At 38.6% G+C, this 52,670-nt stretch overlaps 8 protein-coding genes and 2 non-coding genes across 11 annotated transcripts; 5 read left to right on the top strand and 5 right to left on the bottom strand.

Annotated features, from left to right (window-relative positions):
• Positions 1 to 3,041: 3,041 nt before the first annotated feature.
• LOC122654780 (succinate dehydrogenase [ubiquinone] iron-sulfur subunit 2, mitochondrial-like) lies at positions 3,042 to 9,408 on the top strand. Its single transcript, XM_043849026.1, has 2 exons — positions 3,042 to 3,759; positions 8,996 to 9,408. The coding sequence occupies exons 1-2, from the start codon at positions 3,098 to 3,100 to the stop codon at positions 9,174 to 9,176; spliced, it is 843 nt and encodes a 280-aa protein (XP_043704961.1). The 5' UTR covers positions 3,042 to 3,097; the 3' UTR covers positions 9,177 to 9,408.
• A 974-nt stretch (positions 9,409 to 10,382) lies between these two features.
• On the bottom strand, positions 10,383 to 10,454 carry TRNAD-GUC. The gene has a single exon. It is a non-coding gene; the product is annotated as a tRNA-Asp (tRNA).
• A 1,644-nt stretch (positions 10,455 to 12,098) lies between these two features.
• Positions 12,099 to 14,954, bottom strand: LOC122653567. Its single transcript, XM_043847437.1, has 9 exons — positions 14,844 to 14,954; positions 14,703 to 14,806; positions 14,531 to 14,589; positions 14,127 to 14,444; positions 13,693 to 13,750; positions 13,103 to 13,227; positions 12,766 to 12,828; positions 12,548 to 12,672; positions 12,099 to 12,302 (listed from the first exon to the last, which is right to left on the bottom strand). The coding sequence occupies exons 2-9, from the start codon at positions 14,788 to 14,790 to the stop codon at positions 12,161 to 12,163; spliced, it is 978 nt and encodes a 325-aa protein (XP_043703372.1). The 5' UTR covers positions 14,791 to 14,806; positions 14,844 to 14,954; the 3' UTR covers positions 12,099 to 12,160.
• Positions 14,955 to 15,204: 250 nt separating this feature from the next.
• Positions 15,205 to 15,843, bottom strand: LOC122656964. Its single transcript, XM_043851669.1, has one exon. The coding sequence runs from the start codon at positions 15,828 to 15,830 to the stop codon at positions 15,234 to 15,236; it is 597 nt and encodes a 198-aa protein (XP_043707604.1). The 5' UTR covers positions 15,831 to 15,843; the 3' UTR covers positions 15,205 to 15,233.
• Positions 15,844 to 18,771: 2,928 nt separating this feature from the next.
• Positions 18,772 to 31,820, top strand: LOC122654514 (cystinosin homolog). 2 transcript variants are annotated; one of them, XM_043848639.1, is made up of 9 exons: positions 18,772 to 18,946; positions 19,071 to 19,203; positions 19,855 to 19,944; positions 20,035 to 20,159; positions 20,886 to 20,928; positions 23,713 to 23,830; positions 23,959 to 24,008; positions 24,599 to 24,748; positions 31,791 to 31,820. In XM_043848639.1, exons 1-8 carry the CDS (start codon positions 18,828 to 18,830, stop codon positions 24,743 to 24,745), a joined length of 825 nt encoding a protein of 274 aa, XP_043704574.1. In that variant the 5' UTR covers positions 18,772 to 18,827; the 3' UTR covers positions 24,746 to 24,748; positions 31,791 to 31,820. The 2 variants fall into 2 exon arrangements, with proteins under 2 accessions (XP_043704574.1, XP_043704573.1); XM_043848638.1 differs by lacking the exon at positions 31,791 to 31,820 and having other exon boundaries at positions 24,599 to 24,997.
• LOC122654516 (cystinosin homolog) lies at positions 27,626 to 31,823 on the top strand. Its single transcript, XM_043848641.1, has 8 exons — positions 27,626 to 27,797; positions 27,922 to 28,054; positions 28,526 to 28,615; positions 28,715 to 28,839; positions 29,566 to 29,608; positions 30,871 to 30,988; positions 31,119 to 31,168; positions 31,636 to 31,823. The coding sequence occupies exons 1-8, from the start codon at positions 27,679 to 27,681 to the stop codon at positions 31,783 to 31,785; spliced, it is 828 nt and encodes a 275-aa protein (XP_043704576.1). The 5' UTR covers positions 27,626 to 27,678; the 3' UTR covers positions 31,786 to 31,823.
• Positions 31,824 to 33,268: 1,445 nt separating this feature from the next.
• On the bottom strand, positions 33,269 to 33,384 carry LOC122657161. Its single transcript, XR_006332235.1, has one exon. It is a non-coding gene; the product is annotated as a U5 spliceosomal RNA (small nuclear RNA).
• A 3,418-nt stretch (positions 33,385 to 36,802) lies between these two features.
• Positions 36,803 to 44,823, bottom strand: LOC122654513 (histone-lysine N-methyltransferase ASHR2). Its single transcript, XM_043848637.1, has 2 exons — positions 44,819 to 44,823; positions 36,803 to 38,087 (listed from the first exon to the last, which is right to left on the bottom strand). Exon 2 carries the CDS (start codon positions 38,030 to 38,032, stop codon positions 36,869 to 36,871), a length of 1,164 nt encoding a protein of 387 aa, XP_043704572.1. The 5' UTR covers positions 38,033 to 38,087; positions 44,819 to 44,823; the 3' UTR covers positions 36,803 to 36,868.
• LOC122654515 lies at positions 39,613 to 44,801 on the top strand. The gene is made up of 6 exons (XM_043848640.1): positions 39,613 to 39,882; positions 40,568 to 40,633; positions 43,333 to 43,485; positions 43,984 to 44,069; positions 44,154 to 44,262; positions 44,476 to 44,801. The coding sequence occupies exons 1-6, from the start codon at positions 39,724 to 39,726 to the stop codon at positions 44,641 to 44,643; spliced, it is 741 nt and encodes a 246-aa protein (XP_043704575.1). The 5' UTR covers positions 39,613 to 39,723; the 3' UTR covers positions 44,644 to 44,801.
• Positions 44,824 to 48,317: 3,494 nt separating the features above from the next.
• Positions 48,318 to 49,624, top strand: LOC122654512 (GDSL esterase/lipase At3g48460-like). Its single transcript, XM_043848636.1, has 2 exons — positions 48,318 to 48,988; positions 49,114 to 49,624. The coding sequence occupies exons 1-2, from the start codon at positions 48,332 to 48,334 to the stop codon at positions 49,621 to 49,623; spliced, it is 1,167 nt and encodes a 388-aa protein (XP_043704571.1). The 5' UTR covers positions 48,318 to 48,331; the 3' UTR covers position 49,624.
• Positions 49,625 to 52,670: the final 3,046 nt, after the last annotated feature.

Here is a 52,670-nt window from a genome sequence, read left to right as displayed (position 1 = left end):
TGCCAGGTAATCTTCTTCAGGCCTCTTTGACACACCTAAACCCCAGGAATTTTCGGTCTAAGGTTAATGATTTTGTGCTAAACTCTACTTGGAACCATTCTCTGTTGTCTCATTACTTATCTGACTCTGTGCAATCTAATATCCGGTTGATTAATATCTCTACCTCCATTGACAGCTGGTGGTGTGTCAAAGCCAGTAATGGTATACTAACGACTAAACTAGTTGCTAAGGAGTTTAATTCTAACTCTATCATTTCCAATCCTCTAATCAAATCTTGGTGGAATTTCTTTTGGACTCTCAAAATCCACCCAAAGTTTAAAGTTTTTTTCTAGCGTTTACTACATGCAGGACTCCCTATCAAGAGCACCCTCTCCAAATGGCTCCAGATCGACTCATCCTGCTCTTTCTGTGGAAATTGTGTCGAATCCACTTGGCATCTATTTCTATCTTGCGATTGGGTTAAACACATTTGGGCGGCTGGACCTCTAGGCCTGAGAACCAAACATCTGAAGTTCCCAAGCATCCTGGATCTATGCATTGCTTTCCTTCATAATTACTCTCTTGGAAGGAAGTCTAGAATTTGGTTTTTTAGTGTGTTTATTATAACCTGTTACTTTGTTTGGGTCTCTAGGAATCAGATGACCATGAAATCCACCAAATTAGACCCTCACAGGACTTTGACTAATATTCACAAGTGGATTTCTGATTTAAAGATATCCCCCCCCCCCTCCATCTCCCCCTTGGGCAGTAACTGAAAATCCCTCCCAAACTTTGTTAGCTAACAATTATAATTGCTTCCCTGTGCTTAATTTTCCTGTTTTAATATGTGCAGGATACTATAATTCTGGACTGACTTTGGCAGGTTGGCCTTTATTTTATTATTTGACGGTGGTCGTGTGCAGTTTTTTTAGGCTGAAAATATCACTTCTTCCAACATTTTGGAACCAGATCTGGTTAGTATAAAAAAGGAAATCGTGTACGCCAAGAATATGGGGTGGACGATTACAGAAGTATGGTGCGATCAACAGGTTACTGATGTCCTTCCGTTCCCAACTACACTGCCTTGGCCCTGGGACCTCATTAAAGACCTTATCTATATTGCTGATAATGCTTCTAATATCACTTTTCATTGTAAAAGCCTTAGGTGTGTTCAGCTTGCTGTCCATTTAGCTCAACGTGGACAATGTAAGATATCTGTATCTAGTTCTAATGTTTAATATATTATTAGTTTGTTTTCATCAAAAAAATACCTTAAGGGGGAGAGCTTCTTCGTCCTATGAAGTTGAGAGAGAGAGAGAGAGAGAGAGAGAGAGAGAGAGAGGCAGGCTTGGAAGCGAACTTGGAAGTCAGCAATTAACCTTTCTTCATCTTTCGGTCCTTTCGTCAACGACTATAGATAGGAACGATGCCACCTATTATTGGGCACTCCCTATTGCTGTATTTATGAGTAAGAGACATCAATGAGATCAATGATGGCCAACATTGTCTAGAAGGACATGCGGAACAAGACGTCTATTACTTGAGCAAGAAATTGATTTGTAATTTTGTATCCACATTTCTTCCTCCACCCAGTGCCCCACTCTTGATTCCTTTCCTGCACTCTTCCTCCCCACTTCCTCCTTCTTGGCCCTACTTCTCATCCCACTCCTCAATCTAGGGGGTGCAACTGGGCTGGGGTGGGTTGAGTTTTTTATAACTCCAGACCAACCCTAGATCTCCTAATTCAGCCCAGCCTTGATCTATCCTAGTTGGGCCAGGTTGGCCCAATTGACTCCTAACAACCCCTATGTATGATGTAAAGATGCATAATTATATATGTATCATCCATAAGGGAAAAGTGCATCTGAACATAAAATGTTTTCTCTGTGTCCTCACGTAAGTGTTTTTTTATTATTTTTTCTCTCTTGAACATAATAAAAAATACCATTGTGAGGAGGCATAGTTAACATCGTTGGTTCAAAGAACCTAAATATTTATATATATAAGACCGGGTCGGGCTCAAATAGAGGTCTTAGCCTAGGCCCTTTCAGGCATGGTGGGCTTGGGCTTGCCGGGCTACACTTGCACCCTTAGTGCGGTGTCGGATATGCCAACCCCCCCCCCCCCCAACACTTCCATTAGCCTTTGCTTTGGTGCAAGGTGAAGGGTCACACAGCCTAATAGTTATCCTTCTTACCCCTTTTATTCGAACCACTGAACGGCTGAGCGCCTGAGCCCCTCTCTTTCATATCTTACACTGCTTGCTCAAGAACCCTCTCCCTTCCTCATATTTTAATAAAATTCAGTGAATGAGATACATTATGGTGGGAAGAGTCTTTACCTAGCAGCGGGGTCCTGTGCCAACATGGGGCCAATCACAACGCTTGTGGAATCATCATCATTGATACGGTTTTTAGTATCTCACATGCCAAACCAATAACATGAAACAGAATAGTATATTTGAAGAGAAGAGCATGGTTTGAGGTATCAGTATCAAATTGCCCGATGTAATTGATATTAGAACATACGTACAAGGGGTAAAATAGTCAAAAAAAATTTATTTAAAACACAAAAAAACTAAAAATAAACTTATCCCATACAGCTGATCCGTACGGATATCATATTACTATCTTATCGTATCGATTTTGAAGGTGATGGACAACCGATCCGATAGCATGCACTAAAACCATGGAGGAGAGAGAAGGGAGCCGTTTATATTTGACATTTCCCATTTTCTCTCTTTAGACGGTCAGGATCCAATTTGAGTGCTGCGCGAGCTGACCACGGTCCCTAGTAAACCAAGGGTCTATATCTCGCCACGTAGCCACACATAACAAGCCTTGGATATATTATATATACGGACAGCAAATGGAGCCAACGAATCCCCAAATTTGGCCTCTCATTCCATCTTCTCTACCTAAACTACCCCTCACATCTAGAGAGAAAAATAAATAAAAAGGGAGAGTGGGACATGAAAAATGATAAAAATATAAGGTTGATTTTGTCATCCTGCCCTGCTGCTTTTTTCTTTCTTCTCTTTCGCCTCCCAAACCTCCGAATGTTTCATTATTTTCTCCTCCTCTTTTTTTTGGTGTAATTTGCAGCAGCAGCAGCAGCCATGGCGACTGGTCTGTTCCGCAGAGGACTTTCAAGGGTATCAGCTCCAGCCTCAAAGTTACTACGGGCTCGAGCTCACGCCTCCGAAGCTGAAGCCCAGCAGGTCAAAGCCAAGGCACAAGACACCTCCTTGCTCAAGACCTTCTCCATCTACCGATGGAACCCTGACAACCCTTCCAAGCCTCAACTCCAAGACTTCCAGATTGATCTCAAGGACTGCGGTCCCATGGTCCTCGACGCTCTCATCAAGATCAAGAACGAAATCGATCCGTCACTGACTTTCCGCCGGTCTTGCCGTGAAGGTATATGTGGGTCCTGCGCCATGAACATAGACGGATGCAATGGCCTCGCCTGCCTCACCAAGATCCCCACTGGGTCTGCTGCCAGCACCGTTACCCCGCTGCCTCACATGTTCGTCATTAAGGATCTAGTCGTCGATATGACTAACTTCTACAATCAGTATAAGAGCATCGAGCCCTGGTTGAAGAGGAAAAACCCACCGCCCGTGGCGGGGAAAGAGATTCCGCAGAGCAAGAAGGATCGGGCGAAGCTTGATGGGATGTACGAGTGTATATTGTGCGCCTGTTGCAGTACGTCCTGCCCGAGTTATTGGTGGAATCCTGAGTCCTATCTTGGTCCCGCCGCTCTTCTCCACGCGCACAGGTAACTAACTTATCTACTGTTTCTCCATTTAGGGTTTTTCTGCCTGCTGCGATTTTTTTTTGGTGTGTGTGTGTGTGGGGGGGGGGGGTGTTATGCGAATTAATCTTAATTTGTGAATGATTTTTTAAAAAATTTTTGTAATGTAAGAGTAGGGTACCATTGCATCTAAACTATTTATTCTTAGGTTTTTGTTCAGGAACCAATGTAGATTCATTTTTTTGTTTTCAAATAACTTTAAGCTTATAGGTTACATTTCTTTCTAATCATTTCTAGTATTGATCGATACCGAATTTGTTTGTTCCCTGTTTTACTGTTTCTTTGGTGGTCCCTGAATTAGTTAGCATTCATGGTTTTAGGTTTCTCATATTTTTTTATGTGTTGGGAAATGTAAGAGTCTGAGGAGATTTGTCTTCTTTCCATCGCTATTATTATTGCCATATCTTATCAGTACTGTTAGTATTGTCATTTGCATTATGCTTTTTTGACGTGTTGAGTGGTATGTTTGGAGCAACATATGGTTTTATTTGGTTTCATCTCAGCTTTCTTTTTTTTATATAATTTATTGCATTTTTATGCATTGACTTGTGTTCTGAACTTGGTATTCAAACAAGTAGTTTGCAATGGTTAGAAGATATCCAACGAACTTCATAAGTTTTGCTTTGCAAAGCATCCTAGGCAGAAAGCTTTATTGAGGTAATAATATAAAGCTAAGCTAGATCGTTCTGGGCCTCGGTTTCAGAAGGAGGTGTCTAGGGAATTATTTACTTTTATAGAAATGTTTCTATGATAACCAGGAATATATGTACGTGTAGAGCTTCTGGCAGTTGGCTTTGTACTGGATAAGTTTGTTGGATGATGGCCATGAGAATGCCACCATTTAACAGACACATCCGATACCATGCCCACAAGCATATTGTCTTCCCTTTCAAGTTAATGGCTTGACATAGTGTATCAACTCCTTCTGCCCCTAAACCAAATTCTGCATATACACAAGGAAATGGTCAAGTGTCTCCTTTCCTTGTATACTTCCTTCCTCTTGCCATGCCACATCAGTTCGTCTCTGACTTTCTTTAGGTGTAAGTGTGTAACTGTTTTCTTTCCCCCTTACTATAATATTTTTTCATTGTTCTTGCTTATATCTTTCCATTGCTTAGCATTTTTATCCACCTACCAAAAAATTATTGACCTTCAAGATTTTCTCTCTTTTGTTGATTGGTGTGGAGGCTCGAATTGCAGAGATGCAAAATTGAGTTGAGTATACGAGTCCGACTGGTGTGGGGGAGGAGGAGGGGATAGAATGTTCACTCTTGCTAAGTGGCAATGGTGCATCCGAGTAAACAAGTATAGTTGTTTACTCGGATACACCATTTTCTTTCATGAATGCAAACAAGGACTGTATTTGACTCTCAAAAGAATCAGTTTCTGTGCCATTTTTCCTTTGTTCATCAAATAGTCAAAAGGAAAGGAAGAGGAATTTTTCTTTCCTCAACGAATGTCCCAAGGGTTTTATTTGAGGCTATGAGGATATGGTGAAAAAGTTAAAGCTTTCTAGTAACTCAGCTTTGGTTGGTTGGGTATGGATATTGAGGCAGCGTACCACATTAGGCATTGATGTAATTATTGTTGATAATGTGGGAAAAATAAATCTGTGGACCAACCCTTTGGAGATGGTATGGAAGTGACATTTGGAATTTGGTGTTCTATAGGTTGAGTTATTGATATTGTTCATAGTGTGGGTGATATGGATATTATAGAGTGACGTTGATTAAACATGTAAACCTTTCCACTCTTATTTCGCCGCCATTACTGCCCCAAACTAGCTTATGTCTGGAGTTGTTTATATTGGGATGGCGCTCCCTCAGTCTGGCCTTTGTGGTACCCAGACTTGTCCAGGTGCCTATATGCTGCAGATTTACCGCCACAGTCGTTTTAATATCATAATTCATCTTGGGGTAGGGTTCCTATATTTACCTCATTGAGACGGGTATTATTAATAGTGTTTTATGATGTGATTAACATATTCTTGTAAAAACTCAAAGGAAAATTTTATATGACAGTTATATAACCAGCAATGATGTATGGAGCTGAATATTGGGCTGTGAAAAACAACATATAAACAAACTTAGTGTGGCTGAAAAGAGGATGGGTTGCAGAATCCATGTTCCTTCACAAATATTCTCACAGGAGGATGAAGAAAATAGGCCTGCCGTTTAGCTTGGTATGGTCTGAACCAGTTTTCTGGTTCACTTCAATTCCAGATTGTGGGTCTTATGTTGATTTTAATTTCTTTCTTTGTTTTGTTTCTAGAAGGTTGGACAGATGTTATTAAATAGTCCAAAAGTCAATTATGGCTGGATGTGTTCACCTTCCAAGTCCAATTGTGTCTAAGAACTTAATTGTGATTAGATTTGTTCACATTCCCAGCCCAAGTTGTAGGCTTAATCAAAATATGGGATCCTAGACTTGTTAGGGCTGAGGCTAGGATTTCCAAGGAAACCAGAACTGCAGGGCTGAAAATGAACCAAGAATAGGAGTTTCCCTGCAACTCAAAGCTGGTCAACCTGATGGGGCCAGACTTAGAAACTCAGATTTGAAGGCTGAATTAAGGATTCAATAGACTCTGTTGTGGCTTGTCTTCAGTTACCGTGAACAGTACACACAGGCCAGGAAATATAAGTAAATAGAAGGTAAGTTCCAAATTAGAATTAGAAACCAAAAGTAGATAAGACAGCAAGGATACTAGTGAGTACTGCAGGGATTAGAACTCAAAACCTGTTTGAAGACAAGTCTGATTACAGGTCTGCAACCAGGTTCTAACACAGATCTAGAGAGAAGAATTTTATGAAGCTTGATAGCCAGAACTGAAGAATATATTCAAAATGGAATGGAGATTTCGTCTTACCAACCATTGGAAGTTATTAGCCCAAGTATTGGCCTTTAGATAACTAAAAAAGAAGAAGGAAGAAGACGGCGATATATTAGGCCTCCCACCTAATGGTGGAGAAGGAATCCCACCAACTCCTTCCTTGGCACCCCACCAAAGGTTGTCACTGCATCTAACAACAGACTATTCTGAATCTCACAGAAAAATGAAGATCAAAGCCAACTTCAGTCTTCTATTTCAAATTGTTATGTTGGCGTATGGCCATTACACTTATTTATAGTCTCTCAAAAAATATCCAAACCTTTGACTTATAGTCTAAACACATTAAGCCAACAACTTGGACTTGGAATGTGAACACATTCAGCCTCAATTGAGTTTTGGACTGTATAATGTCATTTGTCGAGCCTTCTAAAATAAAAAAGAAATTAAATACATCAACATAAAACCCACGATCTGGTTTTGAGGAGAACCGAAATACTGATTCAGACCATATCACCATGCTGAACCACAGGCCTATTCTGGCTTGTTCTTCATCCTACTGAGAGCATACTTCTGAAGGAACCTGGATTTTGCATTAGCTCTCCCCAACTTGAAATCATTCGTAGCAAATGAATGCATGAAGGACATGTTGCGGTCATACAGGTCACTGTTGATGCGTTTGAAGTCATCCGCACGTATCCAAGTACACTTTGCTCTCGGAGAGTTCTTCCACTTGAAAAGAAAGGAGTGGAACCCTCCTCCTTTGCAAGTGACAATGTATTTATCAACCACGGTGTCCTTGATCTCGTCATCAATGTGCATAGCAAACTGGGGCATCCACAAAGCATGCTCAGTGTCAGCATTATCTGAATCATGGCCCAAGTAGAGAGTAAGGTTGGTTCTGTTGACTAGTTAGTTATGGCCATGTCATGTGGAAGCTCAAGCACATAAGTATTGGGCCCAGCTTTCTTCAACACTTTGTACGGACCCATCTTCCATGAATGCAACTTCATGTTGGCTCTCAAAGAGAATCTTTCCGGAGCAGGATGTTGGTATGGATGAGTGGTAAAACTAGACAAGATAAAATAAGGATTGAACTAATTAGAGCTAATTTAGGAGTAGCTTTGATACATGATAAGTTGTGAGAAAGTTGTTTGAGGTGGCATGGACATGTGCATTGGAGGCCTTTGGATGCTCTAGTACGGAGGGGTGATTTGATTTAGATTGAAGGAGCCAAAATAGCTAGGGTAGGCCTAAAATGACTCAAAGAGGTTAAGGAGGGGGTGAGGAATAAGATGACTAACAAAGGGGAATATTGTGAGTATGTTAGAAAAGAGAGACGACCTTAGAAAACCACTACTTAATCGTCAACTCTGGAAGAATAGGTTACTCTCATCAACCTAGGTGGCTAAAAGACATTTAAAATTTGAACCTCCAAAGCAAGTCATTGTATAGAGACATAATATTAGCTTTGCTATACAAAACCTTCATATTCACAAGTGACTAAATTAAGTCTCAAATTTCCAATGGGTGTGTTTTTGATAGATTCATCTCCAATCCATGCGCTACTTATCCAAAGCTAACTATATTCTACAGTTGAATTTTGAAGGAAGTTATGGACTTGGGTTTTGGTCTGCTTTTGGGCTTGGTCTATGTTTGCATCCAGATTTGGGCTCTCTCCCCTGCAGCTGTTTTGGTATATTAGATTTGGACTTTGATTACGGACTTGGGGCTCGATTACAGGCTTATCTTATTGTCCTTCACTTGAAAACTTTAGGGTTTTGTCATGTTGATATCAAATTTGTCGGAATCTGCTTGTTACTCCTTGGACTGAGGGAGCCCCCAATTACTGATGTTTTCCCAGTGGTGCTACATTGGTTTCATTGGTACTAGGAGTATGGAAAACACATTTGTAACCATGTGATCTTAGGAGGCAATTTTTTTCTCTTCCAGTCAAGGCATTTGTAACTTCTAAAATTATTTACTGTAGGAATATTAAGAAAATTAGATGAGTAGTCTACGGAATAAAGTAATCATTGTCTATGTGCATGTATTCATTTTGAACTCTAGAAATGAGTAAATTTGCATGTAATACTATTGTTGTTCTCTACTTGTGATTCTAATCTATATAATTTTGCCTTGTTTGAGCCATTCTTGTTTCATTGTATTCTCTTAATGGGTCATCTGTTTGTGGAAAATTTTTATTTTTCAGAATCAGTATGTTGGTCATATCATACCTTTACAGAAATGACTTTGGCAAGAACTGACAATCATTTGTTCAATGATCCTCGCTGTACTATGTATTTTGTGAAGCACTTGCATTTGGTAGGGATGACTATTGGAAATGATTTTATGTTGTATTTGTGCCTGTAGGTGGATACAAGATAGCCGGGATGAATACACAAAAGAGCGTTTGGATGCGATATGTGATGAGTTCAAGCTGTATCGCTGCCACACAATTATGAACTGCTCGCGTGCCTGCCCCAAGGGATTGAATCCTGGCAAGGAGATTATTAGTATAAAGCAGCTCCAGCTCTCCACTGGGGGGATTTAGGTTTTCCAAGACAAATTTGTGGAAAGTAATGTCTGAGCAGGGGTGATTGATTTTTCAGCGTTCATGAGGCTGGAAATACTACATGGAGTTAATAAACACTTTCTTTTTGCCCAATTTATCATAATATTGTAATTTTGATATGGGCTGGATTCTTCACCTCTTTGTTTGCAAAAATAAGTGTTCATAGACTCGGGTCATTTTAATATGATTATGTACTAATGTAAAGTTTTTTGCGTACAGTTTTTATACTTTGGATGCCTTCCCTAGATTGGTGGGCCGAAACGCTTAAATATAATCTCTTTTGTGATTGGAGATTCTAGCAACTCTAACGTGGAATAATTGAGATTTGAGAATAACAACTGGGGGTCAAGGATTTGCAACTGAAGCTCGATTTCTTAAGTTTATGTCTGTGAATTGAGCCTCAACATTTTAAAGGCAATGGAATGTCAGTTCCTGAAACTGAAAAGTTCTATTGGAGGCCGAAGCAGTAATGTTGTTTGGATTTGAAGTTGAAAGGTTCAATTGAACTCGCAGGGGGAGAGAGGGGGGGGGGGTTGTTGTGTTAGTGTTTGTGGTAGATGTTATTACTCAGTGGAAAACGTTTTAGTTAGATTTGAGAGAATGAGAGAAGTAATGGAGATGCCGTGTTCTTCCACAGTTCTCCAGAGTGCATCAGATGGGTGTGTTTTAAACGGATCTGGCTCTCCTCCAGCCATGGTGGGAGCTGGAGGGTCTATCGCTCGAAAATCACCCCAAAAAACAGGGGGTTGATCATTTCACAGATCTGACTGTCCTCCAGCCGTGGCAGGAGCTGGAGGGTCCAGTGCTCGGAAACCACCCCAAAAATAGGGGATTTGGTCATTTCACAAGTGGGGCTCAAGTGGGATCCACCTGTGAAATAACCAGCCCACCCCTGTTTTTGCTGTCGTTCAATAGGGCTGGACCCTCCAGCTCTCACTGCAGTTAGAGGAAATCCATTTCCTCATTTCATAGGAGGGACCCACCTGTGAATTGACCAGCCCACCCTTGTTTTTGCTGTTGTTTTGCGGGCTAGACCCTCCAGCTCCAACTATGGCTGGAGGAATTCCATTTTCCGCTTTAAACCACACTGACCTTCAACAAAAAATGAAAAAGAAAACCACACATTTCCTGGGTTGAATCGGAGAAGAAACCTGTATAGAATTTTCCAAAATAAAAATTCTAAGTCGCCGTTGCCGGGGATCGAACCCGGGTCACCCGCGTGACAGGCGGGAATACTTACCACTATACTACAACGACATTGTTGATGGGTCATTCCTTGTTAGTAGTTACTTACTTACTAATTTATTGATTAATTATCTGTTAAGCTTTTTGAATTAGAAACTCAGTTTATATTTTATTCTTTCAAATGATTAAGTAGGGTCATGAATATGAATTTGATGGATTTATAACTATCCCAATTTTAATTTGAAGATAAAATTGTTACTAAACTACATATATAAACACAGTATCGTATTGGAATGAACTAGGCCGTGATCGATATCATGACCGATACAAAATGGTTGATATGGTATGGACATTTTTTTGGTTGGTAAAAATAATGTTTTGATCCAATATCTGTATCGGAATCGGCAACCGATACTGGTGCCAGTACTGTGAACTAAATCCTTGTTTACGATCCCTTGCATAGATGTTGTGGTTGTAGATGTCTTCAATTGCCATTTGCCCATGATTATTCTTTCAAGAAATAAGTGGTGTAAATTCTTAAGAGGCACTTTTCCTTCACCCACGTCCCACGATCAAGGGAGACTGAGGTTTCAAATGGTTTGCTAAGGGTATCGAGGAACATTGGGAGGATATTATCAACTTTGTACAATAAGGTGCTAAAATATTTATGACCCTAGAACAATGGAAAAAATCTTTTTCCGTTGTGCATGCTAGAGTGCAATTTTCTTCTCACATGATTTTATTTAAAATAATTTTTCTCTACAACCATTAATGTGGCATGTAGATTCCTCCACACACTGGCATTGTGGGAAACCTCTCCCAATTCTTATTTTTAACATTCTTCATGTAGATTATAAAGAATGCTTGTTAGCTTTCATTGAAAAATTTATAAGTAAACAAATATCAAAGAAAAAGCATATAATTTCTGCTCCGTTCAAATTGTTTCTTCTTGCTGATCACCATCAAATTCCCCCTCATACACATGGCATAGAAACTTTCCTGAAATTTCCTGTTCTTGAACTTGGGTTTAGAACGAGCTTAAGCAGATTTTGACCAAGTTTAAATTTTGTAATAAACCATATTCCAAATTCTGTTAAACCACCCAACCAAACTCAGCCTCTATTGGAACCAAAACTTTTCTGACACTGTTTCCCCTCCCTTTAAAACAGTGCATAATCTTTGTGACATTCCATCAGAACTTTAGGGCAGGGTTGAGTTTGCATCAAGGGTCAGAGCTGGCTACTGAGATTAACAGGTTCAATCATCTCTTAAATGACCAATACAAATATTTGGATACAAGAACAAGTGAAGAGAGCACAAATCCATGTAAATGACCTATGTTTGTGTCTGCAGCTATCATCAGGTTTTGCCATTGTTGCTTGGGCACATATTATATGTACCATAAGTGCAGTTGATCCCAGACTCTTGGAGGGAAGAGTAAGGGTACTACCATGACTCTGTTTATATATATAGGGAAAATGATGGCCACTGCTGGTGTCATGAGACCTCTCACAGTCTCTAGGCTCCTTCATATAGGAACCATGCGGCACCCCCTCCTGTGCTCCCATTTACTTGGCATGAGCAATTCCATTCCACGCGGGTAGAGAAATCTTTGTTGTAATCAAGGTTGGTGAAAAAGAAATTGTAACCTTACTTTTTTTCCCTTTTAGATAATGGACTGTATGCTTCTGCAGACATGGTAAAATCAATTTTGTAGTATATAAACTGTTGTAAGCCAAATTACAGACAAAAGATTTGTAGTAATCAGCTAACTGCCATCAGTCCATCTCTTCTGATGAACTCGTGAATTTCCACAAAATGCCACCAATAAGATTGTTCAATGAATGAGATACCATTGGCACGATGATGCTTGAAGATATGATGGTTGCATAGCCATATGCAAATCCAACGAATGTTGCCCTGAAAAAGAAAAAAATCGTAATAAGATCAGAGTCGAGCAGAAGCTCTTCTCTCACATTTGCCACAACGGAATCTCTTTTAATTATTATAAGGCTAAACAAAGTTCATATTGAAGGTTGAATCGTAGGATGCTCTGTCAATTACTGTAAATTGAAACTTTCCAAAAAAAAAAATTAGGCCCCAGATCACCGATAACATAATAAAGAAGTTATAAACACCTACAATTTATAAAGAAGTTACATTACCATGTGGCAAACGAATTTCTTCGGCCACCACCCAAATGCAAAACTCCAAAAAAGGCAGCAACTACAAGGGCACTCTTCCAGTCGAGTCCAAATAGGGGAAGCAGTGCACCACGGAAGAGGAGTTCCTGGCCAAGAACATATCAGGCAACACCATATCACATTAAGGATCTTATGCATGAAAGCCACCTCAATTAACATATGATATGGCTGAGATTTACCTCACTAATCCCAGGAAAAAATGCCACAACTATGTAATCCAATGGTTGCAGCGAACTGAGTACCTGAAACACAAATCATGCAGAACAATTTTATGGGAACATGAGATTGGTACCAACAGGGTTGCAGTGTGATATACAACGGGTCTACGGTAGTGTTCTATGAAATCCTTTCCTTATGGATAATATTAGATCACCAAATTCACACTGTACTTAATGACACTTCAAGTTTGATCTCAAGTACTCTTAAGATTTCAACTAAAGAAAGTTCCCAGCAAGCAATAGATCAAAATAAACTACTGAATTCTTTCAAGAAGTTGAAATTGTTGAAAGAGCATACTTGCTGATTAGCTGCTTCACTAGACTCAGCAAAATCTGGCCATGTCTTCAGTAGTAGGTATCGGCACGAAGATATCAATGCCACTAATCCTGTGATCAACTCAAGATGCCACAACTCGAAATCAACTGTATGTGAACGAAAAAGAAGAATGTCCTTTAGGGTAATGGAACAACCAGAGATCCTATGAATGAATGTGCATAAAGTATGGAAAGACTATAGAGGGATGATAATATAAGAAGAGGCAATACTTGAATAAGAGCCACAATACATGCCTCACTTGCTTCAGTAGATTACTTTATAAGTGTTCAATAAGATGGTATGTAAGGGAAAATAATATTAACCCTTCAGATCCCTCATAGTTCAGTCCAATGTTCAATATGGACAAAGGTGCAAAGAAAAGGAAACATGGAGCGACGGGGGTTCTGACAATGATGGCTCAACCACCTCATATGTTTGCAACAATGGACAACTACAAGGATGTAGTACCCATCAAATTCTAAGTGAGATTAAATTAGATATAAATTTATTTTATGGTAGAATTAGATATAGAATGACCAAGTGGAAAAGAGGATGAGAGCAGAAAATTATACATGATACTACAGAACAGTCGAGGAGCGGCAGCCCTTCAATAGAAGCCACATGAGAAGCCTGCATATAACAATCAGGAAAGAATTACAGGACAGAACAGAGAAGTTGCAGAATGGATGCAGATTGTAAGTGGTAACAACGATAAATGTTACTGAAAGTGAATCATTTTGCCTCCATTTATAGAGAGAGAACATGAAGGGGATCTCAAGGATAAGTATTGCTGAATGAATCATATTTCATAACTAAACCCAGAGGGTTTACAGAATTGGCAGCAGAAACTCCTCTCACTTACCATTAAGGAAGCACTAAATGCTCAAATATGCCAGAAATGGAGAATTACATGAAGGGGAAAATGGAAAATGGAAATGGAAACAGTTCTTCATGTGGACAGTAAGATGGCACGGCTATAGAAGCCATGATGGAGGTCTAAAACTACCTGCCGAATTACAAGACCCAGTGAGAGTATCAAACCGGAAGTGACAGTACAGGCCTGAAGTACAGCACTTCTAGAGGGACCTTCTGGAATATTATCCTTGGAAGCCAGGTCAGAGCCCCTTCTATCACCATTGTCTCTGTTACTAAATTCAACCCCAGAAGAAGCAGATCCCCTGCCATCGGCTGGCCCACTATATTCAGCTGAGGGGTCTTGTTTCTTATTAGCCGGAGGAGTTTTGGGTTTCTTCGCTTCCCCATATCTTTTCAATCTCCTCACAGACGTACGATCCGCCGAAGCCTTAATAGTAACTCCAAAACCCTGCAACAAGAAGCCCAAATAAGAGAAAGAATGAAGGAGGGTCCTTTCACTCCCTTGGTGAAGTGCGAAGAGGTAGACAAACTTACCCCGGGCAGACTAACAGGCGAAGTGTTACTTGTGGGAAAACGGTCTTTAAGCTTTGGACCTATTCATATGCGATAACCTTTGTACGATCAAAGTAAGGAGCAACGCATAATTTTTTCAGGTTTTCATTTTTTGAAACAAGAGCTGAAATTAAGATCGGCGGAGAGGACAAACCAGGGCAGGCGGCGCAACCGCAGGGTAGGTAGGTTCCGGCGAAAGGGCTTGTTCCGATCGACCGCCACCAACAATTGATAACGACCATGTTCTGAAAAAACTTGTACCACTTCTCAAGGACCAACGATGACAGATACGCAATCCTTAGCCGTTGGAGCTGGAAAAAACTTCCAACCTCTCTGACAGTGTCTGGTGGTGATTTCTGCAATCTGCAATTGTTGAACCCTGCTTCCCTCCTGGTATTATCTCAACGAATTGACATTGCCCAACGTGGCGTGTTAGGATCGGTCCCGGATAAGAATCGGTCAGAATCGGTGAAAATCGGGTAAAAAACCTCTAAAACTCTAGTTTTCGTGTAGGATTGAATCTGGATTGGCCAGAATTGGAATCGGCGGAATCCGATCCAATTTTTCAAACCCTGAATTGGATTAAAGGGGGAAAAATTTGTAAAAAAAAATTGAAATTGATCTTAGACTATCTTAATTAAAATTTACTATCCTTCCAACATAATTCATCAATATTTTGCTTAAACTAAACAAGTTCCTCTTTATTAATAGTCCCTCCACCAATTCGCTGGTTCTTGGGCTTGAACTTCCTACACCAGAGGGGTTTCCTTGCGACTGTGAACTTAACTTTCTCTTGACCATTCATAACCAAATCTACCATGGACTCTGTTCTGAACACCACATTCCCAAACAGTGGAAAACCCTCTTCTGGGTGATGCACAAAAACATCTTCAACGCAATCCCCATATTTATCTCTGAAGAAGTTAACTATTTCTTCCTCTGTCAAAGGATGACCATTTGAGAAAGTCAAGAACAAACGTTTGTGTTTTCGAGGAACTTGTGGCAGCCAAGGATACCATGCACTGGCCATAGGGTTCAGCCCTGGATACCATGGCTGGGCCATTGGGTTCAGAGGTTGTTGGATTGGCACTGCAACGAATGGTCCAATACCTTCAACCATCATCATGGCTACAAAGGGTGTAACTTGTGCAGTCATGGCTGAAGCAGCTTCTGTACATGGGTTGTATCCAGGCATCCCTAACAGTCCAACACGACCAGAAATCATGGTTCCCTTCTGTTGGCTATTACCTTCTCCAAACAGCTTTACCCATTTGGCTATCATCTTTGCAGCATAACCTATACCTCTCTGCAGTTGCCAACAAAACCCCCACCTGGTTTGCAAGAAACTCCTCTAAAGACACCTTATTTGATCTTGTATATTAAGTTGGTTTAGATAGTTAATCCTCTGCAAGGTTGGGGGTGGTAAGAACAGATTGTTATTATGCTTAATCAATCTTTTCTTTGCATCACAATGTCTCATACCCACTAGAGAATAGGACCCCATTTATAGAACTCCTTTACAGGGTTTTAACTTTTGATCTTCTGTTACTAAAAACTGACCACATGCCTTTAGATTAATAATAATATTAATTATATGAATTAGAAATTACATCTCAAAGATAATACAGAACTGATAATGAATTGAATGATTTAGAAACTCCATATTTAAGCAGATCTTCTTAAGGAAGCTAATTGATGATAATCTAATGTAAAGTATGCAGTTATTGAGGAGGTTAATTGATTAATTATGTAGAGAGGTTAAGCAAATATTATAGGTGATACATAGCAGGGTCATCCTGTACTACCTTCTTAAAGCTTAGTCCTTAAGTATACCCTAAATGTGTATCTTTTGTAGCTTTATTTATGAACAAACACTAAACGTACATGTTAAATGGATCAAGTCTTTCAACATCTATTCATGAACTACAAGAGAATCTAAACTTGATGTGAAGACGTCAAATGGATCATCCCAGGCTTTTAGCTTCTTTCAATAAGACCTTTTGTAATGGCCATCAAAGTGAAACCAATATGAAACCATGTTGGAGATGTTTATCATTTCCATTTATCTGTCCCTCTATTTCTTCCATTTTATTTTATAGGGGGTAGAAATGATCACCCTACCCAGTACTTCCTGCTCGAACACACTGCCTGGATGGGGTCCACTCCTCCTATTAGATGAAATGGAATAAATAGAGGGCCAGATAAATAGAGACGATAATTTTCCATACTTGGTACATGCCTGTCAGCTAATCTCCTTAGAGTTCATCTAAAGTCGCAATACTGGCTTGCGGTTTCTCGGGAAATATGACTCTATAATCCACGTGTCATGTAATCATCAGGGGCTTTTACGGGTCAAATTAGAATCATTGAGAAATATGAAACGGTTAACGAGGTGCACATGAGCACATCTCTGTCTCGGTCTTACCCTCAACCCTCAACCCTCAACCCTCAACCCTCAACGCTTGCGTAGTATGACGAAGACACAGATCGGCTAAGTCCTCGCTGAAACAGAGAGAACGAATGTTGTCTTGGTTTCCGTCTAGATTCCTTGACGTCGTTATCAAAAAAAAAGATACCTTGACTTCGATAGCTAGTGGTGATGTCAGGAAATAGGAATCAGAAAGAGAGGAATTGAGTCGAATTACAAAACAGATCCTTATCATTTGTCGCATTTCTCTTAAAATCCCTCTTATTTTTGGTTATTATAATTAGTGCCTTTCATACAGTGTTTCTTGCATTTCTGATTGCAAACATTTATTTTTTTTAAGGTAAAAAGTTTTATGCCCAATCAGGTTCCTCTCCCCTATGGGTGACCACCCCACTTCATCTCACACCATCCATACTCTCCAGACCCCATGGATGGCGTGAGATGAGGTGGTGTGGTTGCATACTTGCATGTACGAAATGAGATCTGGACATAACAGGGCCCATCTTGTGAAACTCCTTCAGAAATGATTAGAGTGCATAATGTGGTTTCCCAGATGAGAGGAAAAGTAACTTATATTAGTTTTTTTGAGAGGATTTTTCAGAACACGTGTGAAGGAATGTCCCACACTACACCACATGGCGACACATGAAACGATATTATTCACATAGAACCCACATGATCAAGAAAGGAGAGAAGAAAAAAACTTGTTTCTTATGTTGTTTCCACTAGAATTAATCACAACACTTAATTGAACTTGCGGTTTATGTTATAATATGGTGAAATTATACTGTAGCACTAATAAGTTGTTCAAAAGTGAATATTATACGTTCGCAAAAAGATGAATATTGTAATGTGACACTAGCAAGGTTTTAGGTATTGGTATTGGATCAATCAAATCGGTCAATCCATATCATTTTTCGATCAACATTGATACCGATGCTTGGCCGCATATCGATGATACAATACAGACAAAGGTTAAATTTGTCAAAAATAGAATACAAATATCAATATCTTTGAGGACAAAACCTTTTGATATGTCGTTCCAATACCGATACCTAAAACCATGGTAATTAATTTTTTTTTCTTTTCTTTGCCTTTTAAACATGGTTCAAAATCTTGCGATTTATTGCTGATATTTCGGATATCTCGACACTGTCGAGACGAGATGACCATACAAAATGAAAAAAAAATCCAAATTTAGGTATATTTCGTGAAATTTTAGTATATTTTGTGAAATTTTGGTATATTACTTAAACAATGTGTATTTAACTATTTATACGTCAGGGTCCGATCGTATCCTGTTAATCAAGGGTGCAAATCCAAAACACCACTTTGAGTTCATTTTTTTATAATATGAAGGTTTAAATGTGTTTATTTAGCTTAAATAAGGGTGTTTATGAAGTATTAGACCTTAATATAATCAAAAACCCACCGAGATGGACTGCTAAAATATAACAGAATAAATACCATATTTCAGCAAAATTTCGATAAATTTTATATTTCAAAAATCTTGACCTAATCGAAATGACTAGAAGAGATGGGGTCTTGAACTATGCTTTTAAACATAGCCTTGGTCTACTCTAGCAAGAATTTTTTTTAGATAAATATGTATTAAAAAGGGGGATTTTGAGAATACATAAAAAAGGCGAGGATATTATCACAAATTACTAGTTTTCCTTAAAGAAAAAGGTCAAGTGTAGGAAGCTTTGAAGTTTTTGTTTGTAGAGAATACATAAAAATAGTGGGCGGCTCTTGCTCTTGCTCTTGCAATTGCTCATGCTCCGGAAGGCAGGAGCATGAACCTCTTCAGACGGTTTTGATCCGAATTTCCCCCATCGAGTGGGAGAATAAATGGCGTCGTGGAACTCTTTTCCTCTCGAAATATCTTACAACGTTTTCGGTTGGATTGCTTTCTTCTCATGGTCTATTAGTTTCTATCCTCAGGTTATCCTGAATTTCAGAAGAAAAAGGTATTTTTATTCCTCTGTTCTTGCTTTTTTTCTGGTTTATTTTCTGCTTCTTTGTCTCTCTTTTTATTTTATTTTCCTAATAAGATTTTCTGATATGTGTGTTGTTTGAATTTTGTTTCTGAAGTGTTGTGGGGTTGAATTTCGATTTCTTGGTCCTCAATTTCACGAAACACTCGTCGTATCTCATCTACAATGCGTCTCTTTTCTTTAGCCCTGTTATTCAGAGGCAATACCACGAGAAGTATGGCTACAGAGAGGTTTGTGATTGAAAAAAGCTTTATGTTTCAAATGGGCTATGCGTTTCTAGCTGATTTTTATGATGAGGTTGATGATGATTGTGTTGTAATGTTGTCGACTTTGTAACCCACTTCGACTTGGTGAATTTATATACGTCTTCCTTATTTGATGTTGAAACCTATATATTCTGATTTCAGAGCCCCTTAAACATTCATTCTACTTGTTTTCTCGCATTTGTTTGGAAATGTGAGAAAGAGAGAATTAATTTGTTCAACCAAATCAGCCTTTCATTCGAGTAACACAGCTAACTGAAATTGGCGGGTGGTTCCTCTGTGAGAAAACGTCTGGCGATATACCTTAGACCTTTAAAGTCGCATTAAGACTGTGGTGGTGCCAATTTGACGAAGCAATCCCCCTTCCCCCTCCAAATATATATTTTTTGGTTCAATCAAAAATCCTGACCATCTGAAAGTTAAAGCTTTTAATCTGCTTTTCTCTTATTTCTCTATTGAGAGGTCTTACTGGTTCAAGCTTATGTTTCTACTTGCTTAAGATTTTGCTTTTCTGATTATATCAGACGGTGGTCGATTTATGTGTTCAAGGGTTTTTTTGTATGTGTGCGTGTGTGTGATTGTTCACTGATTTCTTGGTGGTTGATTTCTTGTTCGCAGATGATCCCAGTCGCTGCAAATGATGTGGCTTTCTCAGCACATGCTGTTCTACTGACAGCAATTACTTTGTTTCAAGTTCTCATCTATGATGTAAATGATTCTGTTCTTTGAATTAAGAGATCTGTTTTTTTTTCCTTGAAAAGAAGAAAATACTTAATTACCTTGATGTGTCATTTACAGCGTGGGAGTCAAAAGGTCTCAAAGACTTGTATCACAATCACATGTGCTGTCTGGGTTTCTGCTGCAGTCTGTGTGTTTGTAGCGGTGCCAAACCATTCATGGCTTTGGCTAATATCTGTCTTTAAGTGAGTTTAGTCTCTCACTAAAAGCACACAATTTGAGCCCCCTTTTGTTTTGGTGAGACAAACATAATTTGATATATTCCATTTAAATCTTCTGTGATCAATTGGGTAAAGTTATAAATGTGTAAGTTCTGTGACATTCATTGAAGATCTCAAGCTTGCTTAAAGTACTTCTAATATAGAGATTATCCCACTTCAGTTAAGGGAAAGAGGGTAAAAAGAACCAAAAAAATGAGAAAAAAATTATTTTCATTTCACACATGTTTATTAATATCAGTACAGTTTATTGTTGCTTATCTTTGTTGCTTTATCAAATTAAGCCGATTTGATTTGTTTCTCTTATTTGGGAATTGTTTACCTCGCTTTTACATTTTCTCTGCCAGAACCATAGATATCTTTGAGCTTCATTTTTTATGGAAGGAAATAAAGGAATAGGTTAGAACTTGGAATACAGATGCATTTCTTCCTGAACTTCCATGTGAATATTGAAATATCTGGCTGCTTTGATGTAATCCTATGGTTGCTGTCAATAAATTGATGAACACCTTTTTAAAATCTCGCTGAAAAACTACAGTTTAGAATATCAAGTTTGAGTAATGGGCTAAAATAGATAATCTATTGCAATGGGTAACTTTTATTTGTTCAATTTATTTGAATCTTGCTTAGGGAATTTTGATTGGTTTAATCATAGATCGAGTTTAATCTATTGACAATGCATTTTTGTTGCAGCACAATACAAGTCATCATGACAACCATCAAATACATTCCCCAGGTTAGAGTTACCTTATGATTTGTTCGGCATACCTTAAGGAACTCTCTGCTGTGTTTAATATATATATATAGATTGTGCAATCTGTCTTCCTTGACTTTTTAAAATTTTGCATACATATGACTGATGCAGGCTGAGAAGATTCTGTATATCAGCACATTTATAACCTTCATGGACCTTGGGCCTGAGGTTGGGTAAATTATAGGCCTCTTAATTGGCCATTTTATTGGCTAACGCCTAACAGTTGAGCGGGCATGAATAGGCTCATTACCAGGAATCTAATTTGTCATATGAGAAAGAACATATTTTCTGTCATGGTTCCCTCATGAATTTATAGAGTTCAGAATATGGTCCATAATTAGAAATATGTTGTCCTTGGTTAGTGTTTTATGACTTCAGGTTTTATTTCTATTTTAGTTTATGAAGGTTTTTGAGGATCTTCTTAACTGAGAAAGAGTTGTAGTTGTTTAAGAAACTATTTAGGATGTTTTCTCAGTGTCTAATTTAGTCTAGATAGGACTTACTTTTCCATTTTACATATACAAAGAAGAAGAAGAGGGTGTGCATTTTAGTTGAATGATTATTCGAATGGATAAAAATGTTCCAAGTTTAGACTGTTTTGTGTAGGTTCCATTTTTTAAGCCAATATAGTGTTTTAAGCTCTGATTTGGATCTAAGAACCGATTCTCATAATCAAGGATATTTGAAATTTGATAAGCTGGATGTGTCAGTCACAATCTGCAAGTTTCATCCATAACAACATTCCTCAACGAGCCTACTAATCCATCCTGTTGCTAGAAGAATATATCTCTTTGTATTCATTACAAGTTCCTCGGATCAATTAAGGCATTCCCTCTCTTATTACTTGACTGTTACCTTTGAACCTCATCATCCCTCGTACCATTTCTTGAATGTTGAGTTTCTCTTCAAGTACAAAGCCACCACACTTGTAAAACATCCAAGCCTGTCATACATCACAGCAGAAAGGGCTAAACCATGCACAACATACTATAAAGGCAGTTTGTAGGAGAAAGATTGTCATTAGAGATTAGACCTGATCCACGTGTGAGGCTCGTTCGAGGGTGTCAATCGGGATGGTTCTGGGTAATTGGGACGGGTCCAAATCTGTTCCACCTTTTTTAGGCCATTCCCAGAACCATCCCTATTAGCTAATTGGTTCCAAACCTGGGAACCGGCACAGATTACTAATGGGTGGGACAGTTCTGGTTTCGAATCGGTTCTGGAAACCAGGTTTCCCCATTCCAAATCCCGGCATTGTTGATTGCACTGCGAGTGCAGTAGGTGGTAGAGCTGCACTCATTGCAGCTGCCAAAGCTGGGTTCAACGATGCAATTACAGAAAGATTAACTCCAAACACAACTGGATTATGCCTAGCAGCAGTCAATACAGCAAGCACTGCCTGATTCGTAGGAACCCAGGGACCAAACAGAAGGGTTCCACCATGAAGCTGTTGACCTAACAATTGTGCAGCAGAGAAAGAGAGAGGGACTGGAGAAATCCTCAAGTCCAAGAAAGAGAATGCTAGGTTGAAAACACTACAAAAAACTCACTACGGATCCCTAATACTATTCTTGGTTTAATGTATCCCTAGCAGTTCCAGTTCCTGGATACTAGTTCCTGTCCCAAATTGATACCCTTAGTTCATTCTGAAGCTGTGAACTATAAAGTCATTGAGAAAGTAGGATTTGTGATTTGTCCTTCTTGTAAAGAAGCATCATTTTCCTTCAGTTATCATGGGTTAGTTAAAAACTTTAACAGTTTGGTTTTTGCCAACTTCCATTTTTCTTTTTCTTTTTTTTTTTGGGTGGGGGGGGGGGGTGGGAGTGGGGGTGGTGGGCATGGGGAAGGGAGATATGGGTATCTTTATTGGAGGTTGAGACTTGTTTTTTCTATGTTTCTATTATCCAAATTGATTAGCAAAGTGGCGCAATTCATGCATGCCTAAATACAAGAATATATTTCATCCGATGTTCATAAGATCGCTCTTTGTAATCTTCTTTTTTTACTGTTATGATTCTGTGGATGGCTCCAAATTTGACTTGCTTTCTTATCCAACTATAAGTGAAATGTTACACTTTATCAAACCAACTTCTAGGTCCAAATTTGACTTGCTTTCTTATCCAACTGTAAGTGAAATGTTACACTTTATCAAACCAACTTCTAGGATGATGACTGATGTGAGGATTTCAATAGGGATTCTATTTTTGCATCAACTTCACTTCTGTGGGTGTTTCTACTTTTTATGGGTGGTTGAATTTCTCTGTGCATGTATTTATTATATTTATGTTGGTTCTTTGGTGAATTGGGAAGTGGTCTGTCAGTTATTATTTTGTAGAAGATGGAGCATCTTCTCCGCATTCACTAAGCAAAGCAAATAATAATCTCTTATCTTACTGTTCTCACAATTCAGTAGCAGAAACAGTTTTTGATTTTATGTGTGCCAAACCCTCAGAGAGAGAGAGAGAGAATGAAAACAAACAAAAGTAAAACCCATTGGAGCACCCTGCAATCCAATTATTGAGACATTAACTATCACAGTACGTGCTATTAACTTTTTAAACAGACTTTTTGATGAGATCAACGAGGACCTAGAATGAAAACAAACAAAAGTAAAACCCAATTCTCTAACCTAAGATATGAAAGAGAAATTTCTGCTCTGTAATGTTTTACGTTCTATTTATGAAAAGATTCTGATAAAGGATTAGCCTCGAAGTTCAGAAGACTAGTCATTCACCTTGTGTTAATGAACTATGTCATGAAATTCAGGCCATCATGAACTTTGCTCGGAAAAGCACAGAAGGATGGAGCATTGGCAACATTTTGCTTGATTTACTTGGAGGTTTGATGAACTATGCACAGATGGCTATGCAGTCTATAGACCAGGGTGAGTTGCCTCTTTTGTTACAAAAAGTTGTACTTGTAGAATTTATACTCAGCTTTCGGCATTTCCCTATTAGTAGGGGTTAAAAAACTTAGTTGTATGATGATATATTTAAACCCCATTTCTTGCAGATTCTTGGGTGAACTTCTATGGGAATATAGGGAAGACCCTGCTTTCCTTGGTATGGAATGTGTTTCAATTTTCTCAGTACAACTTATCCTCTGATAAAAATTATTTCTTTCCTATACATGTTGCCTATGAGTACTTGCATACATGTTCATTGCTTTGGTCCTAATCTTTCTGTGTGCTATGCTATAAAATGAGGTATAGCATAATGAAATTCAGATCTGGGCAAGTACAAGTTAACTTGCAAATTGTAGTGCAACCTTTTGCATTAACAGACAGTTTTGTGCACATATGCCATGCAGTACCGTATGATGACCACGATAACTCATAGTATTTTTATATTGTATTTTAGTGTACATGTCTTTCTAACTTTAATACCCAATATAATATCATTTAGCTATGATGCTTTACTATGAACAGAACTCTTGATTAATTTGACTTTTTTCAACATATATATATATATATATATATATATATATATATATATTTTTTTTTTTTTTTTTTTTTTTTTTTTTTTTTTTTTTTTTCAATTTTCTTGATGATAATTTAGATGCAAATCTGTAATGCCTGTAGTAGTACCCTGTAGTTTACTTCTTTTCTGAGACTAAAAGGTCCAAAACTGAATTTCTTCTCTCTTTTTTCCAGGTGTCTATCTTCTTTGACCTCCTCTTCATGTTCCAACATTATGTGCTATATCCTTTCAAGAAAACCATTGTTTCTCCAAAGGTTGATTTGGAAAGCACAACTCAACTTCTGGATTCCTCCGATCCCTCCATAGCAGAGAACACATGAAGGATCCTGCCTTGGCATTATTGTTGTAAAATTGTCTCAATATACAAGTAAAAATTGGAACCTGTGTAACACAAAACAATAGCAAAAATAGGATTTGATCAAACTCTTAATTTATCAGATTTCATCTTGTTGCTTTGATATAAATATTCTTCATTAATTTATGTTAAGTGCTAAATGCTATTTTTCATTTCACTGTACTGGCACAACTGTAAATGGGAGGATTTAAAATTCTGAATGTCTAGAAAATTGCAGGAAAAATATTCCAATGCATCATTTGGAAAAGTGAAATTCGGGGACAATTGGATGTTTAGTACATTATATGAATTAGACACATGTCAAATTTCAGGGCAAGATTTAATGTATAATCGCACATGTTTGTAAAATTGTAAGAGCCTTGATCAAATTGGGGAACTTTCAAAATATGTAGGCAGCCTAGTTGGTACCACCAGGGGCCTTTGCTTAGAGGTAATAGAATGCTTGGGTTTTAGGGACTCTTGAGGCCGGTAAAGGTTAGGATTGAGTTGAAACTAACCCCTCCTCTTTATATATATCTCTGCACTGAGGGCGTAGGATGCGCTCAGATACTAGGGTGGGCGAAATGACCAGCCCACTCTCTGAAAGACCCAAATTGTCGTCCTGAGCTCTCCCAGGCAGAGAACATCGCCCCTATATATATATATATAAAACCAAACCGGACCAATCAACTCAAAGAACATAAAATACCAATAAAAGCCGAGTCTGAAGGAGAATGGGGATTACAGAGGAGGAAGAAAGGGAGCACGACTGACTACAAAATGAGATTCTACATGCCTGCCAATCTGCCATGACCAAGAACGACGTAGAGGTGTGGGTAGAGGATCCCAAGTCCATAATGATCTAAACATTGTTTTTGATATTTAATTAGAAATTCGTTCGTTCGCACAGGTTGAGCAAAACTCGTGAAAGAAAGCAATATTTAAACATATAATATTGTAGGGTTCTGCTAGTTACATAGGCGGGAGCGAGAGTGAGGTTTTCTTAAGCCTAGAAAGATGGAAGAGTTCATGACCTATCTGCAAAACTTAAAAGAGGATGGATTAATTGAGTAGCATAATTAACTTTGGTAGGATTGTGGGTTTCCTTATGCCAATTATTCCCAATTTATCCAATTCACGCTCCATTTTTAAGGTTCGAACAGAATCTGACCAATTCTGATTGTGCATTATGCGAAGGTCCTGAGATATGTGCTGTTTTACAGTTGAAACTACAGACATTCCCTCGTTGGGCTTACAAGGACCAAAACAGAAGATTTGCAGGGATTGATAGTGTCGATGTGTGCAGGTTCGAGTTTGGAAACAGTCACTCTGCAAAAGTAGTGGTAAGGGTAAGGCTATGTACATCATGACCCTCCCCAAACCCTACAGTGACGGGAGCCTCGTGCACTAGATACGATGCCTTTGATAATGTCAACGTGTTGAATTCAGACATTGTGTGTTCCTTAAACCCTTCTTTAGATTCATACAAGGATGAGAGGCCCCCATGGCCACACTCCGTAAAAGAGATTGCCTGTGTGCATGCAGCCATTTGGCTATCAAAAAAAAAAAAAAATGCCCTCAACGCAGGGTGCTATGTCAAGATAGACTGGATGAGGATACAACAACAAAGCCTTCATCTCAAGTCTAGACTGGATGAGGATGTAAATTTAAAATAAGTTGGAAAGAACTTGAAAACAAGAACGTTCAAACACCATCTGATGGTGCAAGGAAATAATGACAGCAACTGAGAAGGAAAAAAAAAAAAAAGATGACTTGGCAGCCAGTCCAGCATCTGACTTCACTTCCGTTTGACATTCTCTCTCTCTCTCTCTAAGAACTTAAAAAAACGGTATTTCTCTTACTAATTCGTGTCTATTCTTTGTGAATATTCCAAAACTTCATAATTTGATTCCCACGGCGACACCTTCTAATTTTCTACGTGGAAATCCACAAGCTTTCCTTTGCTGCTGCTGTGCCGGTGCCATGTTACATCTTCTCACCAGAAAAACAAAAAAGTGGTGCCATGTTCTGTTTTGCTTCTGTGGTTCCTTTTAAACAACATATGGGTATAAAATGGACCGGATCTGTTCGAAGAAGAACAATGAAGAAATCGATGAAATGTTCAATAAAAATTTAATTAAGCAGAAAAATTAAAGAAAAAAAAAAAACCGAATAAACTAAAAAACGGAAGAGAAAAGATGCGGGAAAAAGGTCAATGGTAGGAGTTCAGTTATGCGATTCACATGGGTCAGATCTGTCCCCACCTGTGTTTTTTTTTTTAATAATGAGATCTATCTCTACTTGTCTCCATGTGGACAGCTGGTTCGGATTCCAATTGTCGGAAGTTTTTAAATTTTTGTTTACATAAATAGTATGTTTACATAAATAGTAGGGCTGTAAATAGATAATCCAAAATCTGAATTCGATCAGCATCCCTATCTGTTTAGGGGTATCCGTATTCGATTAGAGATATCCGGAAAAAAATCCGAATACTTCGATAAAAATTCGAATCTGAATACTTGATTATAAAAAATTAAGTAAATAACGATCTTGAGTATTTTTGAAGATTCAATAGATTCTAGAATATGAAGAAAAGAGAATCATGATCTAAAATTATGGATTGAGAGGGAATTGTATCTATTAGAGGGAGGAAGGTTCGGGTTACACAAGGCAGATGTGTAAACGGATGATCGAAAATTCAAATTCGATCCGCATCTAAATCCATCTGAATCCGTTTAGAGATATCCATATTCGACCAGAAAATATCCGAATCCGATTGATCCGTATCCGCGCCAAATCTTATCCGTTTACAGGCCTAGATTAAATAGTCGGCGGCTCTTGCTCATGCACCGGAAAGCAGGGGCATGAACCTCTTCAAACGGTTTTGATCAGAATATCTCCCACCCAGTGGAAGAATATATGGCGTCGTGGAACTCTTTTCCTCTCGAAATATCTTACAACGTTTTCGGTTGGATAGCTTTTTTCTCATGGTCTATTAGTTTCTATCCTCAGATTATCCTGAATTTCAGAAGAAAAAGGTATTTTTGTTTCTCTGTTCTTGCTTTTGTTCTGGTTTATTCTCTGCTTCTTTGTCTCTCTTTTTATTATATTTTCCTAATACGATTTTCTGATATGGGTGTTGTTTGAATTTTGTTTCTAAAGTGTTGTGGGGTTGAATTTCGACTTCTTGGTCTTCAATTTCACGAAACACTCGGCGTATCTCATGTACAATGCGTCTGTTTTCTTTTGTCCTGTTATTCAGAGGCAATACCACGAGAAGTATGGCTACAGAGAGGTTTGTGATTGAAAAAAAGTTTATGTTTCAACTGGGCTATGCGTTTCTAGCTGATTTTTTGTGATGAGGTTGATGATGATTGTGATTCTCGTATTGTTATTGACTTTGAAACCCACTTCGACTTGGTGAATTTATATACGTCTTCCTTATTTGATGTTGAAACCTATAAATTCTGATTTCAGAGCCCCTTAAACATTCATTCTACTTGTTTTCTCGCATTTGTTTGGAAATATGAGAAAGAGAGAATTAATTTGTTCAACCAACTCAGTCTATCATTCGAGTAATCTGCGTTTTATCTTATTTCTCTATTGAGAGGTCTTACTGATTCAAGCTTATGTTTCTAATTGCTTAAGATTTTGCTTTTCTGATTGTATCAGACGGTGGTCGATTTATGTGTTCAAGAGTTCTTTTGTATGTGTGCGTGTGTGTGATTGTTCACTGATTTCTTGGTGGTTGCTTACTTTTTCGCAGATGCTTCCAGTCGCTGCAAATGATGTGGCTTTCTCAGTACATGCTATTCTACTGACAGCAATTACTTTGTCTCAAGTTCTCATCTATGATGTAAATGATTCTGTTCTTTGAATTAAGTGATCTGTTTTGTTTTTATTTTTTCCCTTGAAAAGAAGAAAATACTTAATTACCTTGATGTGTCATTTACAGCGTGGGAGTCAAAAGATCTCAAAGACTTGTATCATAATCACATGTGCTGTTTGGGTTTCTGCTGCAGTCTGTGTGTTTGTAGCGATGCCAAACCAGTCATGGCTTTGGCTAATATCTATCTTTAAGTGAGTTTAGTCTCCCATTAAAGCATACAATTTGAGCTCCCTTTTGTTTTGGTGAGACAAACATAATTTGATATTTTCCATTTAAATCTTCTGTGATCAATTGGGTGAAGTTATAACTGTGTAAGTTCTGTGACATTCATTGAAGATCTCAAGCTTGCTTAAAGTACTTCTAATATAGAGATTATCCCACTTCAGTTAAGGGAAAGAGGGTTAAAAGAACCAAAAATTATGAGATAAAAATTATTTTCATTTCACACATGTTTCTTAATAGCAATACAGTTTATTGTTGCTTATCTTTATTGTTTTATCAAATTAAGCCGATTTGATTTGTTTCTCTTATTTGGGAATTGTTTACCTCGCTTATACATTTTCTCTGCCAGAACCATAGATATCTTTGAGCTTCATTTTTTATGGAAGGAAATAAAGGAATAGGTAAGAACTTGGAATACAGATGCATTTCTTCCTGAACTTCCATGTGAATATTGAAATATCTAGCTGCTTTGATGTGATCCTATGGTTGCTGTCAATAAATTGATGAACACCTTTTTAAAATCTCCTTGAAAAACTACAGTTTAGAATATCAAGTTTGAGTAATGGGCTAAAATAGATAATCTATTGCAATGGGTAACTTTTATTTGTTCAATTTATTTGAATCTTGTTTAGGGAATTTTGATTGGTTTAATAGTAGATCGAGTTTAATCTTTTGACAATGCATTTTTGTTGCAGCACAATGCAAGTCATCATGACAACCATCAAATACATTCCCCAGGTTAGAGTTACCTTATGATTTGTTCGGCATACCTTAAGGAACTCTCTGCTGTGTTTAATATATATATACATTGTGCATTCTGTCTTCCTTGACTTTTTAAAATTTTTGCATACATATGACTGATGCAGGCTGAGAAGACTCTGTATATCAGCACATTTATAACCTTCATGAGCCTTGGGCCTGAGGTTGGGTAAATTATAGGCCTCTTAATGGGCCATTTTATTGGCTAACGCCTAACAGTTGGGCGGGCATGACTAGGCTCATAACCAGGAATCTAATTTGTCATATGAGAAAGAACATATTTTCTGTCATGGTTCCCTCATGAATTTATAGAGTTCAGAATATGGTCCATAATTAGAAATATGTTGTCCTTGGTTAGTGTTTTATGACTTAAGGTTTTATTTCTATTTTAGTTTTTGAAGGTTTGAAGATCTTTTTAACTGAGAAAGAGTTGTAGTTGTTTAAGAAACTATTTAGGATTTTTTCTCAGTGTCTGATTTAGTCTAGATAAGACTTACTTTTCCATTTTACATATACAAAGAAGAAGAAGAGGGTGTGCATTTTAGTTGAATGATTATTCGAATGAATAAAAATGTTCCAAGTCTAGACTGTTTTGTGTAGGTTCCATTTTTTAAGCCATTATAGTGTTTTAAGCTCTGGTTTGGATCTAAGAACCCATTCTCATAATCAAGGATATTTGAAATTTGATAAGCTAGATGTGTCGGTCACAATCTTCAATTTTCATCCATAACAACATTCCTCAACGAGCCTACTAATCCATCCTATTGCTAGAACAATCTAACTCTTTGTATTCATTACAAGTTCCTCGGATCAATTAAGGCATTCCCTCTCTTATTACTTGACTGTTACCTTTGAACCTCATCATCCCTCGTACCATCTCTTGAATGTTGAGTTTCTCTTCTAGTACAAAGCCACCACACTTATAAAAAATCCATGCCTGTTGTACATTACAGCAGAAAGGGCTAAACCATGCACAACATACTATAAAGGCAACGAGGACCTAGTACTGTGATATTAACTATCACAGTACATGCTATTAACTTTTTAAACAGACTTTCTTATGAGATCAACGAGGACCTAGTATGTGGATCCCAATTCTCTCGCCTAAGATATGAAAGAGAAATTTCTGCTCTGTAATGTTTTACATTCTATTTATGAAAAGATTCTGATAAAGGATTAGCCTCGAAGTTCAGAAGACTAGTCATTGACCTTGTGTTAATGAACTATGTTATGAAATTCAGGCCGTGATGAACTTTGCTCGGAAAAGCACAGAAGGATGGAGCATTGACAACATTTTGCTTGATTTACTTGGAGGTCTGATGAACTATGCACAGATGGCTATGCAGTCTATAGACCAGGGTGAGTTTGCTTCTTTTGTCACAAAAAAGTTGTACTTGTAGAATTTATACTCAGCTTTCTGGATTTCCCTATTAGTGGGGGTTAAAAAACTTAGTTATATGATGATATATTTAAACCCCATTTCTTGCAGGTTCTTGGGTGAACTTCTTTGGGAATATAGGGAAGACCCTGCTTTCCTTGGTATGGAATGTGTTTCACTTTTCTCAGTACAGCTGATCCACTGATAAAAATTATTTCTTTCCTATACATGTTGCCTTTGAGTACTTGCATATATGTTCATTGCTATAAAATGAGGGTATAACATATTGAAATTCAGATCTGGGCAACTACAAGTCAACTTGCAAATTTTACTGCAACCTTTTGCATTAACAGACAGTTTTGTGCACATATGCCATGTCTTTCTAACTTTAATACTAATACCCAATATAATATCATTTAGCTATGATGCTTTACTATGAACAGAACTCTTGATTAATTTGACTTTTTTCAACATATTTCCCCCTTTGCATGTCTTATTATTTTATTTTTTTCAATTTTGTTGATGATAATTTAGATTCAAATCTGTATTGCCAGTAGTAGTACCCTGTAGTTTACTTCTTTCCTGAGATTAAAAGGGTCCAAAACTGAATTTCTTCTCTCTTATCCAGGTGTCTATCTTCTTTGACCTCCTCTTCATGTTCCAGCATTATGTGCTATATCCTTTCGAGAAAACCGTTGCTTCTCCAAAGGTTGATTCGGAAAGCACAACTCAACTTCTGGATTCCTCCGATCATCCCTCCGTATCAGAGAACACATGAAGGCTATATCGGCCTATCCTGCCTTGGCATTATTGTTGTAAAATTGGAACCTGTGTAACACAAAATAATAGCAAAAATAGGATTTGATCAAACTCTTAATTTATCAAATTTCATCTTGTTTCTTTGATGTAAATATTCTTCATTAATTTGTGTTGGGTGCTAAATGCTATTTTTCATTTCACTGTACTGGCACAATTGTAAATGTGAGGATTTTAAAGTCTGACTGTCTAGAAAATTGTAGGGAAAATATTCCAATGCGTCACTTGGAAAAGTGAAACTCGGGGACAATTGGATGTTTAGTACATTATACGATTTCAGGCCGAGATTTAATGTATATGTAAAGTTGTAAGAGCCTTGATCAAATTGGGGAACTTTCAAAATATGTATGCAGCCTAGTTGGTCCCACCAGGGGCCTTTGCTTGGAGGTAATAGAATGCTTGGATTAGGGCTGCAAGTTTGGCCCTGTCGGCCCGAACCCACCTGCCTGCCTTGAGCCCGAACAAGGCTTGGGTGAAAGATTTTTGACCCTGAGTTAGGGTCGGGTCGGGTCGAGTCGAATCAGGGTTGAGACCTCGGGTTTAGTCCGATTTTGATTTTGACCCTAATTTTTAATCTTGATTTTGATCTTGATTTTGACCTTGAAGGAAATTCTTTATTTATTAAAAAGTAAAAGTTATTTTATATATAAATAAGTATTTGGTGCATTTGGTAGTTTGTAATGCGTAAAATTCTATTTTTACTAAAAGGTCGTGGGTTCAAGCCTCTTCCTCTCACTTGCTATTTTAATCTGTTTATTGCACGATCAAGGCTCAGGGTTGGGCTAGGGTTTTAAAAAGCCCAACCCAGTTGCAGCCCTAGCTTAAATTGTAGGGACCAACGCCCGAGTTCGACTCTTGAGTATTGACTCTTGAGGGCGGTAAAGGTTAGGAGTCAGTCCAAACTCACCCCAACTCTTCATATATATCTCTGCATTTGCCGAGTCTGAAGGAGGAAGAATGCTATGCAAGTAGAAGCAAGTGTAGGGATTCACAGCCGTTCAGATGGAATCCACTCTGTGGGAATGTTCCATCTGAACGGTTGCAAGTCTTTCACGTACATGAAAATCCACCATCCACCCCCAGTAGAAACCGATGTGGTTGTCGATGCGGACGGAGAAGAGGAAGAGCGGTCTACAAAAAGCTACGGGAGCTACAGCCAGCAGAATTACTTTGCCGGACAATATCGAATTCGAGAAGATGAAGGCAGAAGTGAAAACTGGTGTCCTCTAACCATTCCCAGAGACTCGTGTCTTTGAAAATCATCAGCAATTATCTTTGAAACCTGTGCACGCAGAGATTGGGCACCAGATAAAGACATTTTGAGATGTCTGATTAGGACGTAGTTAGTTCATCAGGTAAAAGACGAATCCCAATTATCTTTGATATCTTTGCACGCAGACTAGGTAACCCGAAATAGCAATATTTAAACATACAACATTATAGGGTTCTCTTGTCTAGAAAACCCTTGCAAAAATAGGCGTATGCCGCTTTGTGCGGCGAACACACGGTATTCTTTAGTAAAAGGCGAAAGAATAGTTCGCTCTGTGCTCACCGCGCGGCTGCGTGTTTTACGAAGAAGTTGGAGTGTCTCTTAAATAGCGTCATTAGAGGACTAAGTTGCTTTTCGCTTTCGATGTGGGACTATATCCATCTTCTATTCTCTCTCTTCTCTTTAGTCCTCTACTCCTCTCTACCAACTCATCTCAACTTCTCTTCAAGTTTATCCAACACGCTGGCGGAGGAGTGAACACAGTGTGTCCGTAGTTATCAAATGTTCCAGGATCCAACACATCGTTTGATACGATGAATATGAGGGAATCGCTGCTGTACTTTGGGAGTGAACACAGGGTCTCTTGGGGGTTCTTCAAGCCTTTCAAGAAGAGTTGTTTAGGCCTTTAGGAGAAAGCCCACGGCATAAGAGAGGTGTGCGAATGAATCCTTCGATATCTCATTGACTCATGTGGGCTGGTGAATCGGAGTTTGGACCTTATCAGACACAAGAGATGTGGGAAGAGAGCTTGAAGCTTATTGTTAAGATCTGTAAGCAAGCACGATATTACTACGGATTCGTCTGTCTGCTAGTTACATTGGTGAGAGTGAGAGTTGGGTTTGCTTAAGCCTAGAAAGATGGATGGAAGAGTTGATCATTACCTATCAAAGGAGAATGGATTAATTGACCAGCATAACTTTGGTAGAGTTGTAGATGTCGTTATCCCAATTCTTCCCATTCTATCCAATTCACGCTCCATTTTAAGGTTCGAACAGAATCTGACCATTTCTGATTGTGCATTATGTGAAGGTCCTGAGAAATGAGCTGATTTACAGTTGAAACTACATATTCCTCTGTTGGGCTTACAAGGACCCAAACAGAAGATTTGTGGGGCAATATTGTGTCTAGACGTTTTGAGAGGGCGACTGGTGCACCATTGTGACCATGTGGCCAGGGATTCAAGTTTGGAAACAGTCTCTTTGCAAAAGCAGTGGTAAGACTGCATACATTATGACCCTCCCCAACCCCATAGTGGTGGGAGCCTCGTGCACTGAGTACACCTTTGACAGTGTCGATGTGTTGGATTCAGTCCATGAACGTCTTCTTTAGATTCATAAAGGATGAGAGACCCCCATGGCCACACTCTGTAAAAGAGATTGCATATGTGCACGCAGCCATTTGGCTATCAAAAAAATCCCCTCAACACAGGGTGCTATGTCAAGATGACTGGATGAGGATGAAAATTTAAAATAAGTAGGAAAGAACTTGAAAACAAAAACGTTCAAACACCATCTGGCGGTGCAAGGAAATAATGACAGCAACTGAGGGAAAAATAGAAGACTTGGCAGCATGGAAGCAGCAGCATATAACTCATTCTCTTCAAAACTTGAAGATGTGGGTGTTCTTTTAGTATTTGCCATTTTGGAAATGAGTAATTAAAAATACAAATCAATGGCAAAGGACGTGGGTGTTCCTTTACTATCACTGTTGCAGGTGCCTCATGTTTTTCATTTTTATTTGTTCCGAGTCTCTATAACATCATGTTCCTCTCACCCTGTCATCCACTCACCCCCCCCCCCCACCTCCTAAGAAGGGGAAAAAAGCCAAAAAATTAATAAATAAAATAAAACAAAACTGTTCCACTAGCATAAGTAGGACATGACTTTATAACTCAAGCTGCTTCCTGCTTCTTCAGGCATTAAACAGTACATCCTCGCCTAATCTGTAGCCAGAGAGAGACAGAGAGAGGTCAGTATTCAGTCATGAAGACCAAGCAGCACTCCCAGTGAAAACATGCAAATGCAATTGCCAAGCTACTGCAGAGTCAAGAGGAATATAAATTCAATGCAACAATGAAAAGCAACAAAAGTTTGGTGGAGAATTAAATTAGCAAGTGTACACAAATCTAAGTAATTTGGTTGAAACAATAATTATCCTCCTAAAATAATAACATTGAGTAGCTGGAAGTGTAAGTAAATTATTTCTTTTGTCATACTTCTGTACACAAATCTAAGTAATTTGGCTGAATTTTTTGTTTACCATATTGAGAAAGTTTATCAAGTTAGTTACAAAAATTTTCCATTTTGTTTTTCTTTCACCTGTATATTGCCTTACAACACTTCACAAATGAAAATAGTAATTCTTCGGTAGAGGAGAGTTCTCATTAAAGTCACACATGGCATTAAGTTTGATTTACAATAGGAAAGACTAGCTTCGAATTCAGGCAGACAGCACTGAGACCAAATCTTTAACTGGTTAAACCAACTTACATTTCATAATTCATATAGAATTTCTCAGTCCAGTCAGTTTTCTCTGCTTGTTCTGTTCTATTTTTTCTTCTTGCAGTAACATATGAAGCTGTAAACTCTTAAGATCCTCTAAACAAACATCAATCATCTGAATCTGTGATTCCTAATTCCTAAAAACATTTCAAGTCCCATCATATATCTCTATTCCATCAGCTATATTTTCCTGGGCACTCAATGTAATTTATTGTAATACAGTATTGCCGGAGTAAAGCTAAGATATTATCATACTTGTTAATACAAAATCTTCAGACTAAGTTAAAAACCAATTAGACTTATGGTTGTTCAGTTCCTTTCTATCCCCCGGGTATTGGGGTGATATGTGCCAGCAGCTTAAAATTCATTAGAAATTTTGTCCCCCATCAGTAACTTCATGGTTAGACCTTGGAAGAAAAACCAACCATTTTTTAAGGCAAACAGACTACGACATATCGCAATGACCTGAATGTCTTTCCAAGAAAAGCAAATAATCAGAGGCTTTTCAGTTCCTCTAACGATGACTTACAAGATCAAATTCCTTGGCACAAGCTTGGTGCAGTAAAGTTGTCACAAAAACCAGAACCCTGGACTCCTATAAATTCCTATCCTTTGGTCTTTAATGATGGAACACCATGATAAACCAATATCTTCATAAAGCATTCCCTAATGGTTTTCCATCTCTCCTTCCTCTTAAACTATTGACAGAAGCTAACTTGACAACCACAGCCTGAAGGGCAGAATGTAAAGTCAAAGTTGATAGTGGACTCATCCATTTGCCTTTCTACTAGCCCCACCAGTAGACTGGATTTCAACAAAACAAAGTGGCTATGTCCCTTCTATAATAAATAAATCAAACTCCCATCAAGTATCAACTACCTTGGACAAGCAAAGCCAGTAAAGGGAGGCATCATTAGTTAAGAGGAGCATACTAGACAGAGTCACAGACCATGATTATGATGGCAATATTGACAGAGGGCTTAAGTATGTTATGAGATTACAATTGTGCATCATATTCATATGCATGTAATACCTGGATAGCTACATATCAAGACATGTTTCAGTCAATGCATTTCTCAGCTTATAGATTCATAACGAGGAAGACTGCATTAACACTCAAGTGTAATTGAAATTAGAGATAAAAAGAATCATATGTAAGAAGTCAATCATTAAAACTGTAATGCACATCTGATGAATGAACAATCAAAGAAAGGTAAAATAGGGAGAGGGACAAATCAATACCCCTGATTCTGGTAATGGTAATACAACCTTCACTAGTCCACCATAACACCATCGGATCCCTCTCCATCAATCTCTTCGTGAGATCTCAACCGCCCACAAACATTGCACTCCATAATATCAGGTGTACCCTCTGATGGTGGCAACGGGGCCAATGTGCCCCCACAGTTCTCTGTGTCACATAAGTATCGCAGGAAGAAATAAGCATGAGGGAAATCACCATCTTCTTCCACAGCAATCTCGTCCTCCTTGGAACCCGCCATTTGCTCGTCGTCGTTGTCCTCTTCCATGCCTTCTTCGTCGTCCTCTTTCCAATTCGCCTCCACCTTACAACGGTCACATTGACAGGTGAACCCATAATCCTCCAACAACCTCCTCTGCCTGTCCGCATAGTTCCAGTTCACTGGGAAATAGCTTAAACAAATCTCCTGCCCTTCCGGAATATCATGAATAGCTCTCACTATCATGTCCGTGTTCCGATCCCCGATATTGTCAACGTAATCGAACCTACAAGCATTCGGAAGACAGTCATGGTTGAAGAAAGAAGCTTTGGGGTAGATAGCATAAGCTCTCACTGCTCTCTCTTTGTCTTTATCAAATGGTTGCATCAAACCAAAGGCGTTTTGCTTGTCCTTCGAGAGCAAAGCAGCGGTAAGCTCCGGAGAAACCCCAGCGAAGCTCTGAGGAGGCACGAGAGATGCGATAAAAGAGTGGAGGAAAAGGGTTTCGGCAGTCTGGGTCGTAGGGGATTCACCCTGAAGTGATAGTAAGAGCTGGAAATTGGAAGGAGAAAAAGAAGCGAGGTTGTAAGCGGAAACAAGAAACTGGGCTTGGATTTGGAGGTCTGGGCTGAGAGAGTGAGAGTTACGGATGGAAGTTAGGGCTTGGCAGACCCAGGGAGAGTGGGACGAGGCAAGGGCGATGGATCGACAATTAGGGCTGCAGAAGAGGGTGTTAATTGAACATGAATGGCAGGTAATGGATGAAGACGAGGGGACCAATGCTTCTAGCCTTCTGAAGCAGTTGGAGCAGAAGTTGGAGGGAATCCCACTTTGAAGGGGAACAGAGGAGTAAATAAGGATTGGAGAATCTCTGAGAAGTATTTGACCAGCTTTTACAGACTGGGAAGCAATCACAGCTCTTCCTCTCCCTTCAATCTCCTTCACTTTGATAAGCGGGTTCGATGTTGTCTCGGACATGTTCTTCTTCTCTTCTCCGATGGGTAGCTGTGCAGAATGGGACTCGAATCTCTTCCTTTATAGTTTGTGCAGTAGGGCAGCAGAACTGTTAAAGCTCTAGAGCTCTCTAGTTGGAGGAAAATGTAATTACCAATAAGAGTTTCACCAAAAAAAAAAAAAAATTACCAATAACAGCGAGTTTCCAGCACCAGCACTGCCAGAAGACATTCCACCAGGAATCTGAATTTTCTGCCGTGTGGGAGATTTAACTTAAAGCTGCACTATGGTAAATAACATTTGGGGTATCTCGCGTTTGGAGAAATTAACCATTTAACCTTAGGTATCTCACTTTTAAGTTCTGATTAGTGGGGAAAAGAACTCTCATGGAGAAGCATGCGAGGGCGGGGGAATGACCACTCTGCCCCCATGATTCTTCAGCACACACTCCCATTGGCCCTTGTGTGCACACAGGAACCATACTCCTTCATAGGAAACACTTTCCCTTTGATATATTGTGTTGAAGAAAGTGAGAATGATTCAGCTACCATCCTAGCTAGGGTCCTAAAAACATCCACCTGTAATGGTCAAACACCTCTCACACTATTGCGCAATACCCTCTCTCGTCCATCTGAAAGCATCCATAATGATCAAGGGATTCTCCTTCAACGGAAAATTATCTCTGTCCCTGTCTTATCCAATTCTCTAGTGTCTTAATAAGAGGCGGTTGGACTCCACTCAGGCAAGGGTGGAATGGTCATTTCACTCCCCTTGTTAAGGGCACTAGGGGAACTGGACCGGACAGGGAATTGCAGGGGATAAACTTCACCATGGCTTAAGGAAAATTTAGTCCTATCTGAACTCCCCCCTCCCCTTTGCTCTCTCCCCGATTCATTCTATGTCTCTCTCTCTCCCCTACTCAAATTTTTATCACCTGTAGTTCCCCTGCCCGGTACAGTTTCCTAATACCTCTAATAAAAAGGGGATAGACCCCACCCGGGCAGTGTGTTTGATGAAGAGGTGGAATGGTTATCTCAGCCCTCCTATGAGAGGAACCGCACAACCGTACCAATCAGTGAACCTCAGGGGATAAAAGTCCTCCCCTACTCTGCATTTCCTCCAAGGTTTTGGGATGTAAAAACCAGATAATCAAACGGGAATGTCAAAGAGGAGGAAGACAAGTCATAATGAGAATGAGTACTAAACCAGCGTAGGCAATTTATGAACCAGGAGGAGTCATGGCCGATTCAGCTCAATCTTAGATAAAATTGGGTTTGATCATGGTTAGGTTTGTTGGAGATAGCGACATAGGTGAGTGAACCCTACCCCACCGGTGGTGGAAAATTTCTACTTCTCATTACTCGTGAACTCACAGGATAAGTGTTTTGTCCGTATCGAACGGTTTCAAGTAAACCCGTACACCATGCACCGCGTGTATGATGAAACATTTCGTCTGTACATGGTAAGGAAAAGAATCTTCTTGAAAGCCAGAGAGAGAAACTGGAGCTTTTTAGACTTCAGGAGCTCTTTAGCAGCAGCCTCCAATATCAGTTCAGAGAAATGGTTCCGTGATTGCTGCAAAAACCATTCATTCCGACAGTGTTAGTTGGTTGGTGTGTGGTGGTGGAAGCAAAGAGAAAGCAACACTCCCGTACCGCAGAGAGCGAGGCAGCTAACTGTTGTTGAGAATTGGGAAAGAAACAGAGCAAGAAGAGATGGAAGGCGAGTCTCATAAGAGAGTCTTAGTGACGTTCGATGTCGATGGAACTTTAATCCGTAGCACCGGTCCTTCATCAAACCGACTTCACCGTCGAGCTTTCTCTCACGCTTTCCTCCATGTTTTCGGCATCGAAGGAACTATTGACGTGATTGAGGTCTCTTTCTCTTTCCCTTTCTGTCACAGAAGTAATCCTTCCTAGAATAATTCTGAGGGGTTTTATTATTTATTTTCTTTAGAGATTTTTTGGACCTCTTTAGTTTTAGTGTATTGTAATACCTGCGTGCACATCGTGACGTGTTCCTATAAGTGATACCATAACTTGCAGGAACTTCAAAACATTGATGCGTAGATTGCTCTTATAATTTAGATTTGGATATTATTTCTTTCCTACTCTTGCAGAAAGAGGAGAATTGCCTACTTGGGCAGTTCATTCATGGTGGGATTGTTTGATTCTTCATTCTGAGAAACTGCAGCAGTTTAAAAAAGTTTCTGCTTTGCTTCCAATAACCTCATGTTGCCTATTAGAAAATGGGTTATATAAAAATGCAGGGCATGAAACCTGTGCATTGCATTTCAAAAATCTAAATTTGTCACTTTTCTAAATTGTGCTTGATAGTCCCACTCCCCCCCCCCCCCCCCAAGTGCCTCCTAATGGCAGTAATGCTGCTGTTATTGGTGACTAACACATTACACGGGTTATGTTGTGTCATCCCAACGGCGGCTTAGAAAACCTCAAGACCCATCTTTTGGTAATTGTTATGGCTGGCAATGCAGTCTTGGGTGCTTGATTTTGCACGTCAATGTCCCTGTTTCATTAACAATTTATATACTTATTGCAGCATCATGGACAAACTGATCCTGCAGTGATTATGAACACGCTCGTGCACTACGGCGTACCATCTGATGTTGGTAACTTTGGTGCTTAAAACATTTCTCATTTGTGTACTCACTGGATACTTCTGAATTGTATCATTTGAAGCTCTATGACCCTTGTGTTTTGAATTGAATATTTAACAGTGTCTTTTTTGTAAAGTGTGCATATTTTTAGAGATATGGATGTCGCTTGTAATTCATGTATACTGCATTCTAATTTCGTGTTCTTTTTTATAATCTGGTTCATGTCCTGCACATGGATATGTTGTTCTGATTACTTGCTGTTAGTTTAACTTATTTTATCTTTAGCATTTTTGGTTATAATTCAGGATGAAACATGGTTATTAATTGTTTTTGAAGATTTTATGTTAATTCTTGGTACAGTTTTCATTATCAGCTACTATGCTTATGATTTTGTAGAAGCAACTCCCATTTGAGCTGTCTGTTCTTTCACTTGGCACTTGTCCACCCACCGAAAAAGGGAAAAAAAAATTTAGACATTTGCTTCTTTTATTGTATGTTCCATTTGGGAAAGGGGAAAAAAAGGTTATTTTGGTAACTTGTTGCTTCAGAGAGTTTCTCAACTTGAAAGTCTCTACAATCATTGAATTTCTTGTGTCCTAATTTAGGCTATCTGAAATGTTGAAATTTCCCTGTTAGGTAGGTACTAGTTCTTAAATCTAACCAGCTTTTGTGTTTCTGTTAGTTCTGATAAAATAGCTTTTCAGAAGTAGCTAATTATATGATAACAATATATTAAAAATCACATGTATTTGAGTCAGGTATGATGCCTGAGGATATTTGATACTCTTTCAACAGAATTAAAAGATAGCTGTCTGTCCAATAGTTCTGTCAAAGTTTTTTTTATTTATCTTTGTTATAGCTTGGTTCTCCTATAATCTGTGAGCTTGCCACTCTTTTTCTTGACCTAAGGGAGATAAGGTAGGGGTGGGCATCTGGCTGTTTGGGCAAGTGGAGGCTAGCCCAAGCCCTGGCCAGAGCGCAATCCAAGGTCTAGGAGGTCTTTCCTTTTCAATCCAACCAAGCTCTGACCTGGCTGAGCCTGGGCCCAACCTGAGGGTTTTTTTTTTTTTTGACAAATAAACAATAGATATATAGGTGAAAAAGATAAGTAGTATACAACAACAACAGCAATAGTCCCAAGACCTAACCCATTAGAAGGCCTACAGCAAAGGGTAAGGACTCGTATACAAAGATTCCGTACCACTCCACCGCTAGCCAATTACTCAGCAATGAAATTGACTACTCTCTCATCCAAGAGAAGTAAAATCTCTCTTGAACCGAAAGGTCCCTGATCTACTTAATAAGGAATAAATACTGCCAAGGCTCCCCATCATGATTCTGAAGTCAACGACTAACTAGTAACAAATTACCTCCTAAATAGTGAAAGTGAATTCCAGTTGTTTGAATAATTGCCTTCAATTCTGCTGTGATAGAAGCTGCAGAGCCAATAGGACCTGAAAATGCCCATGAGATCATACCCTTATGATTGCTAATAACATCTCTTACACCAGCTGGCCCTGGATTGCCAAGTCGTTACTCTCAAGACTTGAGCCTGTGTCTTCACGCTGGCAACTGAGCCCCGTACCATTGCACATAGATGCAATACAAATGTACAAATAATATTATATCATGTTGACATCTAGTGTAGATATATCTCAGCAACTAATGATTTCATATAATTTTATGAGTTATTATGATTGTAGCTCATATTAATTGGATGGGAAACACTTTTACACACAGAAGATCAAATTCATAGTGGAAATATATCATAGTGTAGATTAGTCGAGCCAACCCCGTTCAACCTTGGCTGAGTTGCAACCCCCTAAAGGGAAGCCTTCTTTGATGGAATATCTTCCATAGCTTAGCTGGTCCCAAATATTGATGTAAATGTTTTCCACATCCTCATTCACTCAAATCTTGTACAAAATGCACCATGTTTATATTAAGCTTGGAAAAACGGCTGAAAATTTATTCCTCCCCCCCCCCCCCCCCCCCAAAAAAAAAAAAAATAATGCTGAACCGTACGGTTAATGAAGGCCATGAATCTGAAATGGCCAATCTAGGGGTTCCCTATCAATCCAATAGTTGGGTTGTCATTTAGCTCATCGTTTTTGCTTTCTTTCTAGCTTGTTGTTTACTGACCCCCCCCCCCCCCCCACCCCAACCCACAACAAAAAAAATGTATTGATATTGAACCTTTCAGCTGAAGGGATAACCAAGTTTGTAATAATGAACGCATGGAAGATTGTATTTTTGTTGTTACATGTCAAACCAAGTGCAAAAAGTTTCTTGTTAATTAGCAGAAAGTTTCTCTTATTGGTTTAGCTTATTGTTTTGTGAAATATGTATTGGAGAACTTTTGGTTGTATATCCTGCATCTGCAAGAAGGGGCATCCCCTGGAGTATATGTTCATGGCCTATTCTTTAACAGCAATTTCCACAACTTGGGTACCAACTGGAGACAGTTGTTTCTTAACTCTAGAGAACCTAAAGCATGCAATGGTCATGCCAATGCAGACTTTAGGATGGTAGCAATCTGGGTACCAAGAGCATGCATTGTATGCTCACATCAATATCAGAAACTTTTATGAATTAAATGCATAGCCATTTTTGTCAGGAACATATACTTTTTTATATCTAGTATTTGTAAAATGGTGGGTGTTTTACTTTCTGAAATATTGTTATTTCACTTTGTTCCCCTATGAAGGTGGCTTCTGAAAAATTGCCTGTTCTAAAGTCAAGTATGATAGAGTATGCTCAAGAGCATGCCAAAGACGTTGGAGAGGGGCTAGAGGTGCTTCCTGGAGTTGAATCGCTCCTTCAAGCATTATCATCTGAAGAAAATGTTGCCATAGGCTTGGTATGTTTACCAATCCCTTCTACAGCATCACTGCTTGATGGGATGGTTGGCTATCCCCTTAAGTTTACCCATTGGGCAAGTTTTTTTCTGTATAATAATGTGTGGATTCCTTTAAGTTTTGTATGCGCTGAAGGTAAATGTTGCGTCACCTTCTGTTTCTTCTTTTGGTGGCAAAGGTACTCTGTTAGTCTCAAAAGGTCTTTCCGTCTTGGAAATAAAAATTGGAGTGATTCCTTCAGAATTTATGATCAAAATAACCAAATCATTGAGTTACTGACAAGCCCTAAATGCTCGAATGGAACTCAGATAACAGTGGTAAAATTGTTGGTACAATGTGTTGTTTGTCATCTTAAGTCATGGGGGAGCCTTCTTGTGATGAATTTGGATGGGAATCTTCTTACCTGACTGTGCTATCTTGACTTTGGGAGCTTGCTTAGATGAACTTATCTTCTGTTCTACTATTATATCTGGACTCTTTCCCCTCTTTTTCACTTTTAGGTTACGGGTAATTTGGAAGAGATTGCATGGATGAAGATGGAAGGTTTGGGTATCAAAAAATACTTCACAGCCCCCAATTTCGGAGGGTAAGTTGAAAATTTGTTAGTGTTTTCTTTTCTTAGTCTGAGAACCTCTGTTCATGGTATTATTTTTTAATGTTTTTATAACAGCTTTGGAAGCGATCACATTGATCGAGGACACCTTGTAAAGATTGCAGCAGAGAGGGGCAAGAATCTTTTCCCTGGGGGATTTGACCTGCGAGTTCATGTTGGAGATACAGTGCGTGACGTTTTGCTCTTTAGTTTGCTATGAGGTTTATATGTTTGAATGGATGGTGGTTATGATTCATGTTGGATTGCCTTCACATTAATGGCTGTCCCATTATTATCCTTTCTACCTAAAGACTTGAATTATCACATACATAACCAAATGTGTACATGTTATACGTTCTTACTTTTTTTTCTAATATGTACTTCCCACATTGTGTTGTAGCCAAATGATATTCGTGCTGGCGAGTTTGGAGGTGCCCTGGCAGTAGGAGTTTGCACAGGTGTATTTAGTAAAGAGCAGCTGGAACAGGTGAGCACTGGAGGTGCAGTCATTCTTGCAGATCTTTCTGACATTAAAGGCTTCATGATGTTGCTTGGCATCCAAATTTAAAAGCTTATTTACTGGTATTCCTTTTATGTTGAAAGCCAAGTAATGACTCTTTCACAAATTATGTCATTTGCTCTATACAAAGTAACTATTATAAGTTGCTTCCTGGCTTAGTGATAGTTTTGGAAATGCTTAGAATATTGTAGTATCTGATATTGTGATTAATCATATGGTAAACTTTCTTCTATTATTCTTGTTGGGAAATCTGTTGAGATGAGCAGTGTGCACTTCCACTGGGAAGACAAGCAAGAAAATTTGTAAAACTCGAAATGTATCACAATTGATTCCTGATCCTCGATGAAACGAGGCAAGAGCCCTATTGTGGCGGGGAGGGGTTGATGAAATACTGTGACAATGGGATCATACAACTTACAAACTACCAAATGTACTTGAAAAGAAGCTGATCTAACAAAATTTCTAATTTAAACCTCCTTCCTAGAAAGCATCAAGTTGTTTCAGAAATAGCAAAATAAGTACTAACATTAATTCCGTGGTGAGGATTACAGAGATAAGAACCATAAGAATGGTTTCCTAAGCTTGATACAACACAAAAAGGATTGTAGACTGAACCGTTTGATGTGGCACAGAAAAGTGTATACACAACAGCAGCTCAGCTGGTGAAGTTGTCCGCCGGGATAGGGCACTCGAGAGTGAAAATATCGTCTTCATTACTCAGGCGAAACACCCACTATGCAGAACCTCTCTTCACGTCCAGGTCTACGGTTGAAAACCTCATCCCTAAACTTTTTGCGTATTCCACAGCAGATTCATACTCAGTAACAGACCAAATAGCGCCTTTTGGTAAACCGAAATTCTCGGATTAATTAGCTTCAAACGTCGGCCAGATGATCAGTTGATATGGCAGGTTACTGACTTCAAATGCATCCGGTGGGTAATAGCTAGGGTGAATGGGGTTGGAATTTCAAACTTCTCCGGCGTCTTCGGCATTTTGGTGGCGAAACAAGCAACAAAAGAATTCACTGAACGCAATTTCAGATATGTCGGCACAGTTATTCCACTGGCTAATGTCTCAGCAACTTCATTGACGTGGGCAGCAATGGCGAAATTCTGATTGAAGAATCCCTTCATCATGCAAAGGAGGCGCATCAGAACATCTCGAAGTGTATAAAAAGCTCCGTTCCAAAATGAGTTCGGATGGATGTCAAGGAAAGTTGGATAGGGGTTGGACTACTGGATTCTAGAAAGAAAGAATCCAGCTTGTCCGCTAATGAGTAAGCTCCGAGCCATCTTTGGATTACCAACAGGAGTACTGATTTGCTCTTGCAGTCGCCTTCGAGGAGCGTCATGAGTCGATGCAGGCTTCGTTGGTTTTGGACTTCTCAGCAATGGAGGGTCCAGACTTGGATGAAGAATCAACAGCAGAGGATGTAGAGACCATCTTGGTAACTCTAAACTGCTGTACTGTGTTGTAGTCCTTGCAGAGTCACGGGTTGAAAGATGAAAAATCCACACTAATTTAAACTCTGCATCCACAGAACAGGAATTGGTTAGGTTTTATCTACTTCTCGTGAATCAAATACTCTATACATTGATTCATGAGAATAGTTCTAACAGGGTCTACACCCTGTCGATTCCTCTCCCTTCAATCTTTATTATTTTTTCAACAAACTTTAACTTGAATTGTTGAATTTTGTATACTGGTGACAATCCCTACTCCCAAAACGTATAGATTATTAGGGTAGATTCATTTATTTTAGACATTTACAACCTTCACCTCCACCTCCACCTCCACCTCCACCTCCACCTCCACCTCTCTACCTCTTTTCCCACCTCCAATTCTCACTTTCACCGCTCCTGTCATTAAATCAGTTTTAATGGGAAGGAACAATATTCACAATTCTCGCCAAATTCTAATGGTGGCAGTTCTTGACCCAATCATCCATTCCATGTGAACCCACCTGCTTTTCTCTTGCCCTCCCGTTTTGGGTTTGGTCAATCTCACCCTGGTTTGGATCTCATCAAGTTCACGGATGGGCAATTTTAAAGGAAGGTTGAAAGCTTATTACAATCATAAGAATATCATCTTATTCATATTAATGGAATCTAGTTTATATAAAGTCGGCACCTCTGTTAGCGTTTCCGTTTTGAACCGTTTTAAACACATTTTACCGTATGTGTTCCAAATATACAAGAAAAAAAGACAAACGACAAGTATTTCCATTTTAAACGCGCTTAAAACACGTTCTCATTTTTTTAGTGTTTTTTTGTTTTATCTTGGATTTGTTAAATCATGGTTTACTTAACTGACGATATCTCTCTCCTAAACTCTGATCGACTTGATTCTTTCACCAACGTAAAGATAGACTTGAAGGACTACATTTCTTACGATATCACCTTCAACTCAAGGTCAATGCACCGATGCCAAAATTGAGCTACAAATTGATGCATCTATTTAAAAGGGTTTCTAAAGGTAATTTTGGATGTTACAATTGTTTTGAACATTAAAAGCATGTATTTCAAATAAAATTCCTTAATTTTTATGAGAATATTGCCATTTTTTTGTTTCTTTTTCTTAAAATATGAACGTTTAAAACTCGTACCGTCCATTTTCCCTTTTTTATTGTTCTTTGTTTGTTTGTTTTTTTTTTTTTTTATCATTTTATTTGACTATTTATTTGCAATTTTTTACCGTTTAAAACCCGTACCATTAGACTCCCTTTTTATACCGTTCCCGTTTTTACTAACTATGATTGGCACCAATCGGCACCACTCAGGCACACAAATAATACACTACTATATACATTACAAACATAAACATGGTTTGAGGAATCAGGATCAGATGTGGTGAATCACTTAGAATCAACTGATCTCTATTTCGGTCGATTCTTGCAACCCTCTTTTGAATCACTCATTTAACCATATTTGATCCTCATTCTCTTCCTCCCACCCCCTTTTTCTTTTAGTTAGTTAATCAAATAATAGACTAAATAGAGTATTGATGAAACTTACCGCTTGTAGCAAGATTCCTAAGTTTATTGAATTAAAAACTTCAAAAAACGGTACAGATTTTAAAAAATTTTGCTTCTACCCAATTCCAACTTTTAAGGTTCGGTTGATTCCCAGGTCCATTCCGACCATTGGATCAGGATCAGTAGAAGATGATCACATGTCTGATTTGTATATTCAAACCTTTATTATAAACCAAGCTTCGTTTTTTAAGTTTACAATTGCACTCTTATTTATAGCAGAGAATTCACTCCTCACCTTTGAATATGAGGTCTATCTTGGAGGATATCCAGTTCTTATCTTCCAATTTTATTGCTTGTAATTTCACTTTTATTCTCGTACCAAACAAAAAAAAAAAAAATTTCACTTTTATTCCCAGGGAAATTAAGAGTTTGAGAGTTTGGTTGATTCTCTGGCTAGGAGGGTTCGGTCAGTGACATTTATGACTATTTGGCCCAATTCTGATTCATGGATTGGGGAGATGTGTTCGTCTTCTGTCCAAGTGTAATTCAATAATCATCAATAAGATATTGTCCTCTACCAGAAAAACAAATAAATAAAAAAACAAGTTCACACTACCACTCCTTAGGACCTAAGACCTAACCGAAACCGAACTGCATTAACAAACTTATTAAAGAATAAGGGCATATCTGTCCATAGGTTGGAAATCTGATGAATATATATGAAAGACAAACCATCCAACTCCAGGCTCCAGCCTAAATCAATGGAGTCTTACACTTGGTTTCCTTCTCAAGTTTCCCTCATCATCTTCCTTTTATCATTCTCTTTAAATTCACACTCTGCAACTTCTACTACTGCTACTACTCCGACCTTCGCTAGGATCTATGCCTTCGGAGACTCATTCACTGATACTGGAAACACCAAATCATCTACAGGTCCAACCATGTTCAAGCATGTATCAAGCCTTCCTTATGGAACCACTTACTTCAAGAGACCCACCAACCGTTACTCCGATGGACGTCTTGTGATCGACTTTGTCGCTGAAACTCTCTCCTTACCATACTTACCACCTTACCTCGACCGGAATAATGCGGATACATCTCATGGTGTCAACTTTGCAGTGGCCGGATCGACGGCAATAAATCATGATTTCTTTGTAAGGAATAACTTCTCTCAGGATAGCATCTTAGAGTCACTACAGACTCAACTAGTTTGGTTCGAAAAGTTCATGAAGGATGAGGGTTGTTGGGGAGGTAACGTTTCATCAGTAGCAGGTGATTGCAGAGCAGCTGATTTTGATGATACGCTGTTTTGGGTTGGAGAGATTGGAGTAAACGATTACGCGTACCTTATTGGATCTCTTGTGCCGACCAGCACAATCCAACGGCTTGCCATTGACAGCATCACCAGATTTTTACAGGTAAATATAATTGGGGTACTTATTTGTATACATAAAAATACCACTATAAAGTATAAACCCAGCTAAGCTCTGCTTCTGTAAGTAATTTCATCTTTATGGAGTATGTGATTTCTAATGGTTGGCAGGAGTTGCTCAAGCAGGGGGCCAAGTACATAGTAGTTCAAGGTCTGCCATCGGCGGGATGTCTGTCTTTACCAATGACATTTGCTCCGTTCAATGACAGAGACGACATTGGCTGTGTGGGGAGCATAAATCAAGTGGCTCAAAAGCACAACTCAAAGCTTCAAGCCAAGCTTCAGGATCTAAGGAAACAGTATCCTCATGCAGCCATTGCTTACGCAGATTATTACAGAGCTTATGGTGAGGTAATGAAGAACACTCGCAAGTATGGATTCCAGGAGCCCTTCAAAGCTTGTTGTGGCTCTGGTGGTGGACCTTACAACTTCGACTTACTTGCTACATGTGGGTCACCACCAGCCTCAAAAGCTTGTGCAAACCCTAATCAGTTCATCAACTGGGATGGAGTCCACCTCACAGAAGCCATGTACAGGGTGGTTGCTGACTTGTTCCTCCATGGTGGGTTTTGTCATCCATCATTCATGGACTTGCAGAGTAACAAAAGCCTTGGGACCTGACATCGTTTTTGCTTTCTATAAGCTATAACCACACCACCTTAATTGCTTAAATGCTCACTCTATGTATTGCTTAAAAGTCAGGTTTCAAAATGCATTCTAAATCCAGAATCTATTCCAAGAATGCATACCAAATAGAGACTAAATGTAACTTAGTGTAGTGTAGTACCATGGTCTTCGAATCTATTCCGAGGATGCAGACCAAACACAACCTAAATGTAAATCAGTGTAGTGTAGTACCCTGGTCATCCTACAAGAACATTATATATATTTGGGGTTCTGATTTTATTTTCTCTGATGTTCCTGTTCACCATGGTTAAACCAATTTTTTATTTGGGCCTACAATAAAATCAGGAGAAAAGGAAGTAAATCTCTCTCTCTCTCTCTCTCATTATATATATAATTTCTCTTGCAATTTGGTTTGACATGTAAGATGTCGGAAAAAAAAAGTGTGTGGATCCCTCTCCCTAAAATCATTTTAAATAGTCTGATTCATCAACACATTATTTCCAAAAGAGGAGGTGGGGGGGGACCCATTAAGACAAGATGATATTTACCCCTATGAGAAAATGGAGAAATGTGGATTAGTGAAAAATAATTACTTGCATCACACCTAATAACAAACTTGCAATAACAAATCCAAAAGCCTAAGTTCTTAATATGATCCTCACAGAAACGACCTTCATTTTCACAAGATGCTCCTGTAAATCAGTAAATCTTTAATAATGGGAAGAAGAATATGTTATATATGATAGGATGGAATTCTAGTTCCAGTATATCTGATCATTAAAACTCAATCAGAGCTAGCTAATACAACAGACTAAATTCTAACTTCCATCAGAGCAAGACATCAGTTACCTATGATCACTTCTGCAATTATCATTTATCAGATTGAACCCAACACACTTCACTATAATGTCTAACATCGGCATTTCTGCCGTTAGAAAAGAATATTCCATGACCAAGAGCAGATGACTGAGTGCAAGCAAAAGTGAAACACAAGGCTTTAATCTGTAAAGATAGCTTATTTCTAAGCTTGGAATAAAAATAGAACCTTTTACATAACAGCTTACTTACTGATGGGTTTATATAAAATTTGCCGTAAACATACTAGTTTCCTTCTTGGTTTATGGAACGATGGAACCTTCAGTTGCTAAGATCCTTGATCTAGTGTGTCTAGTTGTGTAAGTGCTCAATGACTCTATATTACCATGTAAACTAGCTCAAAAACAGTCATTCTCTTAGGTCATTGACAGCAAATCAATTCATAGTGACCAGAAGCAAGGATAGAAAACCAATTCATGGTGAACGGAAGCCAATGTAATTGCATGACTCTGCTTTGTAAACTAACATTTTCGGGCCTGGTTCTCCAATTTGCTTTCTTCATACAACAGACCAAGTGTGATATTCTAATTCAAAATATAAAATAAGTTCAACTACATTTCTTACGGAATACCTACATAAAACACATTGTTACCCCAGTTTGAAGGGCTGATTGCAACTTCTCTTCCTGCAAAGGGAAGAGAGGAATTCACCCAAAACAAAAACGAGAATAATGATAATAATGATAATAATAATAATAACCAGATAAAGACAAAACAGACATACAAGTAGTACTAGGGGGTGTTAACAGCGGGACTGATTTTAGGAGGAAGTTAAGGGAGACTGAAATGCAAGAGGAAATGAACTTAAAGGATTTTTGTTATGTAAAGGGGAGCTTGCTACCATGATATCCTCCACCAACTGATCGGTGATGAATTGAATTAGGTCAGGAAATGGGGTTAGCCCCTCTTGCAAACAGATAGATAACACCTCCAGGGAGATGGAGGTCTTTATAGACAAAAACAAAGCATTTATAGGATGAATTAAATATTCCATAATTCAAAATTTGGATATTTTCAAGGGCTTTACTAATTGACAAAGAAAGTGATCCATAAACCAATCTCTCAACTTTATAAATATGACTATAAATAGTAACTGTAAACCATTATTGTTGCTGCCACTACTGCTACTATTATGTCTGCTGCTAGTTATCCTACCACTACTGGTGCTTCTGATACAACAATATTTTCTATTACCATAACTATTCCAGTAATAGAATCCAAGTAGTTGACCCACTTAGTTTGGATAAGGCTGAGTAGAGTGGGCATTTTTTATTTCTAATAAATAGAACCATATTTTCTAGTTGCTTTTTTCTGTTATATGTTTGCTTGTTTTTTATCATTTAAATGTTGTGAATACCAATGCAAGGGGCTGATCCTAGTTGCAACATGACCGATCATTGCTCAACAAATTGATCCCTAACCAAGAATGCATAACCAGCTTTTCGTGATATGTCAGATTTAAACTTTCTTTAGGGCTTAACACACACACACATAGTTTGGATAAGGCTGGGGATATGTCAGATTTAAGCTTTCTTTAGGGCTCCACACACACACACAATCCTAGAATGAAAGAAAGTAGCACAATCAACTCTGATAGTGTACAAAGATAAATGCATAAAGATTTCCAGACAAAATTTTGAACCAATCTGTTATTTTGGAGATCAACGAAATTAATAAATACCTGTTTTAGGACACATCAGATTGTGACGGTCCATTGTTCTTTACCCTGTTTGAATAATAACAGAAGATATCAGTTAGTTAGTTGTGGTCAATACCTGCATATGATGTCATTCATAGTGATTAGGCTCCATCTAGGAAAATAGAAATTATTTGGATAAGTCAAGCTTTCCAGTAAAGGCCAACAAATTGTTCCCCAGTATACTCATTTCAATAGCTTATCGTTTACATATTTGAATTCCACAATCCTCCTTAATTGAGGATAGAATTTTAGTTGAGAAATTCAATTCTCTCAATCTCATAATCTAACAATAAGCCCTACCAATTAAAACCATGGCTGCTCCTGAGTCCTGACAAAGTTACAACTTCCATGTTGCCTATGATGGTACCAGCCAACTACTCTAAACAAAACCTCTCCCATTCAAAATTCTGACAATTCCCCAGAAAATTACAACTTTCATGCTACTTGTGACCCATGGTAAAATTTAA

The sequence above is a fragment of the Telopea speciosissima genome, chromosome 3 (assembly GCF_018873765.1).
Source record: "Telopea speciosissima isolate NSW1024214 ecotype Mountain lineage chromosome 3, Tspe_v1, whole genome shotgun sequence".
Classification (NCBI taxonomy): domain Eukaryota; kingdom Viridiplantae; phylum Streptophyta; class Magnoliopsida; order Proteales; family Proteaceae; genus Telopea; species Telopea speciosissima.
Note: the sequence above shows the minus strand (reverse complement) of the source record. Positions and strands in the feature narration are given on the sequence as shown.

Excerpts from the sequence above, each read along its gene's own strand:
- LOC122654513 (XM_043848637.1), bottom strand. The coding sequence starts at position 38,032 with ATGTCCGAGACAACATCGAACCCGCTTATCAAAGTGAAGGAGATTGAA.
- LOC122654515 (XM_043848640.1), top strand. The coding sequence starts at position 39,724 with ATGGAAGGCGAGTCTCATAAGAGAGTCTTAGTGACGTTCGATGTCGAT. Across the intron at positions 39,883-40,567 it reads GAACTATTGACGTGATTGAG|CATCATGGACAAACTGATCC; the intron begins GTCTCTTTCTCT and ends TACTTATTGCAG. Across the intron at positions 40,634-43,332 it reads ACTACGGCGTACCATCTGAT|GTGGCTTCTGAAAAATTGCC; the intron begins GTTGGTAACTTT and ends TCCCCTATGAAG.
- LOC122654780 (XM_043849026.1), top strand. The coding sequence starts at position 3,098 with ATGGCGACTGGTCTGTTCCGCAGAGGACTTTCAAGGGTATCAGCTCCA. Across the intron at positions 3,760-8,995 it reads GCTCTTCTCCACGCGCACAG|GTGGATACAAGATAGCCGGG; the intron begins GTAACTAACTTA and ends TTGTGCCTGTAG.
- LOC122654512 (XM_043848636.1), top strand. The coding sequence starts at position 48,332 with ATGGAGTCTTACACTTGGTTTCCTTCTCAAGTTTCCCTCATCATCTTC. Across the intron at positions 48,989-49,113 it reads GCATCACCAGATTTTTACAG|GAGTTGCTCAAGCAGGGGGC; the intron begins GTAAATATAATT and ends AATGGTTGGCAG.
- LOC122653567 (XM_043847437.1), bottom strand. The coding sequence starts at position 14,790 with ATGGTCGTTATCAATTGTTGGTGGCGGTCGATCGGAACAAGCCCTTTC. Across the intron at positions 13,751-14,126 it reads TGGGTCTTGTAATTCGGCAG|GCTTCTCATGTGGCTTCTAT; the intron begins GTAGTTTTAGAC and ends TGTTATATGCAG. Across the intron at positions 12,673-12,765 it reads TTTTTCCTGGGATTAGTGAG|GAACTCCTCTTCCGTGGTGC; the intron begins GTAAATCTCAGC and ends GTTCTTGGCCAG.
- LOC122654514 (XM_043848639.1), top strand. The coding sequence starts at position 18,828 with ATGGCGTCGTGGAACTCTTTTCCTCTCGAAATATCTTACAACGTTTTC. Across the intron at positions 18,947-19,070 it reads CTGAATTTCAGAAGAAAAAG|TGTTGTGGGGTTGAATTTCG; the intron begins GTATTTTTATTC and ends TTGTTTCTGAAG. Across the intron at positions 24,009-24,598 it reads GGAAGACCCTGCTTTCCTTG|GTGTCTATCTTCTTTGACCT; the intron begins GTATGGAATGTG and ends TCTTTTTTCCAG.
- LOC122654516 (XM_043848641.1), top strand. The coding sequence starts at position 27,679 with ATGGCGTCGTGGAACTCTTTTCCTCTCGAAATATCTTACAACGTTTTC. Across the intron at positions 27,798-27,921 it reads CTGAATTTCAGAAGAAAAAG|TGTTGTGGGGTTGAATTTCG; the intron begins GTATTTTTGTTT and ends TTGTTTCTAAAG. Across the intron at positions 28,055-28,525 it reads AGAAGTATGGCTACAGAGAG|ATGCTTCCAGTCGCTGCAAA; the intron begins GTTTGTGATTGA and ends ACTTTTTCGCAG.
- LOC122656964 (XM_043851669.1), bottom strand. The coding sequence starts at position 15,830 with ATGATAGCCAAATGGGTAAAGCTGTTTGGAGAAGGTAATAGCCAACAG.